The 72089-nt window shown below is 37.3% G+C and overlaps 2 protein-coding genes, 1 long non-coding RNA gene and 1 pseudogene across 3 annotated transcripts; all 4 read left to right on the plus strand.

The window, feature by feature from the left end:
- Nucleotides 1-1231: 1231 nt before the first annotated feature.
- LOC120779586 (piggyBac transposable element-derived protein 3-like) lies at nt 1232-2451 on the plus strand. Its single transcript, XM_040111930.1, has 2 exons — nt 1232-1244; nt 1463-2451. The coding sequence occupies exons 1-2, from the start codon at nt 1232-1234 to the stop codon at nt 2449-2451; spliced, it is 1002 nt and encodes a 333-aa protein (XP_039967864.1).
- A 5566-nt stretch (nt 2452-8017) lies between these two features.
- LOC120779587 (ATP-dependent DNA helicase pif1-like) lies at nt 8018-9391 on the plus strand. The gene has a single exon (XM_040111931.1). It carries the CDS (start codon nt 8018-8020, stop codon nt 9389-9391), a length of 1374 nt encoding a protein of 457 aa, XP_039967865.1.
- Nucleotides 9392-39936: 30545 nt separating this feature from the next.
- On the plus strand, nt 39937-41000 carry LOC120779593. Its single transcript, XR_005705679.1, has 2 exons — nt 39937-40144; nt 40274-41000. It is a non-coding gene; the product is annotated as an uncharacterized LOC120779593 (long non-coding RNA).
- Nucleotides 41001-56966: 15966 nt separating this feature from the next.
- LOC120779588 lies at nt 56967-62869 on the plus strand (annotated as a pseudogene).
- Nucleotides 62870-72089: the final 9220 nt, after the last annotated feature.

The following is a 72089-nucleotide window of genomic DNA, read 5'->3' on the forward strand; positions in this document are numbered from 1 at the left end:
TATTGGTTATTTATATTCTTATTTTTATACTTCATTTCAATTTCTAATTTCCTTATTCGTTCATTCTGCTCCAACTCTATTTTTTTGAGTTGGAAATCGTTTTCGATCTTCTTCTTTACATTTTCATGTTTATTTGCTTCAACTTGCTTCGTCCAATTGAATTTTTCTATTTCAAATTGAAGCTGTTTTTCCCGAAAGCTCATTCTTTCAGCTTCTAATGTTGCCAGTTTGTCAATGGCAGTGTTTTGGTGTTTGGCCTTAATTTTTTTTGCAAACGGGCTGGCCGCAGATGAGCCAGATGCCAATACAGATGTGTCATTTTCTTCCTGCGCTTCGGGTTCGGGCTCTTCCAAATCATGGACAACATTTTCTATACCACCACCTCAGCTTCCCTCTCCGTAGCAAAAATGTCCGCTAATTGTTTGTAATGCGGACAACTTTTAAGCACTTTATCTGTACTAAAACAAATCAATTTAATTCCAAAGTTGATATTAAAATATATATAAAATCTACCCATCACAGTCAGCTCCACATCGCCATCCTCTACTCCAGCGCCCGTGGAATTTAGCCAGTGTTCCGCCGATTTCATTTGGCTTTTTAAATAGCGAATCTTACATTTTAAGATGTTCCACGTTGCTTCAATTTTTGTCACTGCAAGTAACTTACTGTAATAAATTTTCGCTGTTTGTTTCTGAAATTAAAGGAGATGTAATTAAATCAAAATACATAAATAACTAATGTGTCGAAAACTAACCTCGACGTTTCGGTGATCCTGCATATAGGACAGCACGGCTTTGATTTCGGCTTCCGTCCATTTTTTCACCTCCTTTTCTCGCCGGCGCTTTCGTATTTCTGTAGACACTAAAATTATAGTATAAATAAATGACAAAAAAATATATATTTGTTTTGTACTTTATCTTTTTACTTACTTTGATGATTTTTGCTGATTGTAAACAAAAACCAGCTGTTAATAGCAGATTTTCCAATAAGAAAATCTAAATGGAAATGCCATTCGCTTAGTTTTATTTATTTTTTGGGCTGCCATTTAGTAAAATTCCAACGGCTTTCTAACACTGGAAATAAGCAAATAACCACATAATCTGTAATTAAGGGCCTAGTTTGGTCAACTTTGGTTATTTTGTCATACCGCATTTTGTTGCTGTTCACTTAATCACATAACCACATAACCCGATAACCACCTTATCGTCAACAGCCTCAATCATTTGCAAAAATGAGTCGGAGGAGTAAATATGATAAATTTTTTGACTTGTTTAAAAAGTGAAAATGTTATCAAAAATGTGTAATCTCAATCAAAACAGAACAAGTTTTAATTAAAAAGTGGCATTCAGTATTTATTTTGTAACTTCAAGTGTTTTTTAGACTGTTTTGTTTCAAGTGATACAATTGTGCGTGTCAGGACTTATTTAACGAAATATGAATATGATCTTTTTTTTTCATTTAGAGCAATTCACTGAAGACGAAATACTTGGTGCACTATTGGAGTCGGATTTAGAGGATTTTAGTAGCGATGACGAGCTTGTGGATGCGACTTGGGAACTACCTTCTGTGGGAGATGAAACTTTAGACGATCAAAGTGACGAAGATGATCACGAAATTAACGCTACGGAGACACCACAAAATGTCACTGAAAACGCCAATCGCCATGATATTTGGAGGAAAAGACCTTTTGATATACAATTGGAAGAGAGTGTTTCTCAATCTGCGGAAATTAACGTAACTTTGGAGTCTCCTAAACATTATTTCTCTGCTTATTTGAATGACGATTTTTTAAAAAGAGTAGTGGAGTACACAAATAGGTACCATATGCCTACGAAAGGAAAACCACTGGCGGCTACAATCGGAGAAATAAAGAATTTCTTTGGTATAATTGTTGCAATGGGTTGCATACGTTACCCAAGATTGCGCATGTACTGGGAAAAAAAAACAAGACTTCCTATTGTAGCTGATACAATGAGTCGCGATCGTTTCCTTCTTTTGCGCATGTGTCTCCATGTGGTGGACGCCAATGAAGTAACAGAAGAAGAGAAACAATCCAATGTCTTTTGGAAAATAAAACCTTTGATTGAAGTTATTAGATTAGCTTGTCGAAGCCTTCCCAGAAAGCCAGGCGATAATTATTCTATAGACGAACAAATGATCCCATTCACTGGCCGTTGTCCTATTCGACAAAGTCTCCCTAACAAACCAAGGGTAGTGGGATTGATGAATGAAGTCTTAACAACATCTGAAGGTCTGGTGCTCGATTTTGAAATCTATCAAGGAAAGACGACACCACTTTCGAATACGAACTTGGGTCTAGGACCAGCCTTCGTTTTGCGTTTGGTTGAAACACTGCCAGAAGGTTCAAAAGTTTTTGATCGCTACTTTACGACAATACCGCTTCTTCAGACGCTTTTTAAGTCATTGGTATTTATGCCACTGGGACAATAATGAGAAACAGAATAAAAAATATCCACCTCACCAATGAAAAACAAATGAAAAGGGGCGATATGGAAGAATTTTGTCATAGCGAAGAAAATATTGTCGTGGCGCAGTGGAAAGATTCTAAAGCGGTAATCCTGGCATCATCAGCTTATGGTTGTGGACCGGTTTCCAATGTTAAACGCTGAAAAAAAAGAAAAAAGGTATGTTGAAGTTCCAGCTCCAAAGATAGTAAGATAATACAACAAATCGATGGGACGCGTGGATATTTGTGATCAGCTAACTCGAAATTTCGGGCAGATTCTCATGACTTGATAAGTTTTAAATTAGCTTTAGCTGAACAACTGATTGCTATTGAGAAAAGGACACATGCTGAGTATGAATCCGACACCGAGGAAGAAGAAACTCAAGGTTTTGCAAAAAGATATCGTCCATCTTCCCAGCCATGCAACGATAAGAGGCTTGATCGGTTCAACCACTGGCCAATTGAGCATGATTTGTCATCCGCAAGATGCTGTAGGCTTGTTGGTTGTAGATCTCGGACACGCACATTTTGTTCCAAATGTCCAATTTATTTATGTTTAAATAAAAGACAAAATTGTTTTATGAAATATCATACAGAAAAATAATAAATATAATAAAAAAAAAATTGAATTAAAGAACATTTCGAGTTATGTATGCACATTTTTTTTATTTGAAATCAGACCGAAACGCAGCAATTGTGCGTATCCTAGAAATAAAGGATAAACTGAAAATTTCAAAAAACAAACGTATTGGTTATTATCTACAACTAGCTGACCCCGCAGGCGTTGTCCTGCGTGAAATTATGTGTTTTGAAACGAAAAGAAAGTTGAATTTATATTGTGTTAAAAACCATTTATTTGCGATTTTTTTACTTTTTTTTCACTGTAGCGCAACTTTATAAACAACATTTTTTGGTTTCAGTTCCGGCGCGTAAATGTACAGAGAAGATATGTAGCTTCCCAACTTGTGAACACGCCAAATATAGCTGGCCGTGTGAAAAACATGGCATTTCCAGTTGGCATGCCACACTCTTCTGGCGCGACTATCGCTTTGAACTGATTTGGCAAATCGTTGGCGCTCAAAGAAATTCGTAGAATCAAGCATTCGGCCCCCTTGTATTTGATAGATGCATCATAATAATAATGACAGATCCAACTTTGAGACGCAAATGATGCGATAGCCCCTCCAAATAATTTAGAAATTCCGTTTGATAATTCACGGCTTTGTCTTCATTATCCGAGACGTTCGATCGATTTGTATGAGCGCCAATCTCCCGGCATTTGACTTTGAATCTTCCAGTTTCAATCATTAACATCGGTATTTTGGAAAGCTAAAATTGCGCGTGCACTCCAGCAATTGAAGTTATGATAATTTAGCCAATGTTTGGATAAACATTCGTGATGAGTTTATCTTTCTTTGAAGTGAATTGAAAAAAAGACGGAGATTGGAACTGATATCAAACAACTGAAGGTTACACCGAAATTTTCCATTTCAATTCTTAGCGAATATGATGTAAAATGCCTTCGGCAATGTCATTTTGTTCCTATCTCATAGTTGACGTACCAGATTTGAAGGCTAATATGTTGAAATTATCATCGCGAAAACTATTCGAACTTTAGTGGCATGCGAAATTGCTATCGCATCGTCCATCGTTTGATCCCAGTGAGTGTCATTTTCCCGCAATTGTAATTGCTGGCATGCTTTTCGAAAAGTTGCACACTGTACCATTCACAATACGCAATGACTCAAATGAAGTTGAAATGCGTACAATAATCAATATCAAATTAGTTCTAATGCATTAGTTGAGAACTCACCTGGATGTCCATCTTCTACTTGGCCTTGCTTTCTGCGTAACCTTTTCTTCGGCGATACATTCCATGTATAATATCAAGGCATTTCCGAATAGAGCAATGTTCTCGCAAACGGATCACTGACGCAAGTTGAGAAAAAATTCGTCAATGTCGATTTTCTAGTTGGCGGTGTTTCCGTTGGCTGTATTCTCTGGGTTGAAATCCACTCTTTGGTCTTCTCCAAGTGAACTGCGAGATTTACAACTGGGTGGTCGGAAAACGTTCATGAATTGCAAAAATAAATATCTTACAAACCGCTAATTGCAGTTCCCTCATCGACCTCATCCCGTTCAAGGCCAATAACCGCCATGTTGCTTTCTTTGGTGATGTACTTACAATCGTATTTGATCGATTTCACCAAACTGCAATACTCAACATTGATATGAGTTTTGAATGTGAATTAGACAATAACCATATCTATCTCTGGATCAGGCATTTTCGCAGAAATGATTTCATCAATTTGATCTAGTGTAACCACCATCCCCATCCAAGGAGGAATGTGTGCGTGCGGCAAACCTCTTTTTTGCTACTCAACAGAATACATCCAGCATCAAACAGCATCATATATACCATATGTTGCTTCAAGATACAGCATCGTAGCTGTTGTTTGAAAAGTCGTTCTGTTGAGAACACACCTGGATGTCAATCTATTGGTTGGCCTTGCTTTCTGCGTATCTATTTCTTCGGCGATGCCTTCCATGCATAATATCAAGGCATTTCCAAATAGAGCAATGTTCTCACAAACGAATCACTGACGCAAGTTGAGAAAAAACTCGTCAATGTGAATTTTGTTGTTGGAAGAGTTTCCGCTGGCTGTGCTGTATTCTCTGGGTTGAAAAACACTCTTTAGCCATTCTCCAAATGAACTGCGAAACGGACAACAGTCGGAAAAATAGATTTCACCAAACTACAATATCAAACATTGGCATGAGTTTTGAATGTGAATTAGACTATAGTGGCGAATATGGTACGATCCATATGTTGTCGACTTTGATATTCACTATTCTACGTTGAATGGTAAATGTCCTGCCATTGTCGTCTGATGAGCTACGACGGTAGAGTGGATATCCATCATTTCCAGTTTGCGTTTCCGAAAGAAAAGGATAGTGTTTCGTGCATTTATTGCAAGTGGGATTGTGGTGTCCGCAAGGTCCATTCACCATATTGGTTTTCTTCACTTCGTAGAATAATGGATCTTTCTCTGCATGAGGAATTTCCGCAGAAATGATTTCATCAATTTGATCTGGTGTAACCATCATCCACCATTCAAAGAAGAATGTGTGCGTGCGGCAAACCTCTCTTTTGCAACTCAACAGAGTACATCCAGCATCTGACTGCACCATACTTGTATATACATACGTTGCTTCAAGATAAAGACCGTCAAACATCGCAACTATTGTTTAAAAAGTCGTGCTGTGATATCGTTACGATCGCTAGCTGATTGACCGCGATCCATAATTCCGCACGTATGTCATCGCATCGTACTTCTTGCCTTTCTTTGGGCTGCCATACGTTGATGGCAAAAAGAACGCCGACAAATATTAGCGCGACCTCTTCGCGGCTTCGTAACAAATTTCAATCTGTAATTGATCACTTCGTTTGAAACACACATAAAGTTTTCACTGAATAATTTTCAATAATTTTTCTTTTAAATAGCCGGAATGAAAAAGCAAGCGACCGAAATTGAACGATTCAAAGAATTTACAAATCAAAATATTGAAAAACAAAACAAAAAAGAATTGTATGAAAAGTCACTTTTTGGAAATTTCCAATTTTTCGACTTTTCCTTATGAAAAGTATATGGTTTTTTTCATATCTAACCCTTTCCAGATCCACAGCGAACAACTTCTGATTTCATTGAGATTGGTTCCGCCGTTCTCGAGCGTTAGCGTTCCTAACAAACAAACAATAATTTTTACTTACATATGTACATATGTATGTATGTATGTATGTATATACAAAATAAAACGTTTGTATGGGAAAAGGACTGTGTTTTGGCGTTTTCCGGCAACTTTCGTAATTTTTTCTTACATAAGAACCTTCTCTTAATAATAACAAATACAACAAAAAAATCAGCCAAATCGGTTCAGCCATTCACGCGTGATGCCGTGGCAACGAAAAAGGGTTTCATTTTTATATATAAGATGGCCAAAGTAATAGGACCTATATATTTATTTATCTATATATATAAAAATAAGTGGCAATTTAATGGTACGCTATAGCTCAAGAACCACTGAACGAATCACCTCCAAATTTTTAGGGTCCCTTCGGGCCTATGAGTAGATGGTTTCTGTGAAGTTTGCATTGCATTGGACAAGTGGTTTCAAAGATATATGGTCTGTTCTGAAATGCACCATGTTGCGCAAACTGCTTTTGCCAGACCAGCAGCACTGCAAAATGTAAGTATTAGAAAAAAGTCGCCGCTAAGCTAGCTAGCAAGAATGATGCATAACGAGGCATCTCGACGGGATAGAATATATAGAATACGAAATGTCAAATCTATAACTATTGCCATTGCCAAATCTGTATGTGGGCATTTGCTATCATGATATAATCATTTGCGCAAAGGCGTAGGGTAGGTAGGTTCGAGCTGATGTAGCCCATGCTTTGAGCTCTTGAAAAATTTATTTTATCATTTGCGAAATGCTGTAGGGTAGGTAGCTGATGTAGCGCACGTTTTGAGCTTTTGAGCTGTTGAACTCTTTAAATCTTTTATGTGGAAAATAAAAAAGGATAAAGATCCTTTTGTTTACAAATGTATTTCTGGGAAAAATAAAATAAAGATAAAGATCCTTTTGTTTGCAAATGTATTTCTGGGAAAAATAAAATAATAACAAAGGATAAAGATCCTTTTTTTTACAAATGTATTTTTGAGAAAAAAAAGAATTCATATATTTGGGCTAATAATTGTGGCATAATTTAACGCACACATCAATGTCGAAATTTGCAATTCGGTCAAGTCAATTAAATACATCTGCAAGTATGTAAACAAAGGCAGTGATATGGCTGTTTTTGGAGTGACTGATCCCAATGCAAACGATGAAATTACACAATACCAAATGGGCCGCTACATCAGCACAAATGAAGCTATTTGGAGAATTTTTTCATTCCCAATTCATGAACGTTTTCCTGCTGTTGTTCATTTGGCTGTTCATTTGGAAAATGGCCAGCGTGTTTATTTTACCAATGAAAATGTACTGCAGAGGGCGGAACAACCACCAGCAACAACATTAACTGCATTTATTAAGTTGCGCAGAAGTGATGAATTTGCAAGAACTTTGCTGTATTCGGATGTACCGCATTACTACACTTGGGTTGCGACATCAAAAAAATGGCAGCGACGTAAACAAGGAACACCTGTTGATGGTCATCCAGGCGTTTTTTTTGCAGACACCATCGGCAGAGTTTATACAGTTCATCCAAATAACGCCGAATGTTATTATTTGAGATTGTTGTTAGTTAATGTTGCTGGACCACTTTCATTTCAACATTTACGTACGGTTAATGGTCAATTGTGTCAGACATATCGTGAGGCATGTCAGCTTTTGCAATTGCTGGAAAAATGACTCACATTGGGATTTAACACTTAAGATGCAGCGATCGCTTCTGCACCGCATAATATACGTATGCTGTTCGCCATAATAATATCAACGTGTTTTCCATCAAATCCACTAGAATTGTGGAATAAATACAAAGATTATATGGCTGAAGACATTTTGATCCGAATGCGTCATCGTACAAGAAATCAAGATTTGTTGCTTACATTGGACATGTATAATGAGGCATTAATAGCACTCGAAGATTTGTGCCTTGCGATTGCTAATAAAGCATTAGGGCAATTAGGTTTACCTTCTGCCAATCGTCCAATGCATGATTTATTTGATCGAGAATTACAACATGAACGAGAATATGATGCAAATGAATTGCAAACATTTGTAAATTTGAATGTTACAAAATTGAACGTTCATCAAAGACATGTTTACGATACCATCATGCAAGCAGTGAAAAATCGGACTGGTGGATTGTATTTTTTGGATGCGCCTGGTGGTACGGGAAAAACATTTGTCATATCACTGATTTTGGCTGCCATTCGATCGCAAAACAAAATTGCACTGGCACTAGCTTCGTCTGGAATTGCGGCAACTTTATTGGATGGTGGACGAACAGTACACTCCGCATTAAAATTGCCATTGAATGTACACGTGCTTGAAAATCCCACATGCAATATTTCAAGGAATTCTGCAATGGCAAAAGTTTTGCGGCAAACAGACATCATTTTATTGGATGAATGTACGATGACTCATAAAAAATCGTTAGAAGCACTTGATCGGACATTGAAAGATATACGTGGCAATGCTGGAATATTTGGTGGTGCATTAATTTTGTTGTCCGGCGATTTTCGCCAAACATTACCAGTGATTCCAAGATCAACACCGGCGGATGAGATCAACGCATGCTTAAAGTCATCGATTTTGTGGCCACATGTTCAAACTATGACACTGAATATTAACATGCGTGTTCAGTTGAACAATGATCCATCTGCATATCACTTTTCAAAACAATTGTTGGACATCGGCAATGGTAAAATTCAAAGCACCAACGGATTTATAACGTTGCCAAACAATTGTTGCACCATTGTTGAATCTCATGATGAACTAATTGATCGCGTCTTTCCAAACATTGTTGGAAATATTATGAATCATACTTGGTTAAGAGAACGCGCAATACTGGCACCAAAAAATGTTAATGTAAATGACATTAATTTTGAGATTCAAGAAAAATTGCCAGGTGTCGTAACATTATATAAATCATTCGACAGCGCAATGAATCAAGATGATGCAGTAAATTATCCAATTGAATTTTTGAATTCTTTGGAACCGCCTGGTATGCCGCCTCATTGCTTGAATTTAAAGATCGGCTCATCCATCATTTTGTTACGCAATTTAAATGCACCAAAGCTTTGCAATGGAACACGACTTGCAGTAAAAAAACTTATGTTAAATTTGATTGAAGCCACAATATTGACTGGCACATCGAAAGGTGATGTTGTGCTTATACCACGTATTCCGAGATAATCCCGACTGACATGCCTTTCGAATTTAAGCGCTTGCAATTTCCAGTGCGCCTGGCATTTGCAATGTCGATAAATAAAGCACAAGGGCAAACGCTTAAAGTGTGCGGTTTGAATTTGATAGAGCCGTGTTTTTCGCATGGCCAGTTCTACGTGGCATGCTCAAGAGTGGGAATGCCACATTGCTTATTCATCTTTACTACAGATGGAAAAACCAAAAATATTGTTTATCCTAATGTATTGGCTTAGGAAAGAAAAATATTAAATAAAACAGATTTTTCGAACTTTCACAACAAAAAAAATTATACTTCACCAACACAACAAAAATCGAATGAAATGACTTAAGAAATTTTTTTTTTTGAAATAAAACAAATATTTTGAAATTTCCCATTAAAATAGAAATGCTAGAAGTTTCCATTATAGTGTTGCATGGGTGTAGCAACGCACACCGGGCCCCGCTAGTTTATTTATAAATAGAACTCTTCTTGTTTACTGGCGTAGACACCGTTTACGCGATTATAGCCGAGTTAACAACAGCGCGCCAGTCGTTTCTTTTTTTAGCTACGTGGCGCTAATTGGATATTTCATGCGAAACAAGGTCCTTCTTCACCTGGTTCTTCCAACGGAGTGGAGCTCTTTCCCTTCCTCTGCTTTCCCCGGCGGGTACTGCGTCGAATACTATAAACATGACCTAGCCAGCGTAGCCGCTGTCTTTTAATTCGTTGAACTATGTCAATGTCATATATATCTTACACAGCTCATCGTTCCATCGAATGCGATGTCCTCCGTGGCAGACGTGCAAAGGGGCATAAATCTTTCGCAGAACTTTTCTCTCGAAAACTCGCAACGTTGACTCATCAGTTGTTGCCATCGTCCATGCATCTGCACCATATAGCAGGACGAGAATAATGAGTGACTTGTTTTTGGTCGTCAAGAGAGGACTTAATATCTCAATTACCTATTTAGTCCGAAGTAGCACCTGTTGGCAAGAGATATTCTGCGTGGGATTTCAAAGCTATTGTCGTCGTTTTTGGTGTTTATGCTGGTTCCAAGATATACGAAATTATCTACGACTTCAAAGTTATGACTGTCAACAGTGACGTGAGTGCCAAGTCGCGAGTGCGACGACTGTTTGTTTGATGACAGGAGATATTTCGTCTTGCCCTCGTTCACTGCCAGACCCATTTTCTGTGCTTCCTTGTCCAGCCTGGAGAAAGCAGAACTAACGGCGCGAGGTTGAGGCCGATGATATCAATATCATCGGCATACGCCAACAGCTGTTACACTTTTATAGAAGATGGTACCTTTCTATTTCAGTTCTGCGGCTCGAACTATTTTCTCCAAAAGCAGGTTGAAAAAGTCGCACGATAGGGAATCGCCTTGTCTGAAACCTCGTTTGGTATCGAACGGCTCGGAGAGGTCCTTCCCGATCCTGACGGAGCTTTTGGTGTTACTCAACGTCAGTTTACACAGCCGTATTAGTGTTGCGGGGATACCAAATTCAGACATCGCGGCATAAAGGCAGCTCCTTTTCGTGCTGTCGAAAGCAGCTTTGAAATCGACGAAGAGGTGGTGTGTGTCGATTCTCCTTTCACGGGTCTTTTCCAAGATTTGGCGCATGGTGAATATCTGGTCGGTTGTTGATTTGCCAGGTCTGAAGCCACACTGATAAGGTCAATCAGATTGTTGACGGTGGGCTTTAATCTTTCACACAATACGCTCGATAGAACCTTGCTATGCGATGTTGAGAAGACTTATCCCACGGTAGTTGGCGCAGATTGTTTGTTCTCCCTTTTTGTGGATTGAGCATAGCACACTTAAATTCCAATCGTTGGGCATGCTTTCGTTCAACCATATTTTACAAAAAAGCTGATGCATGCTCCTTTCAGTTCTTCGCCGCCGTGTTTGAAAAGCTCGGCCGGCAATCCATCGGCCCCCACCGCTTTGTTGTTCCTACTTATTAAATGCCTAAAACAAAGTTTAAAAAGCAAAATAACTCGAATTTAAAATAAGTTCTGCTATTCAGGAAACGGACTTTATTGAAAGTATGTGCTTATTAAATAATCCGAATTTTAAGAGTTCAAAAAATTCTTTGTATAAAATTTGCAGATATCTTGCGCCCTGAACAGTGCCATAAATGCAATGGATAAAGTACTTGATGAAACTGCCTGGAGGACATAACTTTAATTCATGTCTAGTAGACGGGGAGATGAACTACATGTTCCAAAATCTATTCATTGGCGAGAAAATGTACAGTGTTGCTTGGACGATTTGGAAGATTTTTACAAATGCCGCGCGCTCAGCAGTCATGACAATTCGCCCATCTCCTGAAATTATTTTCTAATGATTATGAACTTTACTAATTCAAGTTTACAAATACTTGCCAGTAGATTTGCAACTCGCAATCGTATTGCTCCGATTAGGTTCATCGGGTGAAAAGTGCATTGCTAGCGTAAAATCGCTACAACTTTTGGTGTGAGAGATGGAGGTACATTGACCAATATCACCAAAAGAGTTTTTTCGGCAATTTTGAATAAACTACCCCAATTCATTCATTGGCCTGGACCGGCAGAGCCGAGGGTAGCGAGATTAAACTGGCCGAAAAGCCGAATAAAAATCATGAGGTGTATTTTTCTCGGCAACGAATTTACTCTATCAAACTACAAGTCGTATGTGACCATAAGTTACGCATATTACATGCAGAAGTGGGCAATCCCGGAAGCTACCACGATTCTAAAGTGTTTAGGAAATCTCATATTGGAAGAAACACAACTAGCTTATTTAGTGGAGAAGAGTGGATTGCAGGTGATTCTGCGTATAAGTTGACAAAACATTTAATAACACCATACCGAAGCAATTCTTCTTTAGCAGACTCTGAAAGACAAGCTGAATTCAACAAAAATACACAGCCAGTATCGTGTGTTAGAGTCAAAAATTGTTTCGGGATTCTTAAAGAAAAGTTTTGTAGTTTGAAACAAATGCGGATAAAAATAAAAGACCGAGAGAGTCAAACATTTTTTAATAAATGGGTACTTGTCTGCTGTGTGCTGCACAACATACTCTTGGAAGGACGAGATTCTTCACACTTTGAAAGGCAAAGTGTCGAAGCCCATGGAAGCCAATATGATGGAGATGCTATTGTTGCACCTACCCCCGAACTAAAAAGACAAGCACTATACAATTTAATTTTTCAATAAAAATTCATATTTTTGTTTTAATAACAAGTAAGAAGAAGTTGTTTATTGGTTATTTATATTCTTATTTTTATACTTCATTTCAATTTCTAATTTCCTTATTCGTTCATTCTGCTCCAACTCTATTTTTTTGAGTTGGAAATCGTTTTCGATCTTCTTCTTTACATTTTCATGTTTATTTGCTTCACCAACTTGCTTCGTCCAATTGAATTTTTCTATTTCAAATTGAAGCTGTTTTTCCCGAAAGCTCATTCTTTCAGCTTCTAATGTTGCCAGTTTGTCAATGGCAGTGTTTTTGGTGTTTGGCCTTAATTTTTTTTGCAAACGGGCTGGTGCAGATGAGCCAGATGCCAATACAGATGTGTCATTTTCTTCCTGCGCTTCGGGTTCGGGCTCTTCAAATCATGGACAACATTTTCTATACCACCACCTCAGCTTCCCTCTCCGTAGCAAAAATGTCCGCTAATTGTTTGTAATGCGGACAACTTTTAAGCACTTTATCTGTACTAAAACAAATCAATTTAATTCCAAAGTTGATATTAAAATATATATAAAATCTACCCATCACAGTCAGCTCCACATCGTCATCCTCTACTCCAGCGCCCGTGGAATTTAGCCAGTGTTCCGCCGATTTCATTTGGCTTTTTAAATAGCGAATCTTACATTTTAAGATGTTCCACGTTGCTTCAATTTTTGTCACTGCAAGTAACTTACTGTAATAAATTTTCGCTGTTTGTTTCTGAAATTAAAGGAGATGTAATTAAATCAAAATACATAAATAACTAATGTGTCGAAACTAACCTCGACGTTTCGGTGATCCTGCATATAGGACAGCACGGCTTTGATTTCGGCTTCCGTCCATTTTTTCACCTCCTTTTCTCGCCGGCGCTTTGTATTTCTGTAGACACTAAAATTATAGTATAAATAAATGACAAAAAAATATATATTTGTTTTGTACTTTATCTTTTTACTTACTTTGATGATTTTTGTTGATTTAAACAAAAAACAGCTGTTAATAGCAGATTTTCCAATAAGAAAATCTAAATGGAAATGCCATTCGCTTAGTTTTATTTATTTTTTGTGCTGCCATTTAGTAAAATTGCAACGACTTTCTAACACTGGAAATAAGCAAATAACCACATAATCTGTAAACAAGGGCCTAGGTTGGTCAACTTTGGTTATTTTGTCATACCGCATTTTGTTGTTGTTCACTTAATCACATAACCACATAACCCGATAACCACCTTATCGTGAACAGCCTAATTGCATTTCAATCATTTGCAAAAATGAGTCGGAGGAGTAAATATGATAAATTTTTTGACTTGTTTAAAAAGTGAAAATCATTATCAAAAATGTGTAATCTCAATCAAAACAGAACAAGTTTTAATTAAAAAGTGGCATTCAGTATTTATTTTGTAACTTCAAGTGTTTTTTAGACTGTTTTGTTTCAAGTGATACAATTGTGCGTGTCAGGACTAATTTAACGAAATATGAATATGATCTTTTTTTCATTTAGAGCAATTCACTGAAGACGAAATACTTGGTGCACTATTGGAGTCGGATTTAGAGGATTTTAGTAGCGATGACGAGCTTGTGGATGCGACTTGGGAACTACCTTCTGTGGGAGATGAAACTTTAGACGATCAAAGTGACGAAGATGATCACGAAATTAACGCTACGGAGACACCACAAAATGTCACTGAAAACGCCAATCGCCGTTATATTGGAGGAAAAGACCTTTTGATATACAATTGGAAGAGAGTGTTTCTCAATCTGCGGAAATTAACGTAACTTTGGAGTCTCCTAAACATTATTTCTCTGCTTATTTCAATGACGATTTTTTAAAAAGAGTAGTGGAGTACACAAATAGGTACCATATGCTTACGAAAGGAAAACCACTGGCGGCTACAATCGGAGAAATAAAGAATTTCTTTGGTATAATTGTTGCAATGGGTTGCATACGTTACTCAAGATTGCGCATGTACTGGGAAAAAAAACAAGACTTCCTATTGTAGCTGATACAATGAGTCGCGATCGTTTCCTTCTTTTGCGCATGTGTCTCCATGTGGTGGACGCCAATGAAGTAACAGAAGAAGAGAAACAATCCAATGTCTTTTTGGAAAATAAAACCTTTGATTGAAGTTATTAGATTAGCTTGTCGAAGCCTTCCCAGAAAGCCAGGCGATAATTATTCTATAGACGAACAAATGATCCCTTTCACTGGCCGTTGTCCTATTCGACAAAGTCTCCCTAACAAACCAAGAGTAGTGGGATTGATGAATGAAGTCTTAACAACATCTGAAGGTCTGGTGCTCGATTTTGAAATCTATCAAGGAAAGACGACACCACTTTCGAATACGAACTTGGGTCTAGGACCAGCCTTCGTTTTGCGTTTGGTTGAAACACTGCCAGAAGGTTCAAAAGTTTTTTTTGATCGCTACTTTACGACAATACCGCTTCTTCAGACGCTTTTAAGTCGTGGTATTTATGCCACTGGGACAATAATGAGAAACAGAATAAAAAATATCCACCTCACCAATGAAAAACAAATGAAAAGGGGCGATATGGAAGAATTTTGTCATAGCGAAGAAAATATTGTCGTGGCGCAGTGGAAAGATTCTAAAGCGGTAATCCTGGCATCATCAGCTTATGGTTGTGGACCGGTTTCCAATGTTAAACGCTGAAAAAAATAAAAAAGGTATGTTGAAGTTCCAGCTCCAAAGATAGTAAGATAATACAACAAATCGATGGGACGCGTGGATATTTGTGATCAGCTAACTCGAAATTTCGGGCAGATTCTCATGACTTGATAAGTTTTAAATTAGCTTTAGCTGAACAACTGATCGCTATTGAGAAAAGGACACATGCTGAGTATGAACCCAACACAGAGGAAGAAGAAACTCAAGGTTTTGCAAAAAGATATCGTCCACCTTCCCAGCCATGCAACGATAAGAGGCTTGATCGGTTCAACCACTGGCCAATTGAGCATGATTTGTCATCCGCAAAATGCTGTAGGCATGTTGGTTGTAGATCTCGGACAAGACAAAATTGTTTTATGAAATATCATACAGAAAAATAATAAATATAATAAAAATAAAAATAAAATTGAATTAAAGAACATTTCGAGTTATGTATGCACATTTTTTTATTTGAAATCAGACCGAAACGCAGCAATTGTGCGTATCCTAGAAATAAAGGATAAACTGAAAATTTCAAAAACAAACGTATTGGTTATTATCTACAACTAGCTGACCCCGCAGGCGTTGTCCTGCGTGAAATTATGTGTTTTGAAACGAAAAAGAAAGTTGGAATTTATATTGTGTTAAAAACCATTTATTTGCGATTTTTTTACTTTTTTTTCACTGTAGCGCAACTTTATAAACAACATTTTTTGGTTTCAGTTCCGGCGCGTAAATGTACAGAGAAGATATGTAGCTTCCCAACTTGTGAACACGCCAAATATAGCTGGCCGTGTGAAAAACATGGCATTTCCAGTTGTATGCCACACTCTTCTAGCGACTATCCTTGTGAACTGATTTGGCAAATCGTTGGCGCTCAAAGAAATTCGTAGAATCAAGCATTCGGCCCCCTTGTATTTGATAGATGCATCATAATAATAATGACAGATCCAACTTTGAGACGCAAATGATGCGATAGCCCCTCCAAATAATTTAGAAATTCCGTTTGATAATTCACGGCTTTGTCTTCATTATCGAGACGTTCGATCGATTTGTATGAGCGCCAATCTCCCGGCATTTGACTTTGAATCTTCCAGTTTCAATCATTAACATCGGTATTTTGGAAGCTAAAATTGCGCGTGCACTCCAGCAATTGAAGTTATGATAATTTAGCCAATGTTTGGATAAACATTCGTGATGAGTTTATCTTTCTTTGAAGTGAATTGAAAAAAAGACAGGTGGAACTGATATCAAACAACTGAAGGTTACACCGAAATTTTCCCATTTCCAATTCTTAGCGAATATGATGTAAAATGCCTTCGGCAATGTCATTTTTGTTCCTATCTCATAGTTGACGCAGATTTGAAGGCTAATATGTTGAAATTATCATCGCGAAAACTATTCGAACTTTAGTGGCATGCGAAATTGCTATCGCATCGTCCATCGTTTGATCCCAGTGAGTGTCATTTTCCCGCAATTGTAATTGCTGGCATGCTTTTCGAAAAGTTGCACACTGTATCATTCACAATACGCAATGACTCAAATGAAGTTGAAATGCGTACAATAATCAATATCAAATTAGTTCTAATGCATTAGTTGAGAACTCACCTGGATGTCCATCTTCTACTTGGCCTTGCTTTCTGCGTAACCTTTTCTTCGGCGATACATTCCATGCATAATATCAAGGCATTTCCGAATAGAGCAATGTTCTCACAAACGAATCACTGACGCAAGTTGAGAAAAAACTCGTCAATGTGAATTTTGTTGTTGGAAGTGTTTCCGCTGGCTGTACTGTATTCTCTGGGTTGAAAAACACTCTTTAGCCATTCTCCAAATGAACTGCGAAACGGACAACAGTCGGAAAAATAGATTTCACCAAACTACAATATCAAACATTGGCATGAGTTTTGAATGTGAATTAGACTATAGTGGCGAATATGGTACGATCCATATGTTGTCGACTTTGATATTCACTATTCTAAGTTGAATGGTAAATGTCCTGCCATTGTCGTCTGATGAGCTTCGACGGTAGAGTGGATATCCATCATTTCCAGTTTGCGTTTCCGAAAGAAAAGGATAGTGTTTCGTGCATTTATTGCAAGTGGGATTGTGGTGTCCGCAAGGTCCATGCACCATATTGGTTTTCTTCACTTCGTAGAATAATGGATCTTTCTCTGCATGAGGAATTTCCGCAGAAATGATTTCATCAATTTGATCTGGTGTAACCATCATCCACCATTCAAAGAAGAATCTGTGCGTGCGGCAAACCTCTTTTTTGCAACTCAACAGAGTACATCTAGCATCTGACTGCACCATACTTGTATATACATACGTTGCTTCAAGATAAAGACCATCAAACATCGTAGCTATTGTTTGAAAAGTCTTGCTGTATTGTCGTGATGATCGCTTGCTGATTGACAGCGAATCATAATTCCACACATATGTCATCGCATCCTGGGAGTCTCATGTAGTTCATGTGTCTTGGGCTGCCATACGTTGATGACAAAAAGAACGCCGACCGATATTTGCGCGATATCTTCGTTACTTCGTAACAAATTTCAATCTGTAATTGATCACTTCGTTTGAAACACACATAAAGTTTTCACTGAATAATTTTCAATAATTTTCCTTTTAAATAGCCGGAATGAAAAAGCAAGCGACCGAAATTGAACGATTCAAAGAATTTACAAATCAAAATATTGAAAAACAAAACAAAAAAGAATTGTATGAAAAGTCACTTTTTGGAAATTTCCAATTTTTCGACTTTTCCTTATGAAAAGTATATGGTTTTTTTCATATCTAACCCTTTCCAGATCCACAGCGAACAACTTCTGATTTCATTGAGATTGGTTCCGCCGTTCTCGAGCGTTAGCGTTCCTAACAAACAAACAATAATTTTTACTTACATATGTACATATGTATGTATGTATGTATGTATATACAAAATAAAACGTTTGTATGGGAAAAGGACTGTGTTTTGGCGTTTTCCGGCAACTTTCGTAATTTTTTCTTACATAAGAACCTTCTCTTAATAATAACAAATACAACAAAAAAATCAGCCAAATCGGTTCAGCCATTCACGCGTGATGCCCGGCAACGAAAAAGGGTTTCATTTTTATATATAAGATGGCCAAAGTAATAGGACCTAAAAGAGAAACAAATTTTATTAAGTAGATTTGCTATAGGCCGGAAAGGGATACGAGAATTGTGCTCGAAGCGACGAGGAAAAGGCTAATTGGTTTGCAAATCACCTAGAAAAGGTATTTCAACCTAATTTGCCAAATAATCATTTTAAGCTGTCAATCTTACCCAACACAGCTAAGTCACTCGAGTCTTTTAAGCCTTCATCTTCTGAAATTATTGGAATCATAAAAGAACTTAATCCAAAAAAGTCACCGGAACGTGATAATATTACCCCAAAAAAGATATTTGAGTTACCAATTATTGCGGTAAAGGTGCTCTCTTTGCTCTTCAATGCAATTCTTAGTTTCGGATACTATCCAATATCATGAAAAAAGACGCAGATTATCTTGATAGTTGATAAACCTGAAAAAGACTTCATTCAGACCAATCAGTCTTCTACTCTGTCTTTCAAAAATATTTAAAAACAAGTAAGGAAGGGCTAAGTCCGGGTGTCACCGAACATTTTATACTCTCACATCATAAAGTGATAATCGAGATTTCGTTATCCGTCATTTACATATTTTTCAAATACCGTATTTGTGTAAAGTTTTATTCTGCTATCAGCATTGGTTCCTAATGTATATAGTATACAGAGAAGGCATCAGAGGTAATTCAAAATAGCGTTATATTGGAAGAAGGCGTGGTCGTGAACCGATTTCACCCATATTTCGTACATGTCATCAGGATGTTAAGAAAATATTATATACCGAATTTCATTGAAATCAGTAAAGTAGTTCCTGAGATATGGTTTTTGGTCCATAAGTGGGCGACGCCACGCCCATTTTCAATTTAAAAAAAAAAGCCTGAGTGCAGCTTCCTTCTGCCATTTCTTCCGTAAAATTTAGTGTTTCTGACGTTTTTTGTTAGTCGGTTAACGCACTTTTAGTGATTTTCAATATAACCTTTGTATGGGAGGTGGGCGTGGTTATTATCCGATTTCTTCCATTTTTGAACTGTATATGGAAATGCCTGAAGAAAACGACCCTATAGAGTTTGGTTGGCATAGCTATAGTAGTTTCCGAGATATGTACAAAAAACTTAGTAGGGGGCGGGGCCACGCCCACTTTTCCAAAAAAATTATGTCCAAATATGCCCCTCCCTAATGCAATCCTTTGTGCCAAGTTTCACTTTAATATCTTTATTTATGGCTTAGTTATGACACTTTATAGGTTTTCGGTTTTCGCCATTTTGTGGGCCGATTTTGCCCATCTTCGAACTTAACCTTCTTATGGATGGAGAAATACGTGTACCAAGTTTTATCATGATATCTCAATTTTTACTCAAGTTACAGCTTGCACGGACGGACGGACGGACAGACGGACGGACGGACAGACAGACATCCGGATTTCAACTCTACTCGTCACCCTGATCACTATGGTATATATAACCTTATATCTGACTCTTTTAGTTTTAGGACTTACGAACAACCGTTATGTGAACAAAACTATAATACTCTCCTTAGAAACTTTGTTGCGAGAGTATAAAAAATTACTATCAAGATGTAGCCTTTCCTCTACGACAATAATACATACGTATGCACCAGTTCGGGTTTCGTGCAAAGCAGCACGATAGAGCAAGTAAATAGAACTCTTCTTTTTTACTGGCGTAGACACCGTTTACGCGATTATAGCCGAGTTAACAACAGCGCGCCAGTCGTTTCTTTTTTTAGCTACGTGGCCCTAATTGGATATTTCAAGCGAAACAAGGTCCTTCTTCACCTGGTTCTTCCAACGGAGTGGAGCTCTTTCCCTTCCTCTGCTTTCCCCGGCGGGTACTGCGTCGAATACTATAAACATGACCTAGCCAGCGTAGCCGCTGTCTTTTAATTCGTTGAACTATGTCAATGTCATATATATCTTACACAGCACATCGTTCCATCGAATGCGATGTCCTCCGTGGCAGACGTGCAAAGGGGCATAAATCTTTCGCAGTACTTTTCTCTCGAAAACTCGCAACGTCGACTCATCAGTTGTTGCCATCGTCCATGCCTCTGCACCATATAGCAGGACGCGAATTATGAGTGACTTATAGAGTTTGGTTTTTGTTCGTCGAGAGAGGACTTTGCTTCTCAATTGCCTAATTAGTCCGAAGTAGCACCCGTTGGTAAGAGTTATCCTGCGTTCGATGTCCAGGCTGACATTGTTGGTGGTGTTTACACTGGTTCCCAAATATACGCAACTATCTACAACTTCAAAGTTATGACTGTTTGTTTGATAACAGGAGATATTTCGTCTTGCCCTCGTTCACTGCCAGACCCATTTGCTTTGCTTCCTTGTCCAGTCTGGAGAAAGCAGAACTAACGGCGCGGGTGTTGAGGCCGTTGATATCAATATCATCGGCATACGCCAGTACCTGTACACTCTTATAAAAGACTGTACCTGCTCGATTAAGTTCTGCAGTTCGAATTATTTTCTCCAGCAGCTGATTGAAGAAGTCACACGTTAGCGAGTCGCCTTGTCTGAAACCTCGTTTGGTATCAAACAGCTCGGACAGGTCCTTCCCGATCCTGACGGAGCTTTACGTGTTGCTCAACGTTAGTTTACACAGCCGTATTAGTTTTGCGGGGATACCAACTTCAGACATCGCGGATTAAATGCAGCTCCTTTTCGTCCTGTAGAAAGCAGCTTTGAAATCGACGAAGAGGTGGTGTGTGTCGATTCTCCTTTCACGGGTCTTTTCCAAGATTTGGCGCATGGTGAATATCTGGTCAGTTGGTGATCTGCCAGGTCTAAAGCCACACTGATAAGGTCCAATCAGTTTGTTGACGGTGGGCGGTGAATTGTGGGGTCTTCCTTTTTATGGATTGGGCAGATCACACTTGCATTACAATCTTTGGGTATACTTTCGTCCGACCATATTCTACAAAGAAGCTGATGCATGCTCCTTATCAGCTCTTCGCTGCTGTGTTTGAATAGTTCGGTCGGCAATTCATCGGCCCCCGTCGCTTTGTTGTTCTTCAGACCCCTAATTGCTATTTGAACTTCTTCATGTTCGGGCAATGAAAAATCTGCTCTTTCGTCATCGGTCAAGGAATCGGGTTTGCCTTCTCTTGGTGTTATGATTGCGCTGCCATTCTGCAGGCTGGAGAAGTGTTTTCTCCATAATTTTATTATGCAATGACTAGATCATCCCTAGGGGTTTCTACAAAAGTATGCTCCGGTCTTGTAAACTTCTGCTACTTGCCGCATCTTTTCGTAGAATTTTCGAGCATTACCCCTGTCGGCCAGCTTATCAAGCTCTTCGTACTCATGCATTTTAGCCTCTCTCTTTTTTTTCTGCAAAGCTCCCAGGTTCATGAGAGCAAGTCGAGTAGAAAAACGTTCGGCTGTCTGTTATGATTGCAGCTTTTCGACGTAAAACGTTGTGTTTTTTGCTGCACAGAGGCGGATGCAAAGCTTGGATGCAACAAGTAAGTGGTCCGAGTCGATGTTAGGACCTCGGAACGTACTCATGTCTGAAACACTGGATACCGTCTTCAGTTTATCACAACATGATCGATCTGGTTGGTGGCTTTTCGATCAGAAGAGGGCCAGGTAGCATTGAATTTTTCTATGCTAGAATCTAGTACAACAGATGACCATATCGCGGGACCTGGCGAAGTTGATCAGCCTCAACTCATTTGGGGGTATTTGCTCGTGGAGGCTGAATTCACCGATTGTGCCAAAGATACCTTCTATGCCCACTCTGGCGTCAAAGTCACCGATTTTCACATCGTGGCGGGGGCAGCTCCTATAGGTGGGCTCCAAGCGCTCATAGAAGGCATCTTTGGTCACAACGTTCTTCTCTTCCGTCGGGGCGTGGGCGCAAATAAGCGATATGTTGAAGAACCTCGCTTTGATGCGGATTGCGGCTAGACGTTCATTCGCCGGAGTGAATGATAGTACTCGGCGACGGAGTCTCTTTCCCACCACGAATCCCACACATAACTTGCGCTCCTTTATATGGCCACTGTAGTAAATGCCACAAGGACCTACTCGTCTCAGTCCTTGTCCAGTCCTTCGCATTTCTTGGGCGGCAGTGATGTCAGCCTTCTTTCTAATGAGAACATCAATCAGCTGGACAGCGGCACCTTCCAAATTAAGGGACCGGACATTCCAGGTGCATGCCCTTAAATCGTTATCCTTAGAGCGTTTGCGCTGGTCGTCATCAAAAAGGGGGTCATTCATTCGAGGATGTTTGTGCTCCTTCATTGGGCGGTTTTTTTTACGTGACGGGTCCCAACCCCAGCGCACAACCCTGTGGAGGGGATGTTTAGCTCGCCTTCAAACGAATGTTTTCTGGCTACCGAGAGGATACTATGTCAAAGACCGAAAGTCGTGAGCTGCTTGAGTCATATGTAAATGAATCGTTTCTGTCCACTCCCAAGTGAATGGCCATCAGAGAACTTTCCTCACTTGCGTAATCTTCTACACATGAACCCATCTTCTCAGCGTATAGCGTCTGATATTAACATAACAAAATCATCATATGGCATGCTTTGGTATTCTTTGAAAGAAGATCAACAAAACGAGATCATTAAGTAAACTCTGATAAAGCCTGAAATTTCGCTGAAGTACTTGGAAAATCTCTCACCGTCCGCTTCATCGTTATCATCTTCGCCAAGCTCATCTTCGACCAGTTTAAGTACTACAAGTGCTGAACATATTTTGCCATCGTCTTCAAAGTGGACAAAATTATTCTTCCGATGTCACTAATGGTAAAACATCGCATTCGTTAACTGAAAATATTAAACAGACTGAAAATTTATTGTCAAAACCCTTTGGCAGCACGCGCTAAGCACACTGTACATTCACATTAACTAAATTAAAACCTCCTTCCTCTCTACCGCCATCTCCACCCACTACAACCAAAACATTGAAAATACTGAAAACCAAAAAAAATGATTTGAGATCGCCTCAAACGTTACGTAATGATCCGGCTTGTAGAAACGAGAAAACAGATTATATTTCTGGTGGAATCAACCTCCATACATATATCGCACAGAAAGTGACACTAAAAATTATATATGAGGATGTATTAATATCGGACATATCCTTATGAACATTCGTAACCTTTCAGTTACACTAAATCAATCGTAGTTATGATAATTTGGTCAATGTCGGCATAAACATTCGTGATGAATTCATATTTCGTTAAAGTGAATTGACAAAAGGCAGGTGGAATTGATAACAAACCACTTGAAGTATCAACAGGAATTTGCCTATCTCCAGTTCTTATCGAATATAATGTAAAATGTTTTCGGCAATATAATTTTTGTTCGTAGCCCATAATTTCCGCCGATTTCAAGACTGATATGTTGAAATGATCATAACGAAAAGTGTGCGAACTTCAGTGGCATGCGGAGTAGCTATCGAATCGTTCATCGTTTGAGTCGAGTGGTTGTCAAGTTCCAGCAATTGTAATTGCTGGCAAGCTTCTCAAACAGTTGCATACACCGTACCATTCACAGTACGCAATGATTCAAATGAAATTGAACCACATACATTTATCAATAGCTACCGAACCCCTCCGCAGGGTTGTGCGTTGGACCCGCCACGTAAAAAAACACCCCCAATGAAAGGAAGCAACAAGCCTCGGATGAGAGACTCCCCTTTTGATGACGACCATGGCAAACGAAATAAGGACTACGAATTAAGGGCATGCACCTGGAATGTCCGGTCCCTTAATTGGGAAGGTGCCGCTGCCCAGCTGATTGATGTCCTCGTTAGAGTGACGGGTTAGAGTGACGGCTGATGCCCGTCCATCAGTTCGAGTAGGTCCTTGTGGCATTTACTACAGTGGCCATATAAAGGAGCGCAAGTTATGTGTGGGATTCGTGGTGGGAAAGAGACTCCGTCGCCGAGTACTATCATTCACTCCGGCGAATGAACGTCTAGCCGCAATCCGCATCAAAGCGAGGTTCTTCAACATATCGCTTATTTGCGCCCACGCCCCGACGGAAGAGAAGAACGTTGTGACCAAAGATGCCTTCTATGAGCGCTTGGAGGGCACCTATGAGAGCTGCCCAAGCCACGATGTCAAAATCGTGCTTGGCGACTTTAACGCCAGAGTGGGCAAAGAAGGTATCTTTGGCACTACGGTCGGTAAATTCCGCCTCCACGACGAAACATCCCCATATGTGTTGAGGCTGATCGACTTCGCCGGGGCCCGAAATATGGTTATCTGTAGTACTAGATTCCAGCACAAGAAAATACATCAAGCTACCTGGCTGTCTCTGAATCGAAAAGCCACCAACCAGATCGTTCACGTTGTGATAGACCAGTGGTTCTCAAACTTATTTTGTCTACTGCCCACTTTGAGAATAAATATTTTTTTAGCGCCCCCATTCTGTCGAGAGCTCATGCAGTCGTTGTCTAAGAGGCCTCCTAGCTAAATAAAATTACAAATCACCCCCTAGGCCTCTACACAACGCCAACATTTTCTTGCTGGGTCTCTTACGGCCCTCTTGACACCTGCAGCGCCCACAAGGGGGCGTTATCGCCCACTTTGGGAAAGACTGTGATAGATGGAGGACACGTCTCCAGTGTTCTAGACGTGCGTACGGTCCGAGGTCCTAACATCGACTCGGACCACTATCTTGTTGTAACCAAGATTCGCACCCGCCTCTGTGCAGCAAAAAACCCACGTCAACAAACACAAGGAAGATTAGACGTCGAGAAGCTGCAATCACAACAGACAGCAGAACGATTTTCCACTCGGTTTGCACTCCTGCTCTCTGAGAGCACTCGTCAACAACTCGGTATAAGGGAACTGTGGGACGGCATTTCAAGTTCCTTACGTACAGCTGCAACCGAAACCATTAGTTTTCGGAAAATACAAAAGAACAGCTTGTACTACGAGGAGTACCGTGTTGTAGCGGAGAGAAAACAGGCAGCCTACCTCGCAACGTTACGATCGACCACAACACGTGCGGGATGGGATAGATACCGAGAGTTGAAGGGGGAAGCGAGACGCATTTTCAGACAGAAAAAGAAAGAGGCCGAAATGCATGAGTACGAAGAGCTTGATAAGCTGGCCGACTGGGGTAATGCTCGAAAATTCTACGAAAAAATGCGGCGGCTTACAGAAGGTTTCAAAACCGGAGCATACTCTTGTAGAACCCCCAAAGGTGATCTAGTCACCGATGCCCAGAGCATACCTAAATTATGGAGGGAACATTTCTCCAGCCTGCTGAATGGCAGTGAACGCACAACGCCAGGAGAAGGCGAACCCGATTCCCCAATCGATGACGATGGAGCAGACGTTCCATTGCCAGACCGTGAAGAAGTTCGAATAGCAATTACCCGTCTGAAGAACAACAAAGCATCGGGGGCCGACTGATTGACGGCCGAGCTATTCAAACACGGCGGCGAAGAACTGATAAGGAGCATGCATCAGCTTCTTTGTAAAATATGGTGGGACGAAAGCATGCCTAACGATTGGAATTTAAGTGTGCTATGCCCAATCCACAAAAAGGGAGACCCCACAATCTGCGCCAACTACCGTGGGATAAGCCTCCTTAACATCGCGTATAAGGTTCTATCCAGCGTATTGTGTGAATGATTAAAGCCCACCGTCAACAATCTGATTAGACCTTATCAGTGTGGCTTTAGACCTGGAAAATCAACAACCGACCAGATTATCACCATGCGCCAAATCTTGGAAAAGACCCGTGAAAGAAGAATCGACACACACCACCTCTTCGTCGATTTCAAAGCTGCTTTCGACAGCACGAAAAAGAGCTGCCTTTATGCCGCAATGTCTGAATTTGGTATCCCCGCAAAACAAATACGGCTGTCAACTGGCGTTGAGCAACACGAAAAGCTCTGTCAGGATCGGGAAGGACCTCTCCGTGCCGTTCGATACCAAATGAGGTTTCAGACAAGGCGACTCCCTATCGTGCGACTTCTTTAGTCTGATGCTAAAGAAAATAATTCGAGCTGCAGAACTTAATCAAGCAGTGTACAGCTGTTGGCGTATGCCGATGATATTGAAAACAATCCAGCTCTGAAAGTATTCGAAGCAGTACCCGCCGGGGGAAGCAGAGGAAGAGGAAGATCGCCACTCCGTTGGAACAACTAAGTGGAGAAGGACCTGGCTACGCTTGGAAAATTCAATTGGCGCCATGTAGCGAAAGAAGAAACACACCTGGATGTCAATCTACTGGTTAGCCTTGCTTTCTGTGTAGCGTCAAGGCATTAACGAATAGAGCAAACGGAATCAAAACGGATCACTGACGAAAATTGAGAAAAAAACTAATCTTTGTTAATTTTGTTGCTGGCGGTGTTTCCACTGGCTTTACTGTATTCTCGGGGTTGGAATGCACTTTTGGCCATTTTAGAAATGAACTGCGAGACGCACAACAGTCGGGAAACGTTCATGAATTGCAAAAGTAAATATCATACAAAGCGTTTTATTGCAGTTCACGTATCGACTCATTTGATACTTGCTGATCTCATCGCGTTCAAGACCAATAACCGCCATGTTGCTTCCTTTGGTGACGTACTTACAAACGTATTTTATAGATTTCACTAAACTGCAATACTCAAATTTGATATACGTTTTGATTGTGAATAAGACAATAGTGGTGAATATAATACGATCCATGTGTGGTCAACTTCGATATTCACTCCTCTAAATTGAATGCTGAATGTTCTGCCATTGTCGTCTGGTGGTAGAGTGGATATCCATCATTTCTAGTTTGTGTTTCCGAAAGAAAAGCACATGGATAGTGTTTCGTGCATTTATTGTCAGACATTCAAACCGATGTGGGATAGTGGTGTTCGCAAGGTCCATGAACCATATTGGTTTTCACCAGTTCGTATAATCCTGGATCTTTCTCTGGATCAGGGGTGGTTTCATCAATTTGATCTGGTTTAACCACCATCCACCATCCAAAGAAGAATGTGTGCGTGCGGCAAACTTCTTTTTAGCCGCTCAACAGAGTACATCCAGCATCTAAAAGCACCATTTATACGTTGCTTACAGATAAAGTCCATCAAACATCGTAGCTGTTGTTTGAAAAGTCGAGCGGTGACATCGGGACGATTGCTTGCTGATTGACCGCGATCCATAATTCCACACGTATGTCATTGCATCCTTGGAGTACTCGGTTATGTGCCTTGGGCTGCCAATGTATGTTGATGCCAAAAAGAACGCCGACCGCTATTAGCGCGACATCGTAACAAATTTCAATCTGTATTTGATCACTTCGTATGAAAGACACATACAGTTTTCACTGAATAGTTTTCAATAATTTTTTTTTTTTTGAATAGCCGGAATAAAGAAAGCAAACGACAAATTTGAACGATTCAAATAATTGAAAAGCAAAACAAAAAAATTAAAAAAAAATTTGTAAAAAAATAGTTATTTTTTGGAATTGTTCAATTTTCCGACTTTTCTTTATGAAAAGTATAATGTTTTTTTTCTTAACCTTCCCCGATCCACAACGAACAATCTCTGTAAATTTCATCAAGATTGGTGCAGCCGTTCTCGAGCCTTAGCGTTACTAACAAACGAACATTCAAAAAAGGGCTGGTTTTAAGGTTTTTGCAGCAATTATTCGAATTTTTCTCGCCGTAAAAACCATCTTTGAACTTCAACGAACATGTAAAAAAAGAATTGGTCAAATTGGTCCTGACGTTATTATAGATGTAGATTTTATTTAAATTAGAAGACTAAGTGAAAAAATGGCAAAAATAAGTATTTTCCTATATACAAGTATTTGAAAGACGTTTGAACTATTCGGTTTTAATTTTAACATTTCTATCTTTACACTTTTGCAAAAACAAAACAACATATTGCGAAAGTAAACTTTGCAATTCCCAAGTCATCCTGTTCTATGATACTTGGGTTGCTTCGTATCCTCCTAAACCGTGCTGGCATTGCGTCCAACCCGGACGCAGAGGAATTTGGGAGTGGATTGTGTCAATCATTTTACCTTGCTGCAGGAGTCTGAACCGCAACAACTCTTAATGATGTCACCAAACCATGCTGACTGGGAGCAGGTGTTCTATGGGAGACATCAAGAGGCACTGTCCGGAGTGCAGTGTTCTGATAAGTTTTGCAATTTCTTTGTCTGCGTTTCACTACATCCAGGCAACCATATTGATGCGGCATAGTTAACCACCGGCCGGCCGATTGCCTTGTATGTTGCCAACATAATTCTTTGTCTTTTCCTGCTGCTGTGCTGATTGAGGAATTTGTTGCGGCTCTGTACTTTGGCAATAATCGCGGTCGTGTAAGGAGTGAAGGAACACAGGCTGTCGAAAGTCACACCTAAAATGTTAGGGTTAATGACAGTTGGAATCTTAACGCCATTGTCTACAATATTAAGGTCAAATTTTTATCCCTTCCTGCAGTTTGTGAATATGGTTGCTGTGTTGAGTTCTGAGCAGCGAGAAAGTGAGAAAGGTCGGAAAGATAGCCGTTTTAGCACATGCCATCGATTTTTTTACCCGACGTCATTACCGTGCTATCATCAGCGTACGAGATAGGAGTGAAACAATAACGGGGAGAGGGCACCACCCTGCGGAGCCCCTGGTTTAATTCTTCTCAGTTTTGAGTTTTAACTTCGAAGAAGTACGGTTGATTGACGAACGCACAAGTAGTTTATAGTCCTCCTCTTCAGTCCTGGAGGGAGCGTAGCTTTTTCGATGTCCTCAAGTAGCGTTGTGTGATTGACTGTGTCAAAGGCTTTTGACAAGTCCAACTCTACGAGGATCGTCCTCTCGCAGGGTGGCTTCTGATTAAGGCCAGGAACTATCTGGGCGTTTATGATATGACGTTAAATGCTGTGGTGGTACTGTGCACTTTTCGGAAGCCATGCTTGGCTCAGGTGGTGTGGGAAGGTGGAGAGCAGCAAGGCCTTAAGTGTCTTCACTACTGGTGAGAAGAGAGTTATCGCACGATAGAACTCAATTAAGTTGGCGGGTTTCCCATGTTTCAGTAGTGGCCCACTCTTCCGATTTTCCGCACATTGGGTATTTGAAGAGCTGTCAACGACAGGTTGAGGACCATAGTGAGGTAGCTTAGTCGCAATCTTTTAGCATTTGGCACAGCCATTGGGTAACACATGGCTTGGCTTTGTCTACCCAAGAGTGCAGTGTAAATTGCCGGCTAAAATAGCTCGCGAGTTACCACTGTCAACTTCTGTTGACTTTTTAATTGAAAAACAAAACAAAATTTCGATTCGGTGCTTATTGCTTGATTTATTTACGATTTCAATTAGTTCGATCACTTCCTTTATTTGCCAAGCTTGTTTTTATTCACTTTTTATTGAGCCCCATTAATGGTTTGTATGTTTGTTGGCTTTGGAGTTGACGCAACATCGTATGTTGGTGGAGTTGTTCCTTTCTCCTTAATTTGAAAATTCTCCCGAAATTTTGTTTTTAATTTTTTATACTTTGACCATCTCCACTGAGTTTTGAAGTAACAAAACTATTGCTATAGAAAAGTGAGTATGATTTATTTTGAAATTTTTTAATTCTTAATTTTTTTTTTAATATTTTCAATTACTTAATACTATTTCGTCGAATGTTGGTTTGATTTTAGTGTTATTTATTTTATTATTACAATTAGTATTTAGTATTACAAAATTGTTTTTAAATTCTTTGCTTTTGTTTTGAAATATTTTGTTGTTTATATTTACATTACAATCTTGAAAAGTTAACAGAAATTTCTTTATAAAAATAAACCTCTATTGTCGCAATTGCTTATTATGTTATATCTCGGCCGTTCCCACAACAGTCGGGTCTAGGTAACCGGATTTTTTATCCGGTCAAGGGCTGTAAACTCTGCAGAATTCTGCCGCTATAACAAAAACAACATGTTATATCTCGGTGATTTTTTTACATTATTACATCGTTTTACATTTCTATATCAGTTGAATTTTGTATTATATTTTTACAGTTATTTTTATATATATATATATAATTTAATTTCTTGTAAAGTGTGTATATTCAAATTTTGTATGCACTCGAATGTTTTATTTTTATAATATATCTCAGTAAAATTGATATTTGTTCAAACCTTGTTATTGATGGTACTATTTCCGCTATTATTGTTTTGCCTACGCACGCTTTCTCACTTAGGCTTTGTGATGCTTTTCCATGTACAGTGGTACCTCGACATACGAGTGCCCCAACATACGAGTTTTTCGAGATACGAGCCGACGAGCAAGTGATTTTTGCTTTTAGTTACGAGCAAAATTCGAGATACGAGTCCGGTTCGGTTCGGTTCGGTAGTAACGCGCAGTCGCGCCATCACGATCAGTTAGCAGCGTGCTTCCGCTGTGATAAGTTGTGCAGTTGTGTTCGCGTTTTGTGTTGCATTTACATTTACAGTTGTAGTTTATTTATTTTTATAACCATGGATCGAAAGAAAGTTTGCAAAAAGTCAAGTGCTAAGAAAAAGATGATGAGTAATGAATTAAAACGTGAAATTATAGAAAAACATGAGCAAGGTGTGCGAGTTGTTGACTTGTCGAGGCAGTAATGCCGTAGTACGTCCATGACATGTTCTGTGCTTAAACGGAAGGAGTCGATAAAGAGTGTAACGCCGGCTAAGGGCCTTACGATAATTTCCAAGCTGCGAACCTCCCTTCATGAAAATATGGAGAAATTGCTGATGGTGAGGGTGACAGAAAAGCAGCTCTAAGGAGATACCTTGACGCAGACCATCATTTGCGAGAAAGCAAGAGCGATCTATGGAGATTTGCTGAAGCTAACCCCGCAGACTTCCATCGACGAGGCATCGGAAGAGTCATTTAAAGCCAGCCGGGGCTGGTTTGAGAATTTTAAAAAGAGGAGCGGTATTTACTCCGTTGTTAGGCAGCAAGTTCAGATATTAAAGCAGCTGAGGAATAGAACATATATAACGGCAGAGGAGAAGATGATACCAGGCCACAAACCTACAGACAGATTGACTCTAGCACTGTGCGCCAATGCGAGTGGCGACTGCAAGATCAAGCCTCTGCTTGTGTACCATTCGGAAAACCCCAGAGCATTTAAATCACATAAGATTTTGAAAGAAAAACTGCAAGTTATGTGGAGGTCGAACCCGAAGGCATGGGTCACTAGGAAGTTCTTTGTGGAGTGGGTAAACCTACTTCGGACCTACTGTTAAGAAATATCTACAGGAAAATAACCTACCCGTGCAAGCCCTTCTCATACTCGACAATGCCCCTGCTCATCCACCAAACCTCGAAGAGGACATCCTGGAGGAGTTAAAATTCATAAAGGTTCTCTACTTACCACCCAACACCACTCCTATCCTGCAGCCCATGGATCAGCAAGTGATTTCTAATTTTAAAAAACTATACACCAGGCATCTGTTTCGGCGCTGCTTTGAAGTGACGGAGAACACAAACCTCACCCTTCGAGAGTTCTGGAAGGACCACTTTAATATAGCGATTTGCCTACAAATTATCGATCAGGCCTGGTTGGGAGTTACAACGAGGAATTTGACCTCTGCATGGAAAAAGCTGTGGCCTGAAGCTGTAGCTGAAAGGATCTATGAAGAATTGGAACCCGGTGTTTCAGTAGAGGAGGAGATTGTATCTCTGGGGAAATCAATGGGTCTAGAGGTGGAAGAGAGAGACGTGAACGAGCTCATCGAGGAGCACAGCCAGGAACTGACGACTGAAGAGATACAAGAATTACAGTCACAGCAGCATACTGAGGTTATGCAAGAAATTGGTTTTGAGAGGTCAGTGGAGGAGGTTATTTCTACAAGTGAGATAAAGGAGATGTTAGGAATGTGGAAGAGAGTTACACAGTTCATGGAAAAAACACCCAGAAGAAGTTTCAACAGGTCGTGCATCTGACCTTTTTACTGACACTTGCCAAACTCATTTCCGGAACATTCTGAGAGGCAGGAAGAAGCAAACCTCCTTGGACATGTTTTTTTCTAAACGGCCTACAGGTGAAAGCTAAAAAAATGTAGCGAAAAAGGCAAAGACCAGTGAGGATATCTAATTTATTTCTTTGCATTCTCTTTTTTGTTGTTGTGTAATAAATATTTGATATTTATAAATACGTTTTTATTATTCAAAACCACGTAATGAAAATAACTGGGGTGACATTTTGGAGGTTGGAACGGATTAATGGTAGTTCAATGGTTTTGTATGGGGAAATTTGCTTAGATATACGAGTAATTCAAGATACGAGCAAGGTTGCGGAACGAATTAAACTCGTATGTCGAGGTACCACTGTATTTACTTCTTATTTGCTTGCAATCTGTAGTCCCGTTAGGATTTCAAAGTAAAAAAAGTCACACGTTTAATAGAAAGTTGATATTTGTGCAAAATTCATCATTTTGGGTTTAAAAAATGACACGCGTAAGATCTCTCTGCAAGAATTGATTTAGTTAATAGCAATTTGATTTTCCAATTCAATGATTTTGATTTTTCGCGAAAGAGACTCTCCGATTTGCTTTGTACCTGGCCGGATTGATTTACAATTGTATACTGATCTCCTTTCATGGCGAAGGCTGGATATTTCAAAAAGATACAAGTTTCAAGGTTTACGAAGTCATTTCTCGAGTCGAAAAGCTCGTTATTGGATTGGCCAGCTAGAAGTCCGGACCTGAATCCGATTGAGGATCTTTAGTCCATTCTTTCCTCAAAAGTTTATGAAGGTGGACGACAATTTGACAGCTTAAAATAATTAAAAGAAGCCATTGTTGAGGAATAGGGAGCTATCGCTATACTCTATATAAGCGTACTTAAAAACTTAGTAAATTCGATACCTCGACAATTAAAATTGGTTGCACAACGAAAGGAAAATTCAACATGTTACTAATCTAATTAATACCTTAAACGTTGAATGTAAACATTAATTAATTTCGTTTATATTTTTTACCAACCCATTTTTGCACAAATATCAACTTTCGTTGAAAAAAATTTTGAAATTAGTTTTGTATTAAAAAATAATTCAAATTGCTGTAAATATTTTTGTTATTATCTTTATTAATTACCTGATCAAAATAAATCATAAAAAATCGAAGAAGTCAAAATTCGCAAAAAAACCAAACAAAATATGATGAACAAATATCAATTTTACTGAGATACAATTTCTTGTGGTTTGAAATGCAATGTGATGAACTTCTCGTTGCTTATTGGTATAACTAATGATCTTTCTAATGTAATAATATGTTTCTGAGTAATATCAATTCAAGTAAGTATTCAGTGTCACGTTCATGCTCTTTTGTAAAAATATTTTATTTATAGTATCAGTTAATTGATTTATATTTACTGGTAATTTGCTATTGATATAGACCGAATGACGATTCGCTTCGATTAAAGATTCTGTACGCGTTTGAAGTTTGTTGAAGTCATCGAAAGGTTAAGACTACGGCAATGTCGGTGGTGAATTCTGGGAAAGCCCAGTAATCGTAAAATGCGGTCTATGTCCAGTTGCAAGGTCTTTCGTATGTGGGATTGTAGAAAGTTGTCGGTAAAGTCATGCGTTTTTTCGGCAATGTTTTCGTAATTGGTTAATTTCAGGCGGTGAATTAAGTGCTTGTATTGATGATAGATGGCAAAATCTCCGATATTAGCATGTATATTGAATAGTATAATTTAAAATTTCCAACCGTGCTAATGCGGTTAGCAAAAGGATCAGGAGCCTATACTTTCTACCATTTTTTCTGTGCACTGTTTTCTTAATTTGTCTCGCAATCTTCTGTTAGATTTTAGAAAACTTTTTCACTTAACTTTTTTTTTTTTTAAATGTTGGTTTTTCTCTTTCTTTTATAATAATTAAGTTCGGAGTTTTGTGCTTATGTTAAGATGTTTTTAATTTCGTCCAAATATTTTGATGAATCAGAATAAATCACATCAATAGGTCGTTGCCTAGTTACTGTATATATTGTCCTATTGTATTTGTAGGCTGCGAGTAGAATAATGTCATTCATGTCAATAGGTCCCTGGCTTAGTTTAATAATCGTTCTATCTGTCCATTTGTTCTGCTACGATGTGGGAGTGTCGTAAATATCGAAATAATTATCTTTAAGCTAATTTTTAATCGTTACGGAAATCAGCGATTTTTCGTTGTCACAAACAAGACTTTTAGTGTCATTGAAAAAGTTCGTAGTTCCTATGATAGGGTTCCTTGATATCATTGACCTAGATGGAATTGATTGAACTTTTGAAAATTTCGAAAACTTATCTATGCAAGTTAGATAATGTTTATTGTCTGTAGAAAAAATATCGACATGCAGAATTTCTCCGGGTCTGTTGGGTATTGGGGTTTTCCTCACTTCAGGATTTGGAGTGTATCACTGATATTTAGCTTCTAGGCAAATTTTATAGTTAAGTATAATTTTCTTTAACATTTTTCTCATTTTTGGAAAAAAACAATCCCTTAATATTTGCATAACATATTTTGTGATAGACCGGTGGCTCTATTTTGCTCCATATGAAGAATTTCTTTCTGATCATTCTCGTCAAGGATGTTTGTGACCAATGATTTTGTATGAACGGATTTTACTGATGGAAAAGTGCGTTAAACTTTGTTTTAAATAGGTCACATAGCAAACCATTCATAACACTTGTGTTCAGATTTCTGAACAGTTCTTAACGGCTACAATTGTAAATGAGATAAATCTGTATAGAAACGGATCTCATATGTCAAATATTTGTATGCATTATCGCTAACACATAACATAATTTCGGGTATTGTTTATGTTACATGGTATAGGGTTGTTTTCAAGTGCACATGCACATTTGTATTCAATTGCCTAAATACATATCCTAAGTCAATATGTTATCTTAAGTAAATATCTTTGGTTGTTAATTGTTGAGTGCATACGTATTGCATATAAATGCATACGTGCCTGATATAAATGTTTCATATGTATCTCTATGCGTTGTTTATGTATTGCTTTGTACTGTCTCAACACTGGCGAAGATAAGCCTGTTCAATATATTTGAACAGGCATATTGATTAGAGACTGAAATATTTAATGCACTTGATGTAAAGGAACGGAAATGATCCTAAACTATTAAAAGATAAGAAATGGTGTGTATGCCGATGAGAACACTTATGTTTAAGATATGTGTACATACTTCGGTATGTACAATAAATTAGTATTAAGATTGGTGTATGTACTCTGCATGTGGTGCATACACAAATTAGGATAAGAAATTTTATAAATAAAGGAGCTCTGGGCAACCAGAGCTGAGTACATTTTTAAATCCGAACCAAACGCGTCTTATTTTTTACATTGGTGACCCCAGTTTTAAAACACGCGAGTGAAAGTGAAATATTCTGTAAAAAAAAATAATAATATATAAAAAAAAAGTTCTCAAAATCCTACAGTGAAAGTGAAAGTGTGTTAAAAAAGTGTTAAAAAAAAAAATTAATATATATTTTTATAATATATATTATAATAATATTAAAAAAAAAAAATTTTACCAAATTTACAGCAACACATTCCACATCCATATTTGAACAAGGTAAGAGTATCTTTCACTTTTTTTTTATAATTCATATACAATTGTTTATTTTATTTTTGGGAAAATGGAGAACCAAATAAAATTAGCAGAAGAACTGCAAAAACTTCATTTTAAGTCCATGAGTATGGATATAAATGAAGATTTAATAAATTTGGAAAAACTCCTGGATAGTTTGGACAAAAAATGGGCAGATTTTCAACGAAACCATTTAGAATTGTCCAAAGATCCCAAAAATAAAAAAGATAATTATTTTAAAAATGACGTAGAAGGTTCGGTAGGCACGCTTTATTTGACAGCGCACGCCAAGTTAAGCGAATTGGTCGCTATTATTAAAGAAAATAGTGCTCCCAGGAAAATGGAATGCCTTCCAAATCCTGGTTTAGTTCGCAGGCTTCAATTCTTATTAACAGAATTAGAAAAGAATATTGAAGACTGCGAATTAAACGAAATAGTCTCTCTAGACAGTATAGAGAGACTTATAGAAAAAACTCGTGATACTGTGCTTGAATTTATTAGCCAGCACGAAAATGATGAGTTAACGAGTAAATTCTATGATTTAAGAAATAGATTTTACAAACTTAAATTAAAATCCATTAGCAAAAAAATGCTACTAATTTTACGCTGCCTCAAGTAGACATTCCTATCTTTTCAGGAGATTACGCTCAGTGGCAAACTTTTAAAGAATTGTTTGAGCAACTCGTAGTCTCTCAAAATGTTTCAGACACATATAAAATGTGTATTTTAAAAACAAAATTGAGAGGATCGGCTGCAAGTTGTATTGCAAATTTGCCTTCAACCTCGACAAATTTTTCAGTTGCCTGGAACCTTCTTAACGAAAAATTTACGAATAAAAGGTTACTCGCAAACACTTATTTCAAACAAATTTTAGATGCACCAGTAGTGACTGGGACTGCTTTTAGTGTACGAAAATTTCAAGAGAAAATTTCTGAAAGTACACAAGCATTGGAAAGTCTCAGTTTGTCTGCAGATAATTTGTTGCAAGCTTTATTAAATTATACGCTTGTGCAAAAATTAGACAACAATTTAAGACTTAGGTATGAAAATTCCCTTAAAAACCCTAAGGAAATACCTAGCTTAAATTCACTACAATCGTTTCTGAATCATGAAGGGAATGCACTAGAAGCAGCACAAGCTTCAAAAACATCACCAAAATTTCAAAATGCAGAATTTAAATGCATAATGGGATGTAATAATTCACATAATATATTTTATTGTCATAAATTTAAAGCCCTTTCTACACAGGACAAATGGGATGCAGTAATGAAACACAAATTATGCACCAAATGTCTTAAAACAGGGCACAATATAAAAGAATGTAAAGGCGAAAGTTGCCTCACTTGTAAAGGAAACCATCATTTATGGCTTCATAAAGATAAAACTTCTAAAGCGAAAAGCACAATCATTAAAAATACAAAAAATGATAAATTAAAAAATGATTCTAAACATGTCCTGCTAACCACAGCAATTGTTGGTATAAAAGGTCGTGATGGAAGAATAATAAAGGCACGTGCTTTATTAGATAGTGGGTCTCAAGTTCACCTTATAACCAAAGAACTAAAAAATAAATTAAAACTTCCTTCCAAGAGAGAATCTATGACCATTGAAGGAGTTGGTCAAAACAAGACAAATACAAATGAAAGAGTTAATCTTCATTTAAAGTCATTAAAAGATCCTTTCGAAACAAATTTAGACACTATGGTTGTAGAAAAGATTATGTCGAATGTGCCCACAGAACACATAAAAGTAAAAAAAATTCCAGAGAATATAAAACTGGCCGACCCTTCATTTGGTGTTCCGGGTAAAATTGATTTACTTTTAGGTGCGGACATATTCTTTGATTTCTTAAAAGAAGAGAAATTATCAATCGAAAACGTTAATTACAAACTGCAGAACAGTGTGTTTGGGTGGTTGATATACGGATCAACTAACATAAGCTCCAAATTAGTTCACTGTGGTGTTGTAACATATTTCGATGAAAAAATAGACAATCAACTTAAAAAGTTTTGGGAAATAGAATCAATTGAAAATAAATGTGTTAATCAAACAAAAGAAGAAACACATTGTGAAGAGCACTTTAATAATAACTTTAAAATTTCTATAGATGGTAAATTTACTGTAGCTCTTCCATTCAAAAAAGAAAATATAAATTTAGGTGACTCTTCTTTACAAGCAAAAAGAAGATTTCTTTCTCTGGAGAAAAAGTTTAAAAATAATGAAATTATGAAAGAGCAGTATAAACAATTTATGAAGGAATATATAAGGTTGGGCCATATGGAGGAAATAAAAAATGTTAATGTAAATGTTTAAATCGAAATATTATTTACCACACCATTGCGTACTGAAACCAGATAGTACAACTACTAAATTAAGAGTCGTTTTTGATGCATCCTGTAAAACAGACAAGAATGTTTCCTTGAATTCAATAATGCATTCTGGGCCTAAGTTGCAAGAAGACTTATTTAATATTTTGCTGAGATTTAGAAAACATAGGTATGTCTTCACAGCAGACATTGAGAAAATGTTCAGGCAAATATGGATTCGCCCAGAGGATGAAAAATATCAATTAATCTATTGGCGCGATGAAGATAATGAAATACTGCGAACATATACTCTTAAAACAGTTACGTATGGTACTGCAGCTGCACCTTATTTAGCAGTTAAATGTTTGCAGAAAATTGCAGAACTGGAGAGAAATGATTATCCAGAAGTAGCTGAAATTATCAATGTAGATTTTTATATGGATGATCTTATGACAGGAGGAGATAATCTAGATGATGTCAAGTTAATCCAGGACAATATCAAAATAATTTTAAGAAAATATGGATTCAACCTTAGAAAATGGTGTTCCAATAACATTGAACTTCTAAAAAACATTCCTCTTGAAGACAGAGAAAATCAACTTGACTTGAATAAGGAAAATAACAACGAAGTTAAAGCATTAGGTGTCACTTGGACTCCATTCGACGACCACTTTCATATAACTTGCAATTGGAAGTGCAACGACAAAATTACTAAAAGGACCATTCTTTCAGACGTTTCCAAATTATTCGACCCATTGGGCTTTGTAAATCCCGTCACAGTTACTTCTAAAATTTTATTACAAGAAATGTGGAAATCAAAAACTGATTGGGATGAAAAGCCGTCACAGGAAATAGTGGACACTTGGTTAAAAATCAAAGATGAGCTTCCATTGTTAAATCAAATACGAATATCCAGACGTATTTTATGCAATGAACCGGTAAATATTGAGTTACATGGTTTTTGTGATGCTTCGATGAAAGCGTATGGGGCCGTAGTTTATGCAAAATCTGAAAACCAAACAGGTGAAACTTATGTAAATATACTTGCAGCCAAATCACGAGTCGCGCCAATAAAGATAATAACATTGCCGCGGCTTGAACTATGTGCGGCTGTTCTCTTAGTAGAATTAATACATAAAATTTTGGAAAGTTTGAGATTTAAATGTTCTATTTACTTTTATACAGATTCCACAATAGTATTGAATTGGTTACAGCTAGATCCTGGACGTTTACAGATATTTGTGTCGAATAGAGTAAATTTCATACAAACTAACACCAACATAAATAATTGGAGGCATATCGGCTCAAAAAACAATCCGGCTGATATTATTTCTAGAGGAGTTACACCAAGCGAACTTATCACCAGCAAATTATGGTTAAGAGGACCGGAAATTATTTATACAAATAATTATAAAATCCAACAAAAGGTAAACAATGATAATTTAATTATTCCAGAGATAAAGAAATCCAAGATTGTTATGATTCTAACCGAAAAACAAACAATTCTAATGAATATAAACCATAAAAATAGTTTCGAATTTCTACAAAACGTTACAGCTAACATATTTAAGTTTATAGATATCATTAGGAAAAAACCATTAATGAATACAATTTTTTATAAACGAAAAGCATTAAATTACATAATTTGTCAAATACAAAAAAAATACTTTGATCTAGAACTAAAACTAATCAATTCCAACAAACGAATTCCAAAAAATTCCAAACTAGCCACTTTAGCTCCAATTGTGGACAGCAATAATATTATAAGAGTAGGAGGTAGGATTCAAAGTAGTAATCTTTCAGAGGATGCTAAGCACCCTATACTTCTCCCTTATGAAGATGAAATTGTTCGTTTGTTAGTAAATCATATACATGTTAAACATCTACACATTGGACCACAGGGTTTACTAGCAATAACCAGGCAAAAGTTTTGGATTTTAAGAGGTAGACAATTAGCAAGCAAAGTTGTAAATAAATGTTATAGATGCTTTAAAGCAAACCCTCGGCCCCTACATCAGTTAATGGGAAACTTACCGCAAGATAGACTAATAGGAACGCGTCCATTTTATATAGTAGGAATGGACTTCCTAGGTCCAATTTGGATACATCATAAAATACGTGGAAAAAAGGCTGATAAAGCTTATGTCTGTGTCTTCGTGTGCTTTTCCACGAAGGCAGTACACTTAGAAGTAGTTTCAGATCTTTCTTCAGCAGCTTTTATAGGTGCCCTAAAAAGATTTATTTCTAGGAGAAGTTGCCCCCATAAAATCTATTCAGATAACGGGACCAATTTTATTGGAGCAGCCAATAGTCTTCGCGAAGTTTTTAAGTTATTTCAGAAAGACTCACATAAAACAGAATTATCAAAATTTTGTAATCAAAGAGAAATAACCTGGATAAACATACCAGCAAGATCTCCACATGTAGGAGGAAATCAGTTAAAAAACATTTTTTCCGAGTAGTTGAAGGTATAATGTCTTTTGAAGAAATGTCCACACTCATGACACAAATAGAAGCCGTACTAAATTCAAGACCTATTACCCCATTATCAAACAATCCTAATGATCTCCAGGTATTAACACCAGGCCATTTTTTGGTAGGAGAACCATTATCAACTATCGTTGACTCGAACTACAACCAAAGTTACCAAGGGTTAAAGGACCATTGGAAATCGGTCGAAAAGAATTCAAAAGAATTCTGGAAGCGATGGTCCAATGAATATTTAAATGAACTGCAAAAAAGAAATAAATGGCAAGTTCCTTTTGAAAACATCAAAACTGGTACCTTGGTACTTCTTAAAGAATATCCCACCATTACAGTGGCGAAGAGGACGTATTGAAAACGTTATTTTAGGCCAAGATGGCAAATGTAGAATGGTAGACGTAAGGACAAGCAATGGTACATCAAAAAGAGCAATACACAATGTTTGTCCTTTTCCTATCGAAGAAAAAACAAGAGATGATCCGATTGAAGTAAATGATAATATACCAAGGCGGTCGACTCGGATAAAAAATAAAAACTTAATCTTAACATTATTAAACTTACTTATAGTTTTACCATCTGTAAAATGCTTAAATGTAAGTTATTTTAAGAATAGTTCTGGAGTATTTTTGGAACAAAGAGGGCCTGTTGGGTTGACTAGAACAGCGTGGGATATAATTGTCCACATCGATCTTCTTCAATACTCGGTTGAAAAGCAGCAAATTTCAAATTCGTTGAAATATTTAAAGGACTCAACTATATTTAAATAGGATAAAGTGAACGAAATGGCTCAGCAGCTGCACAACAAGTATTTAGAGATTGAACAGCTGCACGACATCATTGCGTTCACGGGGAGGAGGATGCAACGGAAGACAAGGTCAGTGTTACCCTTTATAGGGTCATTATACCACTCCTTGTTTGGACTGATGGATGAAGAGCATGCAGAAGTTCTTACGCAAAAAATAGAGAAGGCTAAGGAGAACGAAAACTACTTGCTGGGATTATTGCGAAATCAATCTTCAGTGGAAGACGTCACCTTAGATGTTTTAAAACGTCAAAATCAAGCTTACTGGGATAACTTTAAAAGAATGAACGACTCAATTTATTCAATGAGTTCCATTCTCGATGACCAATTGAAAAGTGAGTTATTTATTGAAACAGCCACCAAACTCAGCACAACAATGGAGACCTTTGAAATGCTTCAAAGAGACATTATAAGCGTCCTTTGGAACTCTAGAGGTAACTTCATGGAAAGGCTGTTGCCGATAAAAAAGTTTGAAGCCCAAATAAAATTAATTTCAAATAATCTTGACCAGAGCTTGCGGCTTCCTGATACTGACCCCTTTGAACTCGGACATATAGCCACTACAACAGCCAAAGTTACTAAAGATTTTATATTGTTTAATATAAAAATACCTTTAGTTGCCAAAACAGAACTCCATATGTACACAATATACCCATACCCCACAATACATGACGGGTATTTCGTCAGCATTAAGGAAACAAATCGTCACATTATTTTCAACGAAAATAAAACGGTTTTCTATAGCATGACTGATGAAATGTTGTACAGATGTCAACGTATGGTGAGAATGACAATATGTCCACAAGTGCATCCTATCTTTAACGTAGGACATATGCAGACTTGTGAGATGTCATTATTAAAAAATAAAACAGGCATACCACTTAACTGTGAAGTCAATATTATGCCAACGCAAGAATTTTGGTTACAGCTCTCCTCACCTAATACATGGATATTTTCAATGCCATCAAAGGTAGCGGCCAAAACTAGCTGCAATGGTAGTAATCAAACTACCATTCTAAATGGACAAGGCATCATAACTTTAGACACCAATTGCGTTTTGAGGACGGAGAGCGTAAACCTTTGGGCATACAATCTCAAAAGTTCCGGAATTAAGTTTGAAATACCAGGAACTAACCTCACAACACATCTCCCTCCCCTAAAACATTTTAAGCTAAAAGGATCCATACAAGCATTCAAGATACCTGACATTCCGCGACCAACTACCATTTGGGGATTTCCACTGGACTTAGAATGGCATCATATGGTGCATTACGGCATGAATACCACCAACCTAATCCTGTTAATTGCTGGTGGTGTAATCTTAACATTAATCCTACGACGCATCTGCAACGCAGCAAGGAACGTATATCCCATAGGAGGATATATATTTAGAAATTAGTTATTAATATTAGCAAATTGAAAATTATATTAAACATTTAAAAAGTATACAATAAAAATAGTTTATATTAGAAAAATTATAACGAGTTCGATCAGCCAATCTTGTAATTAAAGATGTAATTAACATGCCCAAGATTTATAAATACTTGAATTATTTTGAAGTGTAAACACTTCAACGTGGGCAGTATGTTCAGATTTCTGAACAGTTCTTAACGGCTACAATTGTAAATGAGATAAATCTGTATAGAAACGGATCTCATATGTCAAATATTTGTATGCATTATCGCTAACACATAAAAATATAGTCATAAATATAAATATGTACAAATACCCATTTCGGGTATTGTTTATGTTACATGGTATAGGGTTGTTTTCAAGTGCACATGCACATTTGTATTCAATTGCCTAAATACATATCTTAAGTCAATATGTTATCTTAAGTAAATATCTTTGTTTGTTAATTGTTGAGTGCATACGTATTGCATATAAATGCATACGTGCCTCATATAAATGTATTATATGTATCTCTATGCGTTGTTTATGTATTGCTTTGTACTGCCTCAACACTGGCGAAGATAAGCCTGTTCAATATATTTGAACAGGCATATTGATTAGAGACTGCAATATTTAATGCACTCGATGTAAAGGAACGGAAATGATCCTAAACTATTAAAAGATAAGAAATAGTGTGTATGCCGTTGAGAACACTTATGTTTAAGATATGTGTACATACTTCGGTATGTACAATAGATTAGTATTAAGATATGTGTATGCACTCTGCATGTGGTGCATACATGAATTAGGATAAGGAATTTTATAAATAAAGGAGCTCTGGGCAACCAGAGCTGAGTACATTTTTAAATCCGAACCAAACGCGTCTTATTTCTAATAACATTAATTTTACACGCGAGTGAAATCTGTCTAAATACACTGTAAAAATGGCTATACGACAACTCTATGACAAAAAAGGTAAATATCAAAATCGGCGAGTTAGCATGAAATATGTTAAGTTCAAGTGTTAAAAAACTTAATATATATTTTTATAATATGCATTACCAATAATCATTAAACCCCTTTAATAAAGATTGCTAAATTTACAGCAGACACTGTCCACATGGCTATACGAACAAGGTAAGAAAGCATCAATCATTTTTTTTTTTTTTGTGAAATTCATATACAATTGTTTATTTCATATTTTCGGGCAAATGGTAACCAAATAAAATTAGCAGATGAACTGCAAAAACTTCATTTTAAGTCCATGAGTATGGATATAAATGAAGATTGCTCCAAATTTGGAAAAACTCCTGGATAGTTTGGACAAAAAATGGGCAGATTTTCAACGAAACCATTTAGAATTGTCCAAAGATCCCAAAAATAAAAAAGATAATTATTTTAAAAATGACGTAGAAGGTTCGGTAGGCACGCTTTATTTGACAGCGCACGCCAAGTTAAGCGAATTGATCGCTATTATTAAAGAAAATAGTGCTCCCAGGAAAATGGAATGCTCTCCAAATCCTGGTTTAGTTCGCAGGCTTCAATTCTTATTAACAGAATTAGAAAAGAATATTGAAGACTGCGAATTAAACGAAATAGTCTCTCTAAACAGTATAGAGAGACTTATAGAAAAAACTCGTGATACTGTGCTTGAATTTATTAGCCAGTACGAAAATGATGAGTTAACGAGTAAATTCTATGATTTAAGAAATAGATTTTACAAACTTAAATTAAAATCCATTAGCAAAAAAAATGCTACTAATTTTACGCTGCCTCAAGTAGACATTCCCATCTTTTCAGGAGATTACGCTCAGTGGCAAACTTTTAGAGAATTGTTTGAGCAACTCGTAGTCTCTCAAAATGTTTCAGACACATACATATGTATAAAATGTGTAGTTTAAAAACAAAATTAAGAGGATCGGCTGCAAGTTGTATTGCAAATTTGCCTTCAACCTCGACAAATTTTTCAGTTGCCTGGAACCTTCTTAATGAAAAATTTACGAATAGAAGGTTACTCGCAAACACTTGTTTCAAACAAATTTTAGATGCACCAGTAGTGACTGAGACTTAAAACAAATTATGCACCAAATGTCTTAAATCAGGGCACAATATAAAAGATTGTAAAGGCGATAGTTGCCTCACATGTCAAGGAAACCATCATTTATGGCTCCACAAAGACAAATCCGTTAAAGCGAAAAGCACAGTGATTAAAAATACAAAAAATGATAAATTAAAAAATGATTCTAAACATGTTCTGCTAACCACAGCAATTGTTGGTATAAAAGGTCGTGATGGAAGAATAATAAAGGCACGTGCTTTATTAGATAGTGGGTCTCAAGTTCACCTTATAACCAAAGAACTAAAAAATAAATTAAAACTTCCTTCCAAGAGAGAATCTATGACCATTGAAGGAGTTGGTCAAAACAAGACAAATACAAATGAAAGAGTTTCATCATGATATCTCTATTTTTACTCAAGTTACAGCTTGCACGGACGGACGGACAGACGGACGGACAGACAGACATCCGGATTTCGACTCTACTCGTCACCCTGATCACTTTGGTATATATAACCCTATATCTGACTCTTTTAGTTTTAGGACTTACAAACAACCGTTATGTGAACAAAACTATAATACTCTCCTTAGCAACATTGTTGCGAGAGTATAAAAATAAAACAGGCATACCACTTAACTGTGAAGTCAATATTATGCCAACGCAAGAATTTTGGTTACAGCTCTCCTCACCTAATACATGGATATTTTAATTGCTGGTGGTGTAATCTTAACAATAATCCTACGACGCATCTGCAACGCAGCAAGGAACGTATATCCCATAGGAGGATATATTTTTAGAAATTAGTTATTAATATTAGCAAATGAAAATTATATTAAACATTTAAAAAGTATACAATAAAAATAGTTTATATTAGAAAAATTATAACGAGTTCGATCAGCCAATCTTGTAATTAAAAATGTAATTAACATGCCTAAGATTTATAAATACTTGAATTATTTTGAAGTGTAAACACTTCAACGTGGGCAGTATGTTCAGATTTCTGAACAGTTCTTAACGGCTACAATTGTAAATGAGATAAATCTGTATAGAAACGGATCTCATATGTCAAATATTTGTATGCATTATCGCTAACACATAACATAATTTCGGGTATTGTTTATGTTACATGGTATAGAGTTGTTTTCAAGTGCACATGCACATTTGTATTCAATTGCCTAAATACATATCTTAAGTCAATATGTTATCTTAAGTAAATATCTTTGTTGTTAATTGTTGAGTGCATACGTATTGCATATAAATGCATACGTGCCTTATATAAATGTATTATATGTATGTATCTCTATGCGTTGTTTATGTATTGCTTTGTACTGCCTCAACACTGGCGAAGATAAGCCTGTTCAATATATTTGAACAGGCATATTGATTAGAGACTGCAATATTTAATGCACTCAATGTAAAGGAACGGAAATGATCCTAAACTATTAAAAGATAAGAAATAGTGTGTATGCCGTTGAGAACACTTATGTTTAAGATATGTGTACATACTTCGGTATGTACAATAGATTAGTATTAAGATTGGTGTATGTACTCTGCATGTGGTGCATACACAAATTAGGATAAGAAATTTTATAAATAAAGGAGCTCTGGGCAACCAGAGCTGAGTACATTTTTAAATCCGAACCAAACGCGTCTTATTTTAATACATTGGTGAACACGCGAGTGAAAGTGAAATATTCTGTAAAAAAAAACAATAATAATATATAAAAAAAAAAGTTCTCAAAATCCTACAGTGAAAGTGAAAGAGTCTTAAAAAAAAGTGTTAAAAAAAAAAGTGTTAAAAAAAAAATTAATACATATTTATTATATGTTTATATTATAATAATATCAAAAAAAAAAATTACCAAATTTACAGCAACACATTCCACATCCATATTTGAACAAGGTAAGAGCATCTTCCATTTTTTTTTTTTTTTATAATTCATATACAAGATTGTTTATTTTATTTTTGGGAAAATGGAGAACCAAATAAAATTAGCAGAAGAACTGCAAAAACTTCAATTTAAGTCCATGAGTATGGATATAAATGAAGGTTTAATAAATTTGGAAAAACTCCTGGATAGTTTGGACAAAAAATGGTCAGAGTTTCAACGACACCATTTAGAATTATCCAAAGATCCCAAAAATAAAAAAGATAATTATTTTAAAAATGACGTAGAAGGTTCGGTAGGCACGCTTTATTTGACAGCGCACGCCAAGTTAAGCGAAGTGATCGCTATTATTAAAGAAAATAGTACTCCCAGGAAAATGGAATGCCTTTCAAATCTTGGAGTTTAGTCTCGCAGGCTTCACCTCTTATTAACAGAATTAGAAAAGAACATTGAAGACTGCGAATTAAATCCAGCTTCAGTCTCTCTAGACAGTATAGAGAGACTTATAGAAAAAACTCGTGATACTGTGCTTGAATTTGGTTAGCCAGCACGAAAATGATGAGTTAACGAGTAAATTCTATGATTTAAGAAATAGATTTTACAAACTTAAATTAAAAGTCCATTAGCAAAAAAAATGCTACTAATTTTACGCTGCCTCAAGTAGACATTCCCATCTTTTCAGGAGATTACGTCACTGGCAAACTTTTTTGTGCTGTCTGTTTGAGCAACTCGTAGGTCTGTCAAAATGTTTGACACATATAAAATGTGTATTTTAAAAACAAAATTAAGAGGATCGGCTGCAAGTTGTATTGCAAATTCTGTCTTCAACCTCGACAAATTTTTTCAGTTCAGCGTTTGGAACCTTCTTAATGAAAAATTTACGAATAGAAGGTTACTCGCAAACACTTGTTTCAAACAAATTTTAGATGCACCAGTAGTGACTGAGACGGCTTTTAGTGTACGAAAATTTCAAGAAAAAATTTCTGAAAGTACACAAGCATTGGAAAGTCTCAGTTTGTCTGCAGATAATTTGTTGCAAGCTTTATTAAATTATATGCTTGTGCAAAAATTAGACAACAATTTAAGACTTAGGTATGAAAATTCCCTTAAAAACCCTAAGGAAATACCTAGCTTAAATTCACTACAATCGTTTCTGAATCATGAAGGGAATGCGCTAGAAGCAGCACAAGCTTCAAAAACATCACCAAAATCTCAAAATGCAGAATTTAAATGCATAATGGGATGTAATAATTCACACAATATATTTTATTGTTATAAATTTAAAGCTCTGTCTACTGAAGACAAATGGGATGCAGTAATTAAAAACAAATTATGCACCAAATGTCTTAAATCAGGGCACAATATAAAAGATTGTAAAGGCGATAGTTGCCTCACATGTCAAGGAAACCATCATTTATGGCTCCACAAAGACAAATCCGTTAAAGCGAAAAGCACAGTGATTAAAAATACAAAAAATGATAAATTAAAAAATGATTCTAAACATGTCCTGCTAACCACAGCAATTGTTGGTATAAAAGGTCGTGATGGAAGAGTAATAAAAGCACGTGCTTTATTAGATAGTGGGTCTCAAGTTCACCTTATAACCAAAGAACTAAAAAATAAATTAAAACTTCCTTCCAAGAGAGAATCTTATGACCATTGAAGGAGTTGGTCAAAACAAGACAAATACAAATGAAAGAGTTAATCTTCATTTAAAGTCATTAAAAGATCCTTTCGAAACAAATTTAGACACTATGGTTGTAGAAAAGATTGTGTCGAATGTGCCCACAGAACACATAAAAGTAAAAAAAATTCCAGAGAATATAAAACTGGCCGACCCTTCATTTGGTGTTCCGGGTAAAATTGATTTACTTTTAGGTGCGGACATATTCTTTGATTTCTTAATTTTAATTTATGGCTTAGCCCGTGGCAGTGGGCCGATTTTGCCCACCTTTTAACTTAACCTTCTTATGGAGCCAAGAAATACGTGTACCAAGTTTCATCATGATATCTCTATTTTTACTCAAGTTACAGCTTGCACGGACGGACGGACAGACGGACGGACAGACAGACATCCGGATTTCGACTCTACTCGTCACCCTGATCACTTTGGTATATATAACCCTATATATCCTGACTCTTTTAGTTTTAGGACTTACAAACAACCGTTATGTGAACAAAACTATAATACTCTCCTTAGCAACATTGTTGCGAGAGTATAAAAATAAAACAGGCATACCACTTAACTTTGTGAAGTCAATATTATGCCAACGCAAGAATTTTGGTTACAGCTCTCCTCACCTAATACATGGATATTTTAATTGCTGGTGGTGTAATCTTAACAATAATCCTACGACGCATCTGCAACGCAGCAAGGAACGTATATCCCATAGGAGGATATATTTTTAGAAATTAGTTATTAATATTAGCAAATGAAAATTATATTAAACATTTAAAAAGTATACAATAAAAATAGTTTATATTAGAAAAATTATAACGAGTTCGATCAGCCAATCTTGTAATTAAAAATGTAATTAACATGCCTAAGATTTATAAATACTTGAATTATTTTGAAGTAAACACTTCAACGTGGGCAGTATGTTCAGATTTCTGAACAGTTCTTAACGGCTACAATTGTAAATGAGATAAATCTGTATAGAAACGGATCTCATATGTCAAATATTTGTATGCATTATCGCTAACACATAACATAATTTCGGGTATTGTTTATGTTACATGGTATAGAGTTGTTTTCAAGTGCACATGCACATTTGTATTCAATTGCCTAAATACATATCTTAAGTCAATATGTTATCTTAAAGTAAATATCTTTGTTGTTAATTGTTGAGTGCATACGTATTGCATATAAATGCATACGTGCCTCATATAAATGTATTATATGTACTTATCTCTATGCGTTGTTTATGTATTGCTTTGTACTGCCTCAACACTGGCGAAGATAAGCCTGTTCAATATGTTTGAACAGGCATATTGATTAGGGACTGCAATATTTAATGCACTCAATGTAAAGGAAAGGAAATGATCCTAAACTATTAAAAGATAAGAAATAGTGTGTATGCCGTTGAGAACACTTAGGTTTAAGATATGTGTACATTAGGGTGATTCAAAAAAAATTTTTATTTTTTTTTCAATTGGTACTCGCAAAAATAGGTTCCTAGACACCTCTAAGAAAGCCTCTCCAAATATGAGTTTTTAATTGCAACGGGAAGGTCCTCCGCCTAACGGTTTTCCATTTTTTCTTATTATCAGATAGAAAAATTTATATCTCGCTTCCAACTACTTGAAAAAATATCTTGTTAATTAGGTTTTGTAGGAAATTGAATGCTCTAAAATATGGTCTCTTATGATTTTTTCGTAAACCCAACCGTTTAAAAGATATTAACAGTTAAAGTTTGATTATTTTTGAGAAAATTTTTTATTTCTTATTAATTTTATAACTCAATAAAAAAAAATTATTATGAATAGATTTTTGGAGAGGTATTCTTAGAGGTGTCTAGGAACCTATTTTCAGAGTATCAAACGAAAAAAAAAATTTTTTTTTTGTGATCCACCTTAATATTCATTGATGTTTGACGATGAATATCTCGTAAACGCTTAACTTAATCGAAAAATCATAGTAGACCATTTTTATAGAGCAGTAAATTTCCTACAAAACTGTGTGTTTTATCATTCATAATAACTTTTTTTCATTGAGTTATAAAATTAATAAGAAATAAAGAATTTTTCCAAAAATAGTCAAATTTCAACCGTTAATATCTTTTAAACGGTTGGGTTTACGAAAAAATTATGAGAGACCATATTTTAGAGCATTCAATTTCCTACAAAACCTAATTAACAAGATATTTTTCAAGTAGTTGGAAGCAGAGATATAAATTTTTCTATCTGATAATAAGAAAAAATAGAAAACCGTTAGGCGGAGGACCTTCCCGTTACAAATAAAAACTCATATTTGGAGAGGCTTTCTTAGAGGTGTCTAGGAACCTATTTTTGCGAGTACCAATTGAAAAAAAAAAAAAAAATTTTTTTGAATCACCCTAGTGTACATACTTCAGTATGTACAATAGATTAGTATTAAGATTGGTGTATGTACTCTGCATGTGGTGCATACACAAATTAGGATAAGAAATTTTATAAATAAAAGAGGTCTGGGCAACCAGAGCTGAGTACATTTTTAAATCCGAACCAAACGCGTCTCATTTTATTCAATTTGGGTTGATACGGCTTGATCCAAAATTTCGTCTATATTTTGAAAAATAATATGTATCTAATTGTTGATTGGTATCGAATTTTTGTAGTTTTTAAATTTGTATTATCCGATTTATAACCGTGGAAATTATTTCTGTGGATGAATTTTCGCTGTCAACAATTTCGTCGCCTGAGCTGGGCATAGAATTTTGTTTTAAACTGTTTATGTGTTGTCTTGACAACGAATCTGCGACAACGTTTTCCTTGACTGGTTTGTAATTAAATTTGGAGGAGAACTCTTTCACAAAGGCTCTTCAACTTTTCAATTTTTCGTTAGAGTTTTTATCTGATAACGAATAGATAAGCGGTTGGAGATCAGTGAATATGTTAATATTATTTGCTCCATATAGATAATTTATTAATTTTTGAAGGACCCAAATAATCGCGAGGAGTTCTCTCTCATTTGTTACATAGTTTTCTTCAGTTTGCATTAATGTTCGTGATGGGTCTGTCACCTTGTGAAAGTACTGCATCCAAGGCGTCAGGATAAAGAAGAAATATGTATTCTGAAGATAGAATGTCTTTGATCTTTTGAAACGCTTCATAAGCATCTTTGTCGAGATGATTTAAAATATTAGGGTTTTTCTAAGAAAACTCTGATGTTGGCTGAATTTAATTTTTCCAATACCCGGCTGACGTCTTGCAAATGCGTTTTGTAATCATTAGAAAATTTCAAGAATTACGAATGTGTCGGGAATCGGGTATTTGTCGCTAATAGTCTTTTCGCTTTGTTTTTTGAAACCTGTGACCATTCGTAGTTTTCTTTTCCCTGCGTCGTCTGATACGGCTGCGTATTTCGCCTTTAGTCGTTCGACATCTTCTTTTACAATTACGTTATTAACGTCGCTATAATGGAAATTAATTAGTTTTTCCAAACCATCTGAAAAAAGTAGAATTCCTTCAAATCATCCAAATCATCAAACGTGTTAACCCTCATCGGGACCCTCTGGTCTGGCCAGGCATACTTTGTTTTTAAATGTTATTTAAATATATTTAGAGTATAGCAAACGACTTGCGCTTCCAGGTAGCTTCCTAGAATTTTATTGTCTAGAGAATTCAGGAAAAAAAATTCAAGGATATCGTATGGAAAAGGACGAAAAAAGGATATTATAATATTACACCTTAGTGCACCAATGGTGCTTGACTAGACCCCATATATTTTGTATGAAAATATATGAATTTTGGTATGTTTCTATCACTTCGCACGGTTGATTTATCTGTTTTCATGTTTGTTACATGTCCAAATTGGTTTGTATGTTTATCTAGGTCAAATACTTTAGCCGCTAGAGCGTTTTAAAGGTTAAGAAAAATGTAATTTTTCTCAAAATGTTACATTTTTTGTGAACGCTATTGCCACGCCAAGCGTGAACAAGGCAGTCAATTTGGTTTCAACCAAATCGAGAGGTAAGAAATTTCAAAAATGTATCTATATTGTATATGAGCGTAAATACAACACGTATTTTCCATTCAAATTTATGTAAACACCACTTGGCCTAGCCAAGCACCATTGGTCTCTACTAAGTGTATCAGACCGTTGGTCTCGACCAGGGTTAAGTGTAGGTAAAATTATCGATGTACCGGTGTCAACTAGAAATTTTTGAGGTTATCCTTGAAATGTCCTGCCAAGATATGGTAGCAGGGATTACCTAAAAAATTAATCTCGTCTGAAATTGCTTCAGGATTTCTTAAAAATCCGAATTTGTGTGTCTTCCAAGTCACTATGTTACAATATTTCTGCAGCTAATATTTTTATATTTTCTGGTCACTTTGTTACAATATTTATTCAATTAATATTTTTTGTACTCTTCCTATTACAAATATTACATAATGAGCACTCTACTTCTTCTTCTTAATTGGCGTAGAAACCGCTTAAGCGATTATAGCCGAGTTAACAACAGCGCGCCAGTCGTTTCTTCTTCTCGCTACGTGGCGCCAATTGGATATTCCAAGCGAAGCCAGGTCCTTCTCCACTTGGTCCTTCCAACGGGTGGAGGTCTTCCTCTTCCTCTGCTTCCCCGGCGGTGCTGCGTCGAATATTTTCAGAGCTGGAGTGTTTTCGTCCATCCGGACAACATGACCTAGCCAGCGAAGCCGCTGTCTTTTAATTCGCTGAACTATGTCGATGTCGTCGTATATCTCGTACAGCTCATCGTTCCATCGAATGCGGTATTCGCCGTGGCTAACGCGCAAAGGACCATAAATCTTTCGCAGAACTTTTCTCTCGAAAACTCGCAACGTCGACTCATCCGTTGTTGACATCGTCCAAGACTCTACACCATACAGCAGGACGGGAATTATGAGTGACTTATAGAGTTTGGTTTTTGTTTGTCGAGAGAGGACTTTGCTTCTCAATTGCCTACTCAGTCCGAAGTAGCACCTGTTGGCAAGAGTTATCCTGCGTTGGATTTCTAGGCTGACATTGTTGGTGGTGTTTACGCTGGTTCCAAGATAGACGAAATTATCTCCGACTTCAAAGTTATGACTGTCAACAGTGACGTGAGAGCCAAGTCGCGAATGCGACGACTGTTTGTTTGATGACAGGAGATATTTCGTCTTGCCCTCGTTCACTGCCAGACCCATTTTCTGTGCTTCCTTGTCCAACCTGGAGAAAGCAGAACTAACGGCGCGGGTGTTGAGGCCGATGATATCAATATCATCGGCATAAGCCAGCAGCTGTACACTCTTATAGAAGATGGTACCTTCTCTATTTAGTTCTGCGGCTCGAACTATTTTCTCCAAAAGCAGGTTGAAAAAGTCGCACTTGTCTGAAACCTCGTTTGGTATCGAACGGCTCGGAGAGGTCCTTCTCGATCCTGACGGAGCTTTTGGTGTTACTCAACGTCAGTTTACACAGCCGTATTAGTTTTGCGGGGATACCAAATTCAGACATCGCGGCATAAAGGCAGCTCCTTTTCGTGCTGTCGAAAGCAGCTTTGAAATCGACGAAGAGGTGGTGTGTGTCGATTCTACTTTCACGGGTCTTTTCCAAGATTTGGCGCATGGTGAATATCTGGTCGGTTGTTGATTTGCCAGGTCTGAAGCCACACTGATAAGGTCCAATCAGTTTGTTGACGGTGTGCTTTAATCTTTCACACAATACGCTCCGCGTCTCGCTTCCCTCTTCAACTCTCGGTATCTATCCCATCCCGCACGTGTAGTGGTCGATCGTAACGTTGCGAGGTAGGCAGCCTGTTTTCTCTCCGCTGCGACACGGCACTCCTCGTCGTACCAGCTGTTCTTTTGCACTTTCCGAAAACCAATGGTTTCGGTTGCAGCTGTACGTAAGGAGTTTGAAATGCCGTCCCACAGTTCCTTATACCGAGTTGTTGACGAGTGCTCTCAGAGAGCAGAGTGCAAGCCGAGTAGAAAATGTTCGGCTGTCTGTTGTGATTGCAGCTTCTCGACGTCGAACCTTCCTTGTGTTTGGTGGCGCGCGTTTTTTGCTGCACAGAGGCGGGTGCGAATCTTAGCTGCAACAAGATAGTGGTCCGAGTCGATGTTAGGACCTCGGAGCGCACGCACGTCTAAAACACTGGAGACGTGTCTTCCGTCTATCACAACATGATCGATCTGGTTGGTAGTTTTTCGATCCGGAGACAGCCAGGTAGCTTGATGAATCTTCTTATGCTGGAATCTAGTACTACAGATAACCATATTTCGGGCACAGCTTCATTATTGGTCCTGTCCAAATAAATGGTGTCCTTGAAATTGTTTCCTCTTTTTGTTTGTTTGTCTTCACGAAAATGGTTCTGTTTTCCTAAGAATAACTTTCTTTTCACACCAGCAGTTTTAATTTCACGTAAATAATTGTTTTAACAGAAAGGCTTTGCTTTCAAATAAACAGTTTTATTTATTTTCACATACGAAGTTTTAATTTCACACTAATAGTTTTTCTAAAAGTTTGTGTGGCTGACTTCATAAACGCAGTTTGCAATGCAACACTGGAATGCATAAAGTTCACAAATGCCTTTGCTTTATTTTTGGCAATGCCTTGAGTTCATTATTGCATGGCAACTCTTTTCAATGCGCAACAGATGTCGAATTTATGCATTGTTTTCGTTTGTGATGCTTATGGTTTTTTTGGCGGTTGAAATGACGGATATATTATGGTAAGTTAAATTTTTATACAAGAAATATGTATTGAAGTCTTAATTCATATAATATTATAATGATTGTAGTTATATGATGAAATGTATACTTATAGTGAAAAGAAGAAAAAAAGGAATACAATTTGGGAACAAATAATGCGGAAGATTCGGGATGTTGATAGCACATTTCCATTTTCTAAAGATGAAGCGACTAGCTGTTTTATCAACATAATGGGCACATCTAAAAGAATCAAGAAACGTAACAACACATCTGGTGAGAGTTCTACAAAGATCTTTGGCAGCCCCAGTAGCGTTCTTGTGCTAAGTGAAATGGTCAAAAGTTCACTTCATAATTTAATAGAAGATTTAACAAGTGATGGCCCTTCGACACCGACCGATAGCCACTCGACAATGAACTCAGATGCGACACCTGCAGATATCACAACTTCAAGGTGTGTAATAAAACGAAAACGTTGCGAAGTTTTGGATTTTTTGAACAAAGAATCTGAGGCAGATGCCAAAATTATGAAGAAGCTGCTGGACATGGAGACAGAAAAAATTGCGGTGGAAAAAGAGAAAGTAGCTGAGATAAATGAAATTCGTACCTTATTCCAGAGAATTGTAGAAAATTCACAATAATTCTTAATTTGTTTTCTCTAATAGGCTGAAGTCTTTTTAAGTTTAATTAAAACCAAATATCAATGCAATAAATTTATTGTTATGAATTGAATTCAATAAAACATGTTAAAACAAAATGCTCTTAACTTATAATTTAATTGATATAGGTACATACTTACGTACTGGGCTGATAATAAAGTTGCCAACACATCTCTCACTGCTTTTGCATCTCTCGGTCCTGATAAAGTGGTTTCCTCGAGCGTTTCAAATTCGATGATGTTTTTTTCTTCTATTATCTCATCGGTATTGCTGCCTTCATTTACAATAATAATGTTATGAAATATCATACATGCCATTGTTACTAATTTTGGCATATATGGACGTTGAACTTCAATATATTTTAGTATTTTAAATTTCTTTTTTAAAACGCCAAATGCCTGTTCCACAACAACCCGAGTTGAGCTTAGAATTACATTATACTTCATTTGCATTGGTGTTAAGAATCCGTTATCACGATAAGGTACCATAATAAACTTATCCAAAGGATAACCTCCATCGCCCAAAAAATGGTAATTGGAATAAATATTAACTTCTATATTAATAATGGCCTTCCTGATAGAACTCATTTGCCTTACCGATGCGTCATGGCATGAACCGGGGCAACCAATAAATACATCTATGAATTTCATGCGACTGTCGACAATAGCCTTGCAAAAAAGTATTAAACTTAAAAAATTATAAGTTATAGCCTTGACAGACGACAGCGTTAACCTTGATTAACTGCGCACTTAATCAGATCCAAATTTATAGGTGACAGACAGCAGCGATGCGAGTTAGCGAACAGCTGATTGGCATATTAATAACATTTTCAATTTGATAAAACAAAAATGGATAGAAGACAAGAATTGCGATTGTTAGCCGCACAGATGGTGCAAGACCACAATTTGTTAAACAAAAGAATAAAAACATTACTAGTGAACCTGCTTCAAAAGATTAAAACGATGAATGAGTTGACAAAAGCGATACTGGAAACCAGTACCAAAGTGGCGTCTTCGGAAATAAGGGAAAGAAGCGCCTGGAAATTTGTAAGTTTAGTATATTATATATTGAATATTAATATTTTATACCCCTCATATATAGGTTATTAATAAAAGAACCGCAATGGCAGTTTTTGGGAGTACGATGTCAAAAAGATGGATGACATCCGATTTAAAGAAAACTTTCGTCTAAACAAAGAAGCTTTTCACAAAATATGTGAAAAGGTTAAGGAAATCGGAAAGTCCAACAGCAACATGCGACTTTGCATTCCACTTCAGAAAAGAGTGGCTATTGCGTTGTATGCGTTAGGTTCTTCAGCGTAATACAGAACTGTAGCAAGTTTATTTGGCGTAGGACGCACCACAGTTGGGGAAATAGTTGTGGATTTTTGCAAAGCTGTGTGCACAAATTTATCGGATTGCATCAATTCCTATCCCCCAAGCACAGAAGAAGTAGAGCGAAATGTACAAGGTTTTGCACACCTTGGTTTTCCGCAATGTTTTGGAGCAATAGATGGCTGCCACATTGAGGTTCAGCCGAAAAAGGAAGATGCGATCGATTATTACAATTATAAGGGGTGGTATTCGGTTGTTCTGCTGGCAAGTTGTGACTATAGGTAAATTTAATATATAGTACTTATTGGAAATATTTATATAAATTCTTTCACTGTTTTATAGATCAAAATTTACATACATATATGTTGGGTCAACTGGAAGAAATAACGATTCGTGCATTTTTGAAGGTAGTTCCTTAAAAAAATTCCATGAAACCGCTGATATATTTGCTCAGAGCATCAAAATGATTGGAGATGTTCATGTCCCCGTATTACTTATTGGCGATTTAGCCCTTCGATTGTCGCGTTATATGATGAAGCCTTTTCCATACTCACCAAATCAACCAGTGTAAGAAAAAATATTTAACTATCGTTTATCCAAATGTCGCAGAGTTATAGAGAATGCTTTCGGTCAACTAAAAGCTCGATTTAGAAAAATTGGCAGAGGTTTACCGGTAGCTCCAAAAAACGTTAACGTTATTATACATGCATGCTGTATTTTGCACAATTTTCTAAAAATTCAAAATGATGAAATTCCTTCTTCGTGGATCCAAGATGCTGCAGAAATAAGTACAGAAATTCAACCACATCACACTACAAGAGCTGGGGAAAATGATGTAACAGCATCGGCTATTAGAAATGCAATAGCTCTGAGTTTTCGTGAGTATAGATGTATCGATTAGCAGAAAACAAATATTAGTACACATAATTACAAACATCCATTTTTAAAGAGATAATTTTTTATTTAAATTCATTTTTTGTTACATTATGTAATGTTTTAAGACTAGAAAATAACAAAACATTTCATTAAATAATGGTTTCTTCTTCTTAATTGGCGTAGAAACCGCTTAAGCGATTATAGCCGAGTTAACAACAGCGCGCCAGTCGTTTCTTCTTCTCGCTACGTGGCGCCAATTGGATATTCCAAGCGAAGCCAGGTCCTTCTCCACTTGGTCCTTCCAACGGAGTGGAGGTCTTCCTCTTCCTCTGCTTCCCCGGCGGGTACTGCGTCGAATATTTTCAGAGCTGGAGTGTTTTCGCCCATCCGGACAACATGACCTAGCCAGCGTAGCCGCTGTCTTTTAATTCGCTGAACTATGTCAATGTCGTCGTATATCTCGTACAGCTCATCGTTCCATCGAATGCGGTATTCGCCGTGGCTAACGCGCAAAGGACCATAAATCTTTCGCAGAACTTTTCTCTCGAAAACTCGCAACGTCGACTCATCCGTTGTTGACATCGTCCAAGACTCTGCACCATACAGCAGGACGGGAATTATGAGTGACTTATAGAGTTTGGTTTTTGTTTGTCGAGAGGACTTTGCTTCTCAATTGCCTACTCAGTCCGAAGTAGCACCTGTTGGCAAGAGATATCCTGCGTTGGATTTCTAGGCTGACATTGTTGGTGGTGTTTACGCTGGTTCCAAGATAGACGAAATTATCTACGACTTCAAAGTTATGACTGTCAACAGTGACGTGAGTGCCAAGTCGCGAATGCGACGACTGTTTGTTTGATGACAGGAGATACTTCGTCTTGCCCTCGTTCACTACCAGACCCATTTTCTGTGCTTCCTTGTCCAGTCTAGAGAAAGCAGAACTAACGGCGCGGGTGTTGAGGCCGATGATATCAATATCGTCGGCATACGCCAACAGCTGTACACTCTTATAGAAGATGGTACCTTCTCTGTTTAGTTCTGCAGCTCGAACTATTTTCTCCAGGAGCAGGTTGAAGAAGTCGCACGATAGGAGTCGCCTTGTCTGAAACCTCGTTTGGTATCGAACGGCTCGGAGAGGTCCTTCCCGATCCTGACGGAGCTTTTCGTGTTGTTCAACGTCAGTTTACACAGCCGTATTAGTTTTGCGGGGATACCAAATTCAGACATCGCGGCATAAAGGCAGCTCCTTTTCGTGCTGTCGAAAGCAGCTTTGAAATCGACGAAGAGGTGGTGTGTGTCGATTCTCCTTTCACGGGTCTTTTCCAAGATTTGGCGCATGGTGAATATCTGGTCGGTTGTTGATTTGCCAGGTCTGAAGCCACACTGATAAGGTCCAATCAGTTTGTTGACGGTGGGCTTTAATCTTTCACACAATACGCTCGATAGAACCTTATATGCGATGTTGAGGAGGCTAATCCCACGGTAGTTGGCGCAGATTGTGGGGTCTCCTTTTTTATGGATTGGGCATAGCACACTTAAATTCCAATCGTTGGGCATGCTTTCGTCCGACCATATTTTGCAAAGAAGCTGATGCATGCACCTTATCAGTTCTTCGCCGCCGTGTTTGAATAGCTCGGCCGGCAATCCGTCGGCCCCTGCCGCTTTGTTGTTCTTCAGGCGGGCAATTGCTATTCGAACTTCTTCATGGTCGGGTAATGGAACGTCTGCTCCATCGTCATCGATTGGGGAATCGGGTTCTCCTTCTCCTGGTGTTGTGCGTTCACTGCCATTCAGCAGGCTGGAGAAGTGTTCCTCCATAATTTAAGTATGCTCTGGGCATCAGTGACTAGATCACCTTTGGGGTTCTACAGGAATACGCTCCGGTCTTGAAACCTTCCGTAAGCCGCCGCATTTTTCGTAGAATTTTCGAGCATTACCCTGTCGGCCAGCTTATCAAGCTCTTCGTACTCACGCATTTCAGCCTCTTTCTTCTTCTGTCTACAAATGCGTCTCGCTTCCCTCTTCAACTCTCGGTATCTATCCCATCCCGCACGTGTAGTGGTCGATCGTAACGTTGCGAGGTAGGCAGCCTGTTTTCTCTTCGCTGCGACACGGCACTCCTCGTCGTACCAGCTGTTCTTTTGCACTTTCCGAAACCAATGGTTTCGGTTGCAGCTGTACGTAAGGAGTTTGAAATGCCGTCCCACAGTTCCCTTATACCGAGTTGTTGACGAGTGCTCTCAGAGAGCAGGAGTGCAAGCCGAGTAGAAAATCGTTCGGCTGTCTGTTGTGATTGCAGCTTCTCGACGTCGAACCTTCCTTGTGTTTGTTGGCGTGCGTTTTTTGCTGCACAGAGGCGAGTGCGAATCTTAGCTGCAACAAGATAGTGGTCCGAGTCGATGTTAGGACTTCGGAGCGCACGCACATCTAAAACACTGGGGACGTGTCTTCCGTCTATCACAACATGATCGATCTGGTTGGTAGTTTATCGATCCGGAGACAGCCAGGTAGCTTGATGAATCTTCTTATGCTGGAATCTAGTACTACAGATAACCATATTTCGGGCCCCGGCGAAGTCAATCAGCCTCAACCCATTTGGGGATGTTTCGTCGTGGAGGCTGAATTTACCGACCGTAGTGCCAAATATACCTTCTTTGCGCACCCTGGCGTTAAAGTCGCCAAGCACGATTTTGACATCGTGGCGGGGGCAGCTCTCATAAGCGCGCTCCAAGCACTCATAGAAGGCATCTTTGGTCACATCGTCCTTCTCTTCCGTCGGGGCGTGGGCGCAGATCAGCGATATGTTGAAGAACCTCGCTTTGATGCGGATTGTGGCTAGACGTTCATTCACCGCAGTGAATGATAGTACTCGGCGACGGAGTCTCTCTCCCACCACGAATCCTACACCAAACTTGCGCTCCTTTATATGGCCACTGTAGTAAATGTCACAAGGACCTACTCGTCTCTGTCCTTGTCCCGTCCATCGCATTTCTTGGACGGCGGTGATGTCAGCCTTTGTCTTTACGAGGACATCAACCAGCTGGGCAGCGGCACCTTCCCAATTGGGGACCGGACATTCCAGGTGCATGCCCTCAATTCGTAGTCCTTATTTCGTTTGCCATGGTCGTCATCAAAAGGGGGTCTCTCATCCGAGGCTGGTTGTAGCTCTTCACTGGGGTGTTTTTACGTGGCGGGTCCCAAACCCAGCGCACAACCCTTGTAGGGAATGTTTCGCCTTCTCACTTTAGCTCGCCTTCGAACGGATGTTCTTAGGCTACCCAGAGGATACTTGGTCAAAGACCGGAAGTAGTGAGCTGCTTGAGCCATGTGTAAAAGAATCGTTTCTGGCCACTCCCAAGTGAATGGCGATCAGAGAACTTTCCTCACTTGCGTGAACTTCTACACATGACTCCATCCTCCAAATAATGGTTTAGGACTAGAAAAAACGATAAAATTATTTTAAACTTAAAGTTCCCTTCTCCATAAGGGTTAAAAACCTTTCGGACAAATTATTGTGCTGTCGAACACCCTTTCTAATTAGTCAGTTTGTTTTTTTAAAACCCTTAACAACTCGGCGCTAAAATTACGTTTTCTTGTTGCAGATGAAGGTGATGGTGACGGCATCGGACATGACGGTGATGGTGACGGCAACGAAGGTGGCAGCGGACATGATGGCGACGGTGACAGCAAGGAAGGTGGCAGTGGACATGATGGCGATGGTGACGGCAACGAAGGTGGCAGCGGACATGATGGCGATGGTGACGGCAACGAAGGCGGCAGCGGACATGATGGTGATGGCAACGGAGGTAAAAAAAAAATAACTTTATAAATGCATGTGTTTATATAAATAAAATAAATTCGTTTTTTACCTCGGAATATTGTATATATGAACGCTTTTTTCTGCCAGTCATCTGAAATTAAAACAAAGATAGTAATTTTGGTTTAGAAGGCAATGCAAAATTCTAAAATTACTTACTTTTTATCCCGAAAAATGCAATTAATCTGGTTTAACGCTGCCGTCTGTCAATGCTATTAGGGTAAAAAACTTCAAATATTTAGTTCAACAAGGATTGAGTATGTTCCCTTACGGTTACGATAACTGATTTCATCTTTGATTGGTTGTGAAATTGGAGCATATGTTCCATCGACGCACCCTAGAACAAAGGGGAATGGTTTGAAGCGCAGAAATGAAAATTCTTCACTGATTTGCTTTTGTTCAGCTGCAGTCTTTGGAAATTATATAACATCTCCCTTTAAGCGGTAGATCATCTTTATTTTAACAAAAATTTTATCGATCGCTGACGTCTCTAAAAGAGCAATTGTTGCCCAGCTTAAAAATCGTTATTTGTAATGATTTTTCCAATGAAATTCCAATTCGTCCTGTTGTGTGTGGAGGCCACCAAGGATTTATCATGCTCTGTAATATCTTTAATCAAAAAATATGAATTATTTTTTAAAATAACATTTAGTAGCAAATACTTTATATGTGATCTTCGTCATACGAAAGTACGAGTAAAATACGTCATCTTGCATAATTTCAATGTTGATTTGAGGTTTTAGGAATCCTTCTTTTTGAATCGCGATTCATTAATAATGTAATAGCCGGCGCTTTCTTTTATTTAATATATTTTTAATTAACGTGGTGTTGCTTGTATTTTTTGTTTCAGCCAATTCTAAAGCGCTTTGCAAAACAAAAGCGCAGGATTGCTGAAGATTCATTTCACAATAATTTAATTAAACACAACAAACAATGTTCGGCCAACCAATTTTGCGTTCATAAACGTTTAAAATGTCATTGCATTATTTTACAAAACAGTGTTGCAGTGAAGTATTGCATTGAAACGTAAACGCATCTGTTTGCAGTGTTGCATTGCAAACTGCGTTTAGAAGTCAGCCTGTGTCCGAACCCACGGCCACAATGGCTAATCCTTTAGAATGATTTTTTTTCGCGTAACCCCACGTTGAGCGCCAGTAAATAAAGCACAAGGCTTATTGAAAGTTATTTTATTTCCCTACTATATAGGGCAGCCGTTAATGACAGTCGAGTTATTACAACTCATTTTTCGGTGCTGGAACCTGAATACCTAACACCTACCAAATTTACTTGCCATCATCTCATGTGGATTGCGGCATGATTTCGCAATGCTGATTCGGCAATTCTCACGATTTGAGACAGTAGGTGTCGTTTACTACTGGCAAGCGTTTCCGTTGTTATGTCTGCAACTTTAGCCTCGTACTTTTGATGTTGTTGCTTGCGTTGCAATGACAGGCATAACTGCCATTGTTATTGTGGGCTACTGTGATACGTTAACTTATACTCATGTTCTCAATATTTCCTTCTGTTATGTAACAGCCTTATTCTCATGCCCTCACGAAAATCACCACCCCCACTATTATAAGGGTTTTGTTACTTGTAAGGTTTTCCGTTTGCTGACGAGATTTCAAAAGCTCAAATGCATACAATTACCTCACAAATTTGTGATGTGTGAAAGAAAACCTCACAATACCAAATCGTTTGTTTTGATAACACTGGTAAACAAAAATCCACTTGATTTTTGTGACATGAACAGAACAAAGTGTTTATTATGTAAAAATTGCCACAAATACGGAAAATAGCTACAGATTTCTTCTATCACCTATAGTTTTTTTGCTATGAGGATTTTTGTTAAAAAAACAGCGATAGATATATTATTGTTATATTATTTTATTAACCAAAAATTACCTTAAAATGTTACTGTCGATGTTTTTCGGCGATATTTTGTTTTTTTGTTAAGGGGGTATTCTCATGTGAACGCATACATTTTACCACTTTTTAGGAATTTTTTTTTTATGCGACAACAAAATTCAATCATTTTAATTTTTTAATATATTTTTATTTGTATTTTGAAATGTACAAACAAATTTATTTTTCGTTTTTTACATTTTTAATATATATCTTTTTTAAATCAAAGTAGTCCCCAACAAAAAAAGTAGTTTACTGGTCATGGTGATAGCGGCTGTTCATGTTGTCTGAAATAAAAAAATCGAATGGATTATTATTCAGTAGTTCTGCGGCTATCGTCCCTACCAAACATAATCAATTTTATTTAAAAAAAATGTTGAACTTCAAAAAAGTCACGAAAATCTTGCTTATTTTCGTTAAAAATCGTTTAAAAAAATATGAAAATATTTTCGAAAATAAACAATTCTGGTAGGGCTGATAACTATAAATGAGTAGAAGAACATATGTAAATTTTAAAGCAATCGGTTGAATACTTTTTTTAGGACCATGACAGTTTCAGAAAATAATGATTCGAGAAAAATGCGTTTATAAACGTAGCGGCTGCAGACTTGTCATGGTGCCTGGTAGACAGTCGATTACGACACGTCGGCGACTATGAGCTGTAACTTATCAAATACAGCATGTTTTCAATAGGTTTTACTGTCAAAATATAAAAAAAAATTGATTTTTCGAAGTGATTACATGAAAATACCCCCTTATACCATGTTCAGACCGACACTTAATCACACGATTTCGGCTGTTGAATGGATTATCCCACTAATCTTAAAAATTTATCAAGATTTCGCCATACAAAAATGACAGTTCCAAATCACTTCATTGAAATGATTTGAAACTGATCCACGCTAAATCTCTCTGTGCGACTCTGATTTTGCGCAATCTATTTGTCAGCACTGGAAATCTGTTACATTATGACAGCTGATTTAGACACTACAAAGGGAAAAAAATGTAAACAAACAAATTTTTTTTAAAGCAATGAATCTAATTTCATCTGAAAATCTACTAAACAAATGGAAAAATGCATCTATTATTTCTATTATATGGAAAATATTAAAAAAACCGTCTTTTTATTTTAAAATACTATATGACAATCTTTTCTTTTGATAAATATTAAGCGATGTGAATTCTTGAATGACAATAACAGCTGTTTTTTGATCTTTCCAATGGCAGTAGGAACACTGTTGGGTTATGAAATGCTTAAATACAATCTAATCTTTTAAATTTTCGGTCTGAACATGGTATTAACGGATACAGCAATGTCTAGCAGTAATCGGCAAGCAAACTGGCACTCCACTTGCCTTGGTATCGTTTCTCCATGGCAGATATGGCTTGGTGGAACCGTTTGTCACTTACGTTCCCTAAATTTTCGGGGAAAAAACCCAGGAGTCCAGAAATTTAATTTTAAGGGACATGTTGCAATCCATTTTTATAGGTAGTAAGTAGTTCAGTCACAAGACCTTTGTAATTATCAGCTTTCACATTTCGAAGAAAATTTTTAACAACGCTTTTAAAGGCACTCTTGGTTCGTATTTCAGGGCATTTTACGATTCGAACCTTTTAATCAAGCTGTTAACAATGTGCCACAAGTTTTACAACAGATATGAAGGACCCATGCTTTGTCTTGGTTCCCAACTTTAACACCAAAATACAGTTCATAAGCTTTTAGCTCAAACGGAGTAAAATTACATTTTTGCGATTTAAAAGTTAGTTCTCTGCACACATAACAAAAACTGTTGGCACTATTTACTCACCGGTTAGGCATTGTACCTAAAAATCTGAAATTTCAAACGTAAAATAATGTGAATTTAAAAACGTTTTGCTATCCAAACATAGAACAGGAAACCGATTCAGACCGGATAAATCGCTGATCTTATGAAAATATGAAATGATGCTATATAATGAAATTTTAAATATTGTAAAATCTTAAGCCGCAGGTTACAGAACATCTATGGGTGACAGAAAAATTAATTTTTCAGATTTGACTTCAGGGTATCAAACTGCATTAGAAACACCTAATTTAATACCTGGTAATTTCAATATTTTAAAAGATATTTTCAATTATTTTATTGAAATAGAATGGAGGAACTATTCTTCCAAATGCGTTATCTATTATAAATATAAGTATTTGTCTATTACAATAAATATGTAACTTACGGTGTTTGTACATTTTGCTTCCTTCTAAGTATGAATAAAAAGATACATTATACATATATATACATATACATATTTATGTTCAAATAATTCAGACAAAATTTTATTTGTTAATATGTTTGTATGTATTTAACACATGCCCGCATAAAAATATTTTTATGTTGAAATAATACCTTGTAATGCTGCAGATGCTCCTGAGTTGTTCTTTCACATTTTGGAATGTTAAAAATAAGTGAAATTAGTATACATACTACTGTAATCAAATTGAAAGGTGAATTTTGTCGATTTCATTTCCTTCAAAGTAATTCCTCTCCCGCTGCAATATACTTATGCCAACGAATTACCAGAAGTTACACGAAGGTAAATCAGGCGAATGCGGTGGTTGCGGCACGACATTAGTTGAAAATATGGCGAAATGATTACGAATAACCAATGCAGTATGAGATCGTGCATTATCGCACTTCTTTGTTCAATAAATTCAGACATAGTAAAAATCAAAGAATTCACTTTTAGAGCCTGACGAAACGACGCGTATCTCAAATACTAATGAATATTTTGACGTGAAATTTAGCATAGATGTCACTAACAGTACTACCAGCTTACAGAAAAGAACTGACCGATTCGAAAAACCCGCGAAGTATAAATTACTTTCAATTTGATCACCCCATTTATTAGATTTGCATAATTACTCACTTTTCTTGGTTATCCATTTGCGTTAAATGTTTAACGCTTACATTTTACGTTAGCTTGTCGGCGAAGATGTTCGAGCAGTAAGGGAAGCGGTGACAATCGGCGATCGTTTAGTTTCGGCCATGCGAAAGATGCGTGCGACACTTGTTATTATGAATGTATGTACATATGTATGTATGTATGTGGCTTGCATATGCTTTCGTAAACATACAGACATATGTGCCAAAGAAATAATATAAGTACACTCTACTCTTTTTTTACACGGTAGATACGTTCCTCAGAAATCTGTGTAAAAAAACCGTGTAAAAAAGATGCGTTTCCTATACATAGTAAAATGGGGATACGTTCCATGTCATCTGAAAACCGTGTTAGATGAAATAACGAACTAAGTATATTTACTTCGAATAACCGTGTACAAAATTTTGAAAACTATACAATATCAGATATGCATACACACTGTATTTTATTGAGCATTAAAACTTAAAATACATAATTCATACAGGTGAAAAATTGGTAGAGTAAGCAAAAAACAAAAGAAATCTGTTAATCCAGTATTAAGAACAAAAAGATTTGAATAGAAAAAAAGAAAAAAATATCGGGTGATTTTTTAAGAGCTTGATAACTTTTTTTTAAAAAAAAACGCATAAAATTTGCAAAATCTCATCGGTTCTTTATTTGAAACGTTAGATTGGTTCATGACATTTACTTTTTGAAGATAATTTCATTTAAATGTTGACCGCGGCTGCGTCTTAGGTGGTCCATTCGGAAAGTCCAATTTTGGGCAACTTTTTCGAGCATTTCGGCCGGAATAGCCCGAATTTCTTCGGAAATGTTGTCTTCCAAAGCTGGAATAGTTGCTGGCTTAATTCTGTAGACTTTAGACTTGACGTAGCCCCACAAAAAATAGTCTAAAGGCGTTAAATCGCATGATCTTGGTGGCCAACTTACGGGTCCATTTCTTGAGATGAATTGTTCTCCGAAGTTTTCCCTCAAAATGGCCATAGAATCGCGAGCTGTGTGGTATGTAGCGCCATCTTGTTGAAACCACATGTCAACCAAGTTCAGTTCTTCCATTTTTGGCAACAAAAAGTTTGTTAGCATCGAACGATAGCGATCGCCATTCACCGTAACGTTGCGTCCAACAGCATCTTTGAAAAAATACGGTCCAATGATTCCACCAGCGTACAAACCACACCAAACAGTGCATTTTTCGGGATGCATGGGCAGTTTTTGAACGGCTTCTGGTTGCTCTTCACCCCAAATGCGGCAATTTTGCTTATTTACGTAGCCATTCAACCAGAAATGAGCCTCATCGCTGAACAAAATTTGTCGATAAAAAAGCGGATTTTCTGCCAACTTTTCTAGGGCCCATTCACTGAAAATTCGACGTTGTGGCAGATCGTTCGGCTTCAGTTCTTGCACGAGCTGTATTTTATACGGTTTTACACCAAGATCTTTGCGTAAAATCTTCCATGTGGTCGAATAACACAAACCCAATTGCGCGAACGGCGACGAATCGACATTTCACGGTCTTCAGCCACACTCTCAGAAACAGACGCAATATTCTCTTCTGTACGCACTGTACGCATTCGTGTGGTTGGTTTAATGTCCAATAAAGTAAACTGAGTGCGAAACTTGGTCACATCGCATTAATTGTTTGCTCACTTGGTCGATTATGTAGACCATAAATCGGACGTAAAGCGCGAAACACATTTCGAACCGAACACTGATTTTGGTAATAAAATTCAATGATTTGCAAGCGTTGCTCGTTAGTAAGTCTATTCATGATGAAATGTCAAAGCATACTGAGCATCTTTCTCTTTGACACCATGTCTGAAATCCCACGTGATCTGTCAAATACTAATGCATGAAAATCCTAACCTCAAAAAAATCACCCGATATTGACATAGCAACATAATTATTCGTCGCTACTTGATAATAAGCGCACTTGTTGAAGCGCACGATGAACTGGACTAAAGTCGGTAATATTACAGGAGATATTCATCAAATTATCCAATGGTGACTTTCGTCCGGTAATAGAGTTTTGAATTGTCGGACTACTTTCCGAAAGGTCTTGCGCCGTCGACTTTTTTACAAAAAAAAAAATTTAATCGTGTAACTTCAAATCCGTGTAAAAAGAAACCGTGTAAAAAAAAAGTTGGGTGTATATGCCATAACAAATTCTATTGGTATATATGGAAATGATAACGAATATGCATATTTCATGAAGGTCATCAATTTTCTTTGAAGAAATGAAGTTCATTTGGCACATCTTCACTTTGTAATAGTCGAAATAAATATAAATAATATTTGAAATATTAATTTATTTAAAAATTAAAAAATAAAATTAAAGAGAAATAAAATTAAAATTATTGAAGTGAAACTTCTTAGGCGACTTCGGAAAAGGTTGTGTTAAACGTTTTACGCTTCAGTGGAGAGGGAATAGCGTTGAACTATTAACGCAACTCGGAAGGAGAAGAGCAACAGAGAAATATAGAGTGCGAGAGAGAGAGAGTGAGAGAGAGAATGAGAGTAAAGCAGAGAACTTAAAGCATAGAGGAGGTGCAGGTTCGACAGCGAACATTTGTTACATTTGTAGCAGTGGTCGGCATGAGAGGATCTGTCAGTGTGTTGGTGAGCACGAAAAAAAAGTAGCCCAGTGAGAAATTGGAATTAAAACTAAGCATCTAATTTAAATAATTAATAGTATAATGAAAATTAACAAAATGTCTTTTAAGGATATATTCCCTATTATCTTTAAAAGACTTGGAACATAAAAGGCATTGCATGGCATCAAAGGCATTTAGAATCATAAAATATTTCTCGCAGGGCATATTTGGTTTTGCGCTATAGTCTTGCATAATGTTAATTCGTTGCTGGCTCGACAACGACTGAACGATAGAGCGTAAGCGTACGTGTGAAGTTAGTTTGCACAATTGTGCTAAGAAATGCCGACCACTGATTTGTAGTAAAGAATTCACCTCACTACCACAGAATTCACGCTGTGAAGAGAAATAAATATATATATTTTCGGCATATGATGACGTGGCATGCAGCAGAGAATATGAAGAGACATAAATATATGTATGCATGCCCACGATTACACTCCCAACGAATGTAAAGAATTTCGTTTTGCTTGTTTAAATTTTTGCTTTCAACCAGGGAATCGCTTGTATGTTCAACAGAGAACGTATAATATAGAGAAGGTTCAATTGCGGACAGGCGTGTGAACTGTCAAGAGCTAACAAAATTCTATTAGTGGATTTCACCACTTTAGGCTGAAAAGTAGACATTTTAACAGTGATGCGTGAACAGAGCTGAGCATTCAATGAAAATTATGCTCAGAAATATACATTGCTATTACAGATGTATGTATGTTGCTCTTTTGCTTATATTTTTATACGTTTACATATCAATTGATATGAATATCATTTTGCGAATTTTTGTGAATTCATGCAAACTTGATAACATTATTATTTAATTATGTTATTTTCAAGGTAATATTTGTAGTTAATGTCCAAATAAAAGCTACTTTTTAAATATTTCTTATCTTTAATAATATAACATAATTTCATATACATGTATATATGATATACATATATGTACATATATGATATATTATCGTAATATCCTAAAAACATAATATATTACAATAATAATATACATATGTAAATCACACCTTTTATCATTTAAAACTTTCATACGCATCTATCCTGCAGATATGTATGTATGTAAGTACAAATCAATTTCAAATCAAGATATAATCATTTATCAGTAATATAAAAAGCGCGCGCTTCTCTATATTTACGTACATACATATATATGTATGACATTCTCACACAATTAATATACATATGCGTACGCATGTAAATCAAAAAATACAAACATTCTTCTGGAAAAACAACAATAGTCTCAAAAATCATCTTACATACTTACAGTATGAGTCCACATGTAAATATGTGCGTATGACATTCCTACACAAACAATGCATACACAACATACATACTTACATGCGTTCACATGTGGATATGTCACCCGCAAAAATTACAAATATTGTTCTACAAAAATAACAATCGTTGGAAAAAGCATCAGAAACCAATATGGCAGCCAAATTGCCGACGTCAAAATTTATAGTACATTACACAACAACAAAATTTTCATTCATGAACGCAAACGTACTTTCAAAAAACATATTCGATTCATTCATAAAAGCAGACGCCATTACATCTCCCCGAGCATGCCTTGCCTACAAGCGTCTTTTCGCGACGATTTCAAAAGCTAAAAATCATAAATTTAATATATTTCTGAAATGTATGAGAAGGAAAATGCGGCGACCCCGCAAAAATAAGTATTAAAATATATTAGAATAAAATTGACAACATAGTTTATTTGTCGATTTTCAATTCAAGCAATATTTCAAAGAAAATATTCAATACTCCTCTGATTCATGTGTACAGTCAAGCCCGGCTAAGTAGTACTCCGCTTAAATGAAAATCAAATCCCTTTCCATCACTCTTAACAGCCTATATAATATCTTGCTACATCTCACGGTTTATTTTTTGTAATACATAGAAATTATTGTTTTAAGTACGACTCGTTTAAGTATCCGCGGTCGCTTATGTACCATATTATATTTTTATTTTTAACTAATTACAAATATCTTGTTTAATTGCAAACCTTTTGTTCACCCGGATGTTGGTGATATACTCACTTGTTGCACTTGCACTTACACTTGTTGCACTTGCACTTGTTTAATTGCAAACCATTTGTTTACCCGGATGTCGGTGATATACTCACTTGTTGCACTTGCACTTGCACCTGGAATTTTTTAGTTAGCAAATTTTCTTTGAAATAAAGAAAAGAAGTATTTCACTTTGAAATGAATGGTTTTTGTATTTATTTTCTCTTTTTTCTTTTCACAACAAATGTTCAAATTCCACTGGCACTTTGGTTTAACTTAATGATTTTTAAACTTGTAGAGCGATGTGTCGACGAACGTCTCGATGGCGAAAAACCTTAGCGGTCACGGATAAAACGAAAAAAGGCGCTCATTCCGATGTGACCAATCCTTTTGTATCGGTTGTGAGTGGTGAAAACGGCGAAGTGTTGGTGTGTAGTGTGGTTGGTATGATGTGTAGCTGTGTTTGTGTGGATGACATGTTGTGTTGTATTGGGTTATGTGACCTTTAGTATGTTGGGTGTGGATTGTGTGTGATGAGTGCTGTGAGGATGATATGCGCGGCGTAGCAAAATATCTCACGACCAGATGTCGCATAAACATCCCGGCCCCCCTAGGCGGATTAATCGCCTAGAAGACGTTGCAACCGTTGCAGAGTGCTCACTACGGCGTTCAGTCCAGTGGGTCTGCGGGGTGGATTACGATGACCGTAGGTTGGTGCAGGTGGTCGTGAGTGCGCTCCCCTGGTG

The sequence above is a fragment of the Bactrocera tryoni genome, unplaced genomic scaffold (assembly GCF_016617805.1).
Source record: "Bactrocera tryoni isolate S06 unplaced genomic scaffold, CSIRO_BtryS06_freeze2 scaffold_11, whole genome shotgun sequence".
Taxonomy (NCBI): Eukaryota; Metazoa; Arthropoda; class Insecta; order Diptera; family Tephritidae; genus Bactrocera; species Bactrocera tryoni.

Excerpts from the sequence above, each read along its gene's own strand:
- LOC120779587 (XM_040111931.1), top strand. The coding sequence starts at position 8,018 with ATGGCTGAAGACATTTTGATCCGAATGCGTCATCGTACAAGAAATCAA.